Here is a 58083-nt window from a genome sequence, read left to right as displayed (position 1 = left end):
TTAACATGGTGGTGATGGCACAGTTCCATCCTCGCCACCAAGGCAAGGTGAAATCCTGGCCTGAGCCTAGCTTTGGTAGCAGAGACCCCTCACACAGACGGAGAGAGAAGCAAAGGCAGTTGCCAAGCGCCACCTGTCGGACAAACCCTGCTCTTTGCAGTGACTGGACATGCAAGGCTGGGAATTTGGGTTTGGTTCCTGGAAGGGCAGATGCTCAGCTGGTGTCAATTGTCACAACTCGGGGCTTGCTCCCTGGGCCAGCAGGGGAGGGGCGGGCTGTAGGGATAAGAGGACTAGCCATGGAGCCAGGTGGGCTGAGCACAGAGCCCCAGCTCGTGCTCCTGGCCAGAAGTGTATCTGCCATTTCTCAGGCACATCCATCCGTCCTCAGCCCCGTCCTCTCTTCCTGCCCACATCCTGCCCGCTCCAGCTAACCATTTAGCACATGAGGCTCAGTAAAGACGGGAACTCTCCGAATTCCCACAGGCCCGTGGGAGCCCCTCGGGGCAGGCAAACACTCAGGAGCAGCTGACGCTTTGCCCTGATACACCCGCTGAGCCTCTTGTCTTTCTCCCAGAAAGCTGGAAATTCCCCAGGGGCCACAGGCATGGGCCACCACCAGGGTAGTCAGGAGCCCCTTCCATCCGCCCACTGGGGCCTTTCCCAAACCTCCCACAATGGGGCACAGCCCTAGCTGGCCTAGGGGCATGGTAGGGACCCCTCGATGGGTAGTTTACTCAGGAGGCTCAGAGTTGGTAAGGAGAGGGGATGAGGCCTTCACGGCAGCAGCCTGAGACCCATCTTCAGTGGGGAGGGATCAGACCTGCCCTTCCCACCCATGGGCTGAGCACTTGGGAAAATTCACCCCTAAGCGACTCGCCCGAGGACCCATGACAGCCCCGTGAGCACTAGGCCCTTCCCTTCAGGAGAGTCTCCAGAGGAACATTGTCTGGTCACTGTGAGACCCAGGGCTTCCCCGCAACAGGATGGTTGTTACAGGCAGTTGTTGTTCCCTCCCTCCCCCGTGCTTTTCCAACATTGCCAGCCAGGAGTCCGGCGGTGGCAGCCATGCCCGGGGCCAGCCCTGGGTGTGGTGTCACGCAGGGAATGTGTCCCCCCCACACCTTCAAAATGGCGTTAGCAAAAAAAAAAACCCAAATCTCCGCAAGGACTTGGCACCCCTGAACATGGGCACCCGATTGCCTGCCCTGCAGGCCGGCCCTCCCTGGCCACACTGGACAAGGGTCCCACTGGCACTGACCAGGATGGGCAGGGAGGAGGGCGCTGCCCCCCCCGTGGCTCAGTTTCTGCACAGCTGGATTTTCAGCCCAGCCTCCTGCTGTCACCCAGCTGTTCAGAGAGGCCCTGTCTCTCCCCGTCCCCTCCCCTCTCCTGAACCCATCTCCCACCTTGTTTTGTTCTGGAGCAAAGCGGGTGGGGAGGGACAAGGAGGTGACCCCCAGCTGGATTGCCTGCTGCTGCCCCTCCCCCTCGTCCCCCTCCTGCACAGTGTGTGTTTCGGAAAAAAAACAGAGATCAAGGGAAATGGTGCAGCGGTTCCTGTTCTAACGCCCACGGCCCCCACGAGCACCTGTCCCCTTGCCTCGTGCCCTGTACAGAGACAGCCGCAGAGTCGGGGCAGGGGGCAGAGCTCGCAGCAGCGGGGGAAATAGCTCAGCCCCTGCTCAGCAGGGGGGTTTGTGCAGCTCGGGTGTTGCGGGTGCAGGCGGTAAGTCCCTCTGCTACCTGTAGCAACTGTGCGTCGGAGTGAGCGTGCACGGGGGGGGGGATGAGGGGGGTGCCCACAGCGCTCCGTGTGAGGCGGGTATGGGTGACGGCATACACACGGATGTTGCATGTTTTGAGGTGTGCACCAATAGATATTTGTGATGCACGTATGTGAGTGCGTGTAGCGTATTTTAAGTGCACGTGCTGTGTGTCTGTGTGCCTGTGTGCCTCTGTGTGTGATGCACACGTGTGCATGTGAGTGTGTTGCAGGAGAGGACTGTCCAGCCCGGATCAGCCCCTTGGGCCACCAAGTCCAGTAAGCTCACCCCCGCAGTGCTCAGTTCCCCATGCTCAAGAGGAAACCAGCGATCCCCTGGCCAGTGGCCCAGAAATGCGAGGGGCGGTGAGGACACCTTTTCTGACTCCACAGCGAGCCAGCCACTGATGCCCTGAAGCAGGAGAGCTCATCTCTCAGCACATCTCATCCAAACACCTGGCCCCTTTCCTAACTCCAGTCCCAGGGTGTGACTGGCTGGGGCCAGGAATCCCGCAGACCGAGTGCAGCTGTGGATTTAACTGCCATAGAGAGGTTGCCTGGACAAACCCTGCAGAGGGGATTTCAGAAAGGTTTGGGGCAGGCAGTGTCATTTTTCTTTCATCTCATCCCCTACCAAGGTTGGAGAAGAGGATGCCGCCCCGCCCGTCTGTGCCCAGCCCCGGTGGCTAGATTGCAAGGGGTACTGAGCATCAGAGCAGGAGGGTCAGGAGGAGAGGGGCCTGTTACCAGAGGTGCATATAAAAAGTGATACCTGCATGTGTGTGCATGCAGATCGAGTGCTTGCAACACTCACCGTCTAGTGGCGTGTTCCGGCAATAGCATCTGTTGCAGGATAGCCCCTGTTTGCATGGAGTCAGTTGCAGAAACAGGGCAGGGGATCTGGCCCTGGAAACTCGGGCACTTTGACCCTTTCTCCAGCCTGGATCTCCCCCATGCCTACTTCAGGCGAGCTCCCACCCTATGCTGCTGCGTCTTCTGGGGGCTGCATTGAGTTCCCACCTTGCCACAGTGAGGAAAACCCCACGACCCTTGTGCCCAGCCTGCTGCTCAGAGGGGAGCAGCGTGAAGGGGCAAAGAGCTGGTGTCCCATGCTGAGGATGCCAAAGTGAATGGCCAAGAGTAGCCAGGGCTGGCAGATGGGGCTCAGCTCAGGCACAGACCATAGCATGGGGGGGCTGAGCATGGACTGACCCTGCCCAGCCCCTGAAGCAGGAAACAGGCACCAAACCCTCCTTCCTGACCCCCACTGAGACTGGTGAGGAGGAGGATGGGCCACAGGCAGCTCTCCCCAGCTCAGGAGCCAAACTGGGAGTCCCCCTTCCCCATGGCCCCTTGGTTGCCATTACATCCCCTCCAAGTCTGGCTGCTGGGGAACGAATCGTACCAGGGGCTGGGGTCCTGCTGCCCTGGTGTGTGGATGGGCTGGCCACAGGTCGGGCACAGCCGGAGCCCACGCATCTCAGGCCTCTAATGAGGAGATCCAGCTTCATTATCTGGCAGCCAGCGGCCTGCAGGGCTGAGCCACGTCCGGCTGAGTTGCTGTAATCACCGCCTGCCATCGCTGCTCCGGGAACACACGCGCCTTGACCCGCTTTCCGACGCCCACGCTCTCCCCCAGCCCCTTTCCTCCCACTCCGCTTTGCTGTGAGGCCCTCTGCTGCCTGGCAGCCCCCACACGCCGCCCCCCTGCCTGCAGAACGTGCACGGCCTGCCTCAAAACCTCAGCTGCCGACCAAAGCAGGGCCTGCCAGCAGATCAGAGCAGAGTGGGGAGGTATTCGGGGGCAGTAGTTTTCGCTGCGGGGCTGCAACGACAGGAGTGTGGTTTAATAGTTAGAGCGGGGGGCTTGGGAGCCAGAACTCCTAGGTTCTGTTCTGAGCTCTGGAGTTGTGGGTTAGTGGGTAAAGCCGGAGGCTGGGAGGCAGGACTCCTGAGTTCTTTTCCCAGCCCTGGGGTGGGGGAGTGTCACATAGTGAGAGCAGGGGGCTGTGAGTTAGGACTCCTACGTTCTGTTCCCAAGCTCTGCCACCAACCTGCTGCTTGACCCTGGGCAAGTCACTTAAGTGCTCCATGTTTCTCCATCTGCAGAATGGGGATACGCTGGACCTACCTTGCAGGTGTCTTTAAAGCACTTGGCGGCAGCAAGGTGCTAAGTAATATTAATGGCTCTTAAACATTGCCGCTCTCATCCTGTCTTACCAGCGAGCTCTCCCTCGCCACACACACACACCTCAGTCTGCCACAGGTCTGTCAGCCCCCCTACACGCTCCCCCCTGCCTGTCTAAGCTCCACACTCCCCCGCTCCCGGCCAATCTGCAGCACCGGCTCTGAGGTTACTAAATCCCCGACGCTGGTGGCGGATGGGCAGCAGAGGGCAGACTTGTGTCACTCAAAAGCTTGGCTCGGTTTCTACACCGCAGAGCAGTCAGTCTGTGCGACCCCCCACCCCAGTGTGTGTGGTCCCCTGGGATGCTATTTAACAGAAGCTCCCTGTGTTTAAAAATCCCTGGTTAATTCTGTCCTACCCTGGGGGCCAGCTGCATGAGCAGCAATGCTCCCTTGTTCGAGCCTGTGATCCCGCGAGGGTGTCCTATATCGATGGAGCTCTACCAGGGGTCCGAGGCCCCCTGGGAGGCTGTGAGCAGGTTTCGGGGGGGCCGCTAAGCGGGGCCAGCATTAGACTCACTGGGGCCCAGGGCAGAATGCCGAAGCCGTCCCCGTGTGGGGTTCAAGCCCAGGCCCTGAGCCTCGTCATCCGAGGCTGAAGCCGAAGCCTGAGCAATGTAGCTTTGCGGGGGCCCCTGTGGCGTGGGGCCCGGGCAATGGCCCTGCTTGCTGCCCCCTACCGCCGGCCCTGGCTTTTATATGCAGACCGCCCCTTATTGCACTTATTGCACAGGGGGGCCGTGGAGAAAAAGGTTTAGAACCTCTGTCCTGTACCACAGGTGCTTTGACCCCCTTGGCCTCGTGATCCTGCCAGGGGGTCTCCGATCTGACCCGACAGGTGGAGCTGCTGAGAGGTGAGTTATTTATCTGGGCAGAGCCAGAGGGCGTGGGGCACGCTCTCATCTCTGCTGGCCCCATGCCCCTGGGGCTGCAGGGTCCTGGAACAGGCTGCAAGGAATGCCACCGAACCGGCTGCCTTGGGCAACCCAGGATGGAAGCATGGGGAGCGTTTAGTGGTGACCCCCGGGGCCCCACGCACGCGTCGCGATGCACTGTGGGCAAGCATGACTACACCTGGGGAAGGGGGCACATGGGATCTTCCCCACACTCACCCCCTTGCTAAGATGGGAGGCTCAGGGGCACTCTACAGCCAAATGGATCTGAGGGCTAGCAGCATTCGTCTTTCCTCTCTGGAGGCCTGTGCGCCTGGATGTATGTGCTTTGTGTGCGTGAGGGTGTGAAGTGGGGCATATCCGTGCAAACGCTTGTGTGCGCATGCCTGTGTGTGCACGCTCACACCTGCGTTCACATGCACGAGACTGAGTGTGTGCACGTTCGCACGTGTTCACGCGTATTCACACGAACAAGAGACCGAATGTGCGTGCATGCATGTGGCATGTTCACACATTCCCACGCACGAGCCTCGGGGTGTGCACGTGCACAGATGCGAGCAGGCTGCCACGCGCACGCGCTGGGTTACGGGGGCGAAGGGCCGCAGCTGCGGGCCAGGCGGGCGTGGGTGTGAGCACAGTGTGTAGATGTCAGTGCAGATTCAGGAACCCACGCGCCGTGTAAATCGTTCCAGACTCAGCTCTGCCTCCCCCTTTCATGGGGAGCCGCGTCCCAGCTGCCTGATGCCCGCCCAGCAGCTCCGACCTGCCCAGCCTGAGCCGAATCCTGGATCAGAGTCTTTCATACCCACGGGGGGGGCGGGGGGGGGCTCCAAACCAGAAGTGGTTCAGCCAGGGGTTGGGGCTGGAGCTGCTTCGCCCCCCGGCGTCTGAGCCCAATCCCCAGCCTAGAGCACTGCCTACCCAATCAGACCCACAGACCTGTCCCGGCCGTGAGAGGGTTAACTGGAACTGGTTCTTGAGGCAGCCTGCAGCAAGCAGGAGCCGGGCTGCTGGAAGGAGGGGGGCGGGTGGGAGCCCCCCACCTCCCTGAATCACTCATCATCCTTCACAGAAACAGGTCAGCGCCTGTGAAAGGTGGCTGGGCTCCAGGAAGCATGATTAGCTGGGAACCAACCCTCAGGGGCCCAGGGGACACCACCAGCCACAGGAGGCTCCTTATCAGGGTGGAGGGTGGGAGTTAAGTCCCAGCTCAGTGCTTAGAGGGAGCAGGAGGTTGTGATATTGCACTGAGCTGGGGCTCAGGACTCCTGGGTTCTGTTCTTACCTATAGGAGGGAGTGGAGTCCGGTGGTTAGAGCAGCAGGGCGCTGACCCACAGGACTCCTGGGTTCTGTTATCGGGGCAGGGGGAGTGCAGCCTAGTGGTTAGAAGAGCAAAGGAGAATAGAAGACAGGGCTGTTTCCAGTTCTGCCCTGAGTCACTTTTGCCCCTGCGCAAGTGGCCCCCCTCCGTGCCTCGGTTTCCCCATCTGCACAATGGGGCCGACGACACTGACCCACCTTCGTAAAGTGCTTTGAGGCCAAGAGCTTGAGAAGAGCCTGGCTAGGGGAGGGGGTTACTCGGCAGCTTTTATTTAAACCACAGCCAGGGCTGAGGTCTGTGGGGCCCAGATCCCCGGCTCCTCCCCCGCCCTGGAAGGACAGGGTTTGTGCTGCGCAACCCCTGCCACATTCCAGCGGCTTTGGCCCAGCCAGGGAGGCCCCCACCCCTGTGTTTGCCCTTTGCAGCAGGCCCGGGGCCTGGCCAGTGGCGGCGGGAGGGGCACTCTCTGACCCACCCAACCACAAACAGAGTGGGCGGGTTGTGGGGGTGAGGCAGAGCCCAGGCTCCCTGCTTGGGCCTCCGGCTGCTGAGCAATGCGGGAGGGAAGGAATCCCAGGGCGCTGAGGCCCACTTGCCCTGTCTGCCCCCAGGGCCTCGAGGCCAATCATGTTCTGAAGCTGTATATTAGAGTCAGGGCTCCTGGGTTCTATTCCCAGCTCCGCCAGAGGTCTCCTGTGTGACTGTGGGCAAGTTGCTCTCTGCCTCGGTTTCTCCATCTGTAGAACTAGGAGGCTCTGGGGGGTTAAACTTCCCTGGCTGGACCCTTAGCTCTTGCTACAGAGAGTTCATGTCATCTCAGATTGGCCTCTTCTCTCAGCTCCTGGCAGCCCTTTCTCTGCCGCCCGACCCCTAGGCCCCGAACGGAGCCACCCCCAGAGCAACAGGCCTCAATGAATGCAGAGGGGAGGGAGCTTGATGCTTGAGCCCCTACTCCAGGGGGACCCCCTGAGCCTATCCTTGCACCATTCAAAATGATCCTCAGCTTCTCTGCTCAGGAGAGGGCTAAAGCCGCAGCAGGGGTTGTGGGTCCGGATTGAGCGGCACTGGCAGAGCTGAGAGGGATACCCCAGTGCTCGGGTAGCAGGGGCCTATAGGAAGGGACTGAGATGCATTTGAAGTGCTGATGGGGGGTAGGACTGGAATAGCAGGGGTGCTGCCAGCTAGAGGGGTGCTCTGGCAGAGCAGGGCAGGACATGTCTGTGCTCTGGGGCCAGCACGCTTGGCTTCTCACATTCCTGCAGACCTGCAGCCAGATCCAGGGTTTGAAGACTGAGTCTCCCTCCCAGCCCCCACCCCGTGATCCCCTTCAATCCACCTCCCTCTGTGCCCCCCGGAACCTGCCAGCCGCCTTGGCTCCCACGCTAGCCTTGATGAGCAGCTGCGCTGGGGCGACGGTGCCCGTGGGCCCTGGGGCCCTGCTCTCTCTGAACCCCATCCGGGGTTACCCAATGCTCAGGGCCCATCCACTTGCTTGTAACCCCAGCTGACTGAGCCACCCGGCTGGCTAGGGCCCCCCCACCCTCAGGCTGGGCACACACTGACGCTTAGCAAGCCCCTCTCCCGTGTCAGCCCCTTGGTGGTCCAAGGGGAAGAGGCTTCCCCAGAGAGAGCCCCCTGGTTTGGCCAGGGCTTTGCCAGGGGGAGGCCGAGGCAGGGCAGACGTGACCTATGAAGCTCAGAGGTATGGGGCTCCCTGTGAAGGGTCAAGGCCTTGGCTTAAGGAGCTCCCCCTCCCCAGGGACACACACATACGTGGACACACACATGCATGGACTCACACACGCATGCACGCCCACATGGCGGGGCCCCTCTGCCCTCCCCGAGGCTGCCATCCAGCCTGAGTTGCTCCGTCCCCTCTCTGCCCAGGCTGGCTCGTTTGGCCTTTGGAGCCAGCACCAGCCGATGAACCGTTCTGCTCCAGAGAGAGCCTGACGTCAGCAGGGGAACTCGAGGGCGTCAGCCGCCTCAGAAACACACCCGCATCGGCTGCCACCCGCAGCAAACCGGCTGTGCTGGCCTTGGTTTGTCCTCTGCGCATAGCAACCGAAAGGGTGATGAAGGGTATGCACTCACCGCCCCCCCATACCTGTGCACCCTCACCTCACTCTGCATGCCATGTCACACCAGTGCATGCTCACGTACACACCTGTGTGCACAAGCTCACACCCCAGTGCACGCTCACACAGCTCTGCACAGTTGTACCTGTGCACACACATGCATATTCCTTGGCACGCACTGCTGTATGCACAAACTTGCACACCTGTGCATGCCCACATGCACCCATGTCCACAAATTCACACACCTGCACACTCACACATCTCTGCACAGAGTCACACCTGTGCACACACTTGGCATGCTCACACACACCTGTGCACAGTCACACACCTGCCCTCCGGTCTTGCCTCTTCCCTTTACTCTCCCCTTTGCCCAGTGCCTCTCAGTGGGGAGCTCTGCACTCATCCATTTTCCTAATTCCTCATTCTACTCTTCTGGCCAGGCCAGCAGGCTCCAAGCCAGGACCGCTTGTCTCGCCACCTGTTGTCACAGTGACAGTTTATTCCTCTTTTCTTTCCGCTCTGGTTGCCAAGGAAGGTGTGGTCGCCATGGAAACAGCTCAGATTTATCAATGGAAGTTACTGAAGGAAAAAGCTTCAAGGAGCAAGCGGAAGCGTTTGGGTGCATAGCCAGATCTGGAGCCAGGGAATCTCCTGCTTGGGTCTGCCCGGCTTCAGGAAGTCGAGCCAGGGCCTGACCCAGCGAGGGGATGATGGAGAGGAAGAACGATCCGACTGTAGCCGGGATGTGTGCATGGGGTGGATGTGTGCAGAGGGTGTGTGTGTACACAGGGTGTGTGTGTACACAGGGTGTATGTGTGCATGAGGTTCATGCGTGTGCACGTACATGGGTGATGGGTGTGTGGGTGGGTGTATGTACATGGGGGGGTGAGGGGTGTATGTGCAAGGGGGGGGGTGCCTGTGTCTGTCGGGTGACGAATCTATGCAGACCCAGCCTAGGCACTCTTTGCAAACAGGCCCCAAGGCAAAGGTGCCCATCGCACGGGCCCAGGACCACACACAACCCGAAAGGCTCCCCCCTCCTCCCGTAACCACAGGTTGAGCTCAGAGCTGATCGGCTGAAGAGAACCGAAAGCAGCGGGCACCTATTCATCCAGCAAAGAAGAGGGGGGCAGGGCTTTGTAGGCAGCAGCGGTGCCTAGATACTACAATGAGGGGCACATTAGAGACAGAGAAATAGATGGGTGGCTTTGAATGAGCGAAGAGCGGCATTAAGGCCTGGTGTGAGATTCCCCCCAGTGGGTTCCCTAAAGGGCTGCTCCTGTGGTGTTCGCCCTGCTCCCCCCCCCCACCCCATACAAACTGCGGAGCCAGAGGGAAAGAATGGGGCATACTGACTCTCATCCCCCGCCCCGCCAGATGGGAGCCTCTGTGGGGAGCAGCCCCAGGGGTCCGGCCTCCCCAGCAGCAGCAGGGCGGTGGTGGAGGAGCCGATTGTCTCTCTAGCCCAGGGCCTGGCTGGCTCCCAGCCCCGGTCAGCCAGGGGCTCTGCCACTGCTGACTCATCCCCTATCCGCCCGCTCCCACCCACACAGGCTGGGTGGGGGCGGGCGGGGGTGTTTACTATAGAGAGGAGGCTAGGCACAGTTAAAAGCCTCCCGCCTGCACTTTGCCAAAGGGAGACCCGCCCTGCCCAGGCTTCCTGGAAACCGGATTTCAGTGCCAGGGCAGCATGTAAACAAAGGGGCCAGAGGAGGACAATTAGTGGCCCAGCACCTCAGGAATGGGCCATCCAACCCCACCTGCCTTTCCTGGGCCCTGGGTGCCCCCAAGCCAGCTGCTTCTCAGGCCCCTAGATCCATCGCCACCTGGCCTGAGGCCCCAGCTGCCCAGAGATGTATACTTCAGCTTTCACCTGGTGAGGGTCAGGCCCCATATCCCCCCCGCCCCAAGCTGCCTTTGAGCACCACACCTCAGTCAGTCCCCAGCGCCACTTGGTTTGGAGCCGCAAAGCTGGTGCCAGGTTGACTGGGTCGGTCCCAATCCGTCCGAGAGGCCGGCCAGCCCCCGAACCGGTGCATCCCCTGTGCCCAGTGGCCTCCCCAAGTGCCAGCCGGGAGCTCAACCTAAGCGCCTCCCCACTGTGCGGGGTGGGGAGACAGACAGTCTGTACTCACTAGTGCAGCCTAGTACGTAGGGCACTGGCCTGACGTGGGAGACTTATGCTCTAGTCCCAGCTCTGCCCCTGCCCTGCTGGCTGCCTTGGGGCAAGTCTCTGTCCCATTCAGAGGTAGCACTGGCCATTCCAGTTGCCCCAGTGGGTGCCTTGGAAAATGCCAGCTCCAGGAAGCAACCTACCCTGCCCAGCTGGCACCAGCCGGGCAGCCGGAGCTGCAGGCTGTCCCTGATATGGGCCCTGTCTCTGCAGCCAGCATTGGGAGCTCCCACTAGCTCGGGATGGATCCAGGGGAAGCTGGGCTCGATACCGGGGTCGAAAGGTGTCTGTGCAGCAGCCCTGGACAGGAGCTGGCCCAGGAGAAAGGCCCTCTCTCCCCTGGCCCTGGCGCCAGACTCCCTGGGATTCTGCACCCACATCCAGCTCAGAATTCCTCCCTGCACCCACAGCTTTTTGGGCCAGGTCAAACCAAAGCCCAGATCCTCTCTGACCCTCCAGCTCTTCCTGTTGCTCTGTCTCCCAGCGACAGGGTGACCAGCCCTTTAAGGGGAGCTGGGTCTAGCCTCACGGTGATGGATTCCTAGGGGCAGAAAATGGTAACATCAGGCCTGCTGGGGTGCCCCTAAGAGGGAGGCCTGCAGCCAAGCAGAGAGAAGGAAGACCCCAGGTCAGAGGTCCTGGCGGCTGCTGCTTTGTAGAGAGCTGGTAGCGGCTCACATAGGGAGACTTTGAGGAAGGAGGGGCCGGCCCGAGAGGTGGAAGATTCTTTTGTGTTTGTTTCTGGTGGGGATCCCCTGGAAGGGGTGAGTGTTTCCTTGAATGGCTTAGCTGGAGGACCAAGTTCCTGCAGCATCCATGATGGATACTTGGGAGAGCCAACCTGAGTGATGGGAAACTGAGGCAGCGGCTAGCCTGAAGACAGATAGGGCAGGAGGCTCTGCTACACTCCCCCTGCTGGCCCATTCCCAGCATGTGGGTGTGTCTCCCCCTCTGTGCGCTGAATCCCATGGGAATTGCCCCGGGGGGGTGTTAGGGCCTTAAAGGGCCCAATCCCGCTCTCGCATGGGCATGAATCGCCAGTATGGAGGGAAATCCAGGGTATACCAGTGTGTCCAAGTCTCATGATTTCACAGTGCATCTTGTGCTGTGAGATGTTTTCCTTAAAGTGCCAGCTCCTGGAGTCCTGTGACTCCCTGAGAATCTCAGCTTTCATTTTAATAAGAGTGAGCTTCTAGGCCTCCTGGTTGCAGAGGAAAGCTTGAAAAGGTGACCCAAATGCAGCCTAGAGGCGCAAAAAACAGGGACCAAACGAAAAGAACCCGCTATATTTTTTGTAAGTCAATCTTGTTGTTGTTTGGGTGGTTGGAGCTGACAACAAGGTTAACCATGCTGTGTTGTGGATGGGGCGCTCGGGCAGTGGTGGCTGGGGCATGGTACAGCCTCTTGAAGGTTTGGAGAAGTATCTGCCAGGTTGGGGGCTGTCTCAGACCTCCAAACCGGGCAGGGCTGGGCTGTAATGCTTTCCCGAGGCCTGCATGAGCCAGGGGCAGCCTCAGGCACTCTCCTCCGTCTGCTGGAGTGTATCTCCAGGGGCCAGCCTGCACCAGGGCGTGGGTGAGTCAGCAAAGTCCTTACAGGCAGTGACCCCCGGAGCAGCGGGCTGCACAGCAGGTGTGAACAGGGAGTGGGTATTGCCCCACTCGCACCGCGGGCTTGCCCTGGGCTAGCGCCCACCTGTACCCAAAACAGACCTGAACAATGAACACCCCCGAGAGACATGCTGACACACACATACACACCCTACGATCCTCCTATGCGCCCCGGCATGCTTCCGCCCAAAAGGCATTCATATAGTGAGCCACCGACGCCCAGGTACACATGGACACACTCACAGCACGACACACTCGCTGACATAGCTACACACCTTGACACACCCTGACACTCGCCCCGACTCAGCCGGTGACACACAGACCCAGGCTGTCATACACTCACGCCTGTGCACACTGATTCACACACACGTGCATGCCCAGACGCACTCACACACTTGCCCACCTCTCCCTGGAGAGCTCATGCAAGCTCCAGCCCTGACGATGCGTGTGCAGACACATGCTATCAATTTCCCAGTCCTCTTTGGCCATATCTGTCTCCATTATCGCTGGCTGCCCGCACCCTCTCCCTCTGCTGATCAGTACTTCCTATCTGCGCCGAGCCCAGCATCCCCTGGGGGCTTGGGGCTGTGAGTCAGATCACAGCTTGGCCCTGCATTTGTGCAGCCAGAGGTGAGCCTCCCTCCAGGTCCCAGATCCCCACAGCCGGGCGCTACTCTGAGTGCAAGGGATAGAAGCGGTCCCCAAAGACTCTCCTTTGGCCATTCAGGTTCCTGTAAGCACCAAGACCCGAAAAGGTGCATGGGGCCAGCTGGGCCCAGAAAATCCCTTAGCCTCACTTCACACTAACTGCTGGTTCTGATTCTGCTCCAAGCAGCCCTTTTCGAGTTGCCCCAGCCCCAGCCCCAGCCTTGGGTGCTCCTGGGGCAGCACCTGCCATTGCCCATCACTATGGAGCGTGACCGGAGTGATCTGGATGGGCAGGCTGGGGCCACAGGGAGAGATGCAGCTGGCTGGGCTGAAATGCACACGGGGTTCCCATCTGCGCACGTCTCTGTCACAAGCGTTGGAGCGCTGCGTTGTGTGGGGCTCACTGCTGGAATGGTGATCAGCGTAAGAGCGGGCAAAGGGTGCCTGCATCCTCTGCGCCCCGGCGGTCACCCCCTTTCCGTCCCGCTGCAGAAGACGGTGCCCAGGGCTGGCCTTTTGGCTGCAATCCAGCGGGAGGCTGAGGCTGACTGGGTATTGTCTTGCTCCTGCTTTGCACTGGGGGAAATGACTCCCCAGGGTGCAGGGTGGTTGGGAACAGGGCCTGCTGAGTTAGGAAGGAGACAAAAGACAACGACTGCAGTTCAAGCAAGCAGAGGTGCGCAGTGGGCGGGCGTCGGAGGAGCTGTGGCCCCCTCTAAGCCCCTTGCCTCGCTGAAAGGGGGAAGCTCAGGGATTCTCGCTTCTTTAGCACTTGGCAGCCTCATGTTTAGCTGCTTCCCCATGGCACTTCTGTCAGCCCTTTGCACAGGCAAGGCCCAGCTGCAGCTCCTCTGGCTGCTCTGCAGCTGCTGGGTAGATTAACTTAACCAGGCTCTGCCTGTGGCTCCGGGCAAGGAACTTTCAGGGTCCTTCACTAGCTGGGTGTCCCATTACTTCCCCCTGCCAGGGGAGCCAGGGGACCGGACCAGGTGCTGGGCTGCCTTAGGATGAAGGGTGTTTGCCTGGCTCCAAAGAGTGGGGAGTCACCCGGGACACCAACGTAGCTAGGGAGGGGCTGCAGAGCTCGAGCGAAGGCGTGTGTCTGCTGCTGGGTCTATATGCACAGACAGCTGTGTACACCCGGGGCAAGGGGCTGCGTCCCTGCCCCTTTCACAACAGCTGCCCTTTGACTCTAGGTCCTGATGACGTAGTAGCCAAGGTGGCATGACTTATTCAGGGGGAAGGGCTGAATCCAAGCCTGGTGGTAAGCCAATGTCTCCCATGGGGGAGTTACCTCAGGCCCGGGCTTTGCCCCAGGAGCTCCATTTTAATCCCACAGCTCTAATGAGGTGTTCAGATACCCCAGTGAGGGCACAGGGTGAATACCTGAATTAGAGGGGACCAGAGCCTGTGTTTGTCCTGGTGTGAGGCAGAAGCAGCCTGTTTGGGTGGATAACAAAGACTCAGGAGGGCCGTGCACTGTCCACATGGCTCCACGGATGCCAGCTCATTCCCCCTCACTGGCTGATTAAACTGCAGGTGCAGTCTAGAGCACCAGGTGAAACAGTGCCTCTGAGTATCTTTAGGGTCTAAACTCCATGCGGGGAGAGGGACCGCTCAGGCTGGGTAGGAGTAATGAGTGCTCTAGGGCCCACTTGATGCCTAGTTGCCAGCAGCCAGGAAATGAGCCCTGCAAGAAACTGTTTCCTAACTCCCACCTGTTGGTATTTTGCAAACAAACACTTGCCTGGCTCCTCTTCACCTTGCTGGGCGCCTGCCATGCCCAGTGTTACAGTCTTCCACAGATCCATTCACTCTTGTCCCTAGTGATAGCCAGCTTGGGTCAATCATCAGGAATCCAGCTTCCCCTCCCACTGCATGATGGTGCTGGAGTTCCAGATCTGCCTGGCACTGTGAGACTGAGAGTCAGGGTGAACTGTGCCCGATGGAAACCTCTGAGCAGCCCCATATCCCATGGGGAAGTTGGAGTGGGGCTGGGGTATGAGATGCTTGTGAGGTCCCTACGGATCTTCCACCTTGGGCTGGCCAATCAGCCAATGAAAGTCTGTCCTGATGACACCACGCATCTGCCTCGCGTTTCATTGGTGGGCGCTGTCCCGTGGGGGGGGGCGGTGTGCACCCAGTGAGAGTTTGGCTCAGGAATGCAATGCTTTTTCCTGGCATTTCATGGGCGAGCACGTTGTTGCTTTGGGGGAAGTCACTCACTTGTGTAACAGAATGAACCTCTCTTGACCAAAGCCCCTGACCCCCCTCCGTTTCCTTCAGTGCCGTTCCTCCAGGTGCACTGGTGCCCTGGGGGGCGGGGGGGGGTGTACATCAGCCCACCAGAGCAAACCCAGCCCGGGCTGCCGCTGCTGAAGAAGCAGAGAGGGGCCCGGAGCTCCTGGGCTGAGCCTCATGGGAGAGGGGGTCCTGGGGCAATGCCGGGACAGAAGGAGTTGTCTACAAGTGGAATAGGCAGGGTGGGATTGAGCTGTGTGTGTGTGCAGGTTGCTTAGGCTTAGCTGTGGGGGGCTGTGGGTTGAATCTGGGGGGCATCAGCAGAGTTGTGGCGGGGAAGAGGGAGCCCTGGGCTCGGATAGCAGGGAGGGGCTGCAGGTCAGGAGTCAGGGACACCGCATGCAGGCAGGACCCGAGGGCACTCTGCTGACCAGCATACCTGGGCCCTGACGGTCCTCGCTCATTCACAACACTTTACGTGCAAATGAACCCTTGAGGGGGGCAAATCGCTCCCTGGCGTAACCCCAGTGTCGTTACCCCTGGGATGAGACCAGCCCTCTGGACAGATTGGCAGAGGTGCCAGGCGTCCACAATTCCAGCAAGTGCCCATGGGAGTGGCAGGCTCTCGGCCACCCTGCCAACCAGGCCCGCGGTGTCACCAGCGTTCCTGGCTGCTGCGCTCTGAGCTGGGATGTGACAGGCACCAGGCCTGCCTGGAAAGTACCAGCCATCACAGGATTGGGCCCGTAGGTGGCTCATTCCCGTGCCGCATAGGGCCCCTGCTGCTGGAACTGGGGAATTCCTCTACAGAGAGGAAGCCGTTTCCCCTTCCTCCTCCGTGGCTTGTGAGCGCATCGGCGAGGGAAGTGTGGTCTAATGGTTAATGCCCAGGTTTGGGCAGGGCGACGCCTGGGTTCTATCCCTGGTCCTGGAAGGGGAGTCCAGTCGAGTGGCTAATTCACAGGATTGGGTGTCAGGACTCCAGGGTTCTTTCTTGGGGAGGAAGTGTTGCCTAGCGGTCAGTGCACAGGCGGCTGAGTCAGGACTCCTAGGTTTCTATTCCTGGCTCTGGCATTGACTCACTGGGTGGCCTCAGATAAATCATTCCCCTTCTCAGGCCTGAGCTCTCCCAGCCACTGAACGCGGGGGCCACAGAGACGTTGTGTCCGATTACCGAGTGGGGGGCAGATGGCAGACCCCCTTCCCCAGGCTCTGGTAAGGGCAAAGCACCCTGGGACATCCTGGTGCCCTGCCTGCCCTTGGCACGGGCTGGCTGGGCTCAGGGCGCTGGGGGAACTGGCTTGCCCTGTGCAGGGTCCTGGCGGCGTGGAATGCTGCTGAGCCGCTGCCTTGCCTGGGGTAAGTAACACCGACACCACCAGGCACTGATCCCCGGGGGCCTCTGACCCTGCCGACTGCGCCGTGGGCACATTGCTGAGCTGGCAGGGCGGGGAGCTTTCCATAGGAGGGAGACAGACTGAACTCTGCCTCCTGCAGCAAGGAAAATCCTTCCTGTCATCCCTTCCCTGCACGCCCCCTCTTCCCCTCCCTTTCTGTATCCCTCTTTCACCCGCCCCTCTGCCTGGCTCACTTCCCTTCTCAGCTTGTGGCACTGCCCCAGGGTCCCACTAGGGGGCGCCACTCCTTCAGGAAAAAGAAGCACATGGGAAATTTATTTTGAGGGGCGTGGTGGGGGGGAAGAGTCTGAACCCAGAAGGCCCCAAATCCCTGATTTAAATCCCCAGAAAAGGGACCAGACAGATGCTGGTTCCTGCCAGGGCAGCCCGGCAGCCCCCAAGGATGGAGCCACCGCTCTCGGCAAAGTCCAGGCCTTGTTTCCTTTGTCTGGAATCTCTGCTTTTGTCCAGATACCAGCCCAAGCTGCGGTGTGATTCATTCAGCCCGTGTCCCCCTGTTCTGCTGCCTCGGTCAGGGAGATCAGGCCCCTTTCTCTTGTCGTAGCTGCAGGTTTCTCTGCTGGCCGGCTTTGTCGTTTTCTGCCCTACTTCAGTTCCAGGAACTGCTGGCTAATAATAATTATTATCACTAACAATTAACAATAGCCACAGATGTGCCTGACCCCATAATTAAGGTTAATAATATAAAGCACTGGGAACAACAGGCAGAGATGAGTTTGACCCGATAATTAATGGCTAATAATGTAGCTACCTACTAATATTAGCTAGAGATGAGTCTGATTCCCTCCCCTCAAGCTGAATTCCCCCAGAACTGGGACATTTTAGGATGTTTCTCAGCCTGGATGCAAAGAGCTGCAGTTTGGAATTTTGCACTAATCCTTAATAAATAACGTCCTTCTGTTTACACGGACCTGTCTCTCCAGCTGGGACCCCCAGATCCTGGATGGATTCTCACCTCCCGGGCACCAGTAGAAGGCACAAGTGACCCTGCTGACCTCGCTGGTGTTGCGAAGGATTTCTGACTCCTTCCTGTGCCACCCAGATGTCGCTTGGGGCACCAACAGGGTTTGTTTGTCTCTGTCCATCCTAGGGCCGCTCTTTGCATAGAATCATAGAATATCAGGGTCAGAAGGGACCTCAGGAGGTCATCTAGTCCAACACCCTGCTCAAAGCAGGACCAATCCCCAATTTTTGCCCCAGATCCCAAAATGGCCCCCTCAAGGATTGAAATCACAACCCTGGGTTTAGCAGGCCAATACTCAAACCACTGAGCTATCCCTTTCCCCATGGCATAGCATAGCCCCATGTTATGGCTCATAAACTCTCTCTAAATGTTGTTGGATGTGTGTGTGTGGGGGGGGGGATTCTCTCAGTCACCCCCGTTTGCGTGTTCCTTCAGCGTGTTCCTTCAGCCATTGCCTGCTCCAGATTTATGCTGGTGTAAATGGCATGGGATTCGGGCTCTCTCACATAGCTGGAGCAGGTGGGGTCAGAAGGGAATTCTCCGGGTGAAACTTTGGGGAGGCACTTAGGGAAGCAGGCCGTCCTGGCCTGAGTTGGGGTCTGCCCAGGGGAAAAGCACTTGGAGGAGTCAGTGCTGTATAATCTTTAGGGCTCAGGACTTTGGTTTTTAATACCCTGTCACTCCCCAGACCCGCCCTGCCGCGTGATGCCAGGCAGCCTGAAGTCACGAAGCAGCTGGATTTGAAAAGGTGCAAAGATTGTGGCCAGCTGATAAAGCCAAGGTCCCGGTGAGGCTGAGAAGGGCCATGTCTTCATAAGGTGGGGAAGGTGCCAGTCTGTGTCCTGGCATGCCCCACTGTGGAGCTAGGTATAGGGGTTCTCTGTGCTTGGGGTATTCCTAGGGTGGAGGGGATCATTATTACCCCTTTGTACCACCCCAGCTGGAGTAAAGGGGGTTTCAGGGCAACTATGAACCAGTCCCCTGGCAACTATGTTCTGCCAAGCTCAGTGACCCCCTCCCCCGAGGATGGTATTGCAATGAGCCGGCTAAGGGGTGAGGGAGCGTGCACACCTCTGCTGGTTGGAATGAGAATGGCAATGTTGTGTGTCATTAGCCCTATACTGCACACTGTTGATGGGGATTCTCCTTTAGCTCAGATGTCAAGGCAGGGGCTCTGGGAGCAGGAGGGTCTGATCCCTTTTCCTGCTGTTGCTGTGAAGTGATGTGTGGCCTCCATGGCAGCTGAGAAGGCCCCTGTGCCCCTCATCAATTCATTACAATCTTTGTGTCCTTTTTCACATGCTACCTGGAGCTATTGCCTTTTGTTCTTGTGAGGTTGTTAAACAGCTGCTGGGTTCCAGCCCAGAGGGGGCTGCATTGTGATGGGGATGGGAAATGGTTCACATGGCAGGAGCAGAAGCACCGTGGCTCGAGGATGGGAATTGCCCAAGAGGCCTTGCTGCAACATGCCAAGAGCTTGGGCTGTTGGGCTGGGCAACTTCCTGGGGGAGCCCTTCTAGCCCTGAGGCAATAACGGGAGCAGCCTGGCACAGCTGAATTCCTGCTCCCCCTCCCCCAGCACAGCTGGATTGCTGCTCCCCCTCCCCTGGCACAGCTGGAGTGCCCCTCCTGAAGACACACACAGCAGGGCCGTTTCCATGACTCAGCCCAAACAGTTTGCCCAATCTCTATAGCAACCAGAGCTTTAATTTAAAAGGCGTGAACTCTCCTTCCTTCCCCTTTGCCAGCCTGAGCCCCACATTAGCTGCACCCTGGAACGTGTGGCGATCTCTGACCCCCCAGATTTCCCCTACCACAGCAGGCTGAGTCTCCCGGCAGCCTCTGGCCAATGAGAACAGGGGCGTGCTGGGAAAGGCACCACATAGAGGATAACAGCCTACTACCACCACCGGTCAATGGAGCTACTCCTTTAGCTCAGCCAGTAGAGAGCTGGACTTGTGGGGTGCGGTGTACATGGGGAGAGGGACTCAGGACTCTCACTATTCTAACGTCAATTTCTCCCCACAGCAACACTTGCTATTTAAAGGCCCTGAAAGGAAACTGCCTGGAGAGATGGCAGCTGCTCAGATGAGTCAGAGCATCCCTGGCCAGCCCAGGTGTTTGAACGGTGAGTGAACCCTTCCAGGCAGAGCGTCTGCCTGTCTCTGGCCTGCTGCACAGCTCTGGGGTTATCTGCTCAGTGGCAGGGGAATCTGACCTGCCGAGATCCAAGCCCTGTCCCAGTCACTGCGCAGGTGTCAGTGGGAGCCGAATTGGAGGTCATCATACAGATAGGGCACTGCCCTGGGAGACCTGGGTTCTCTCTGGCTCTGCCACTACCTATTGTGTAACCCTGCCCCTCTCTGTGCCTCAGTTTCCCCTCCCACGCTTTGTCTATTCAGGCTGTGAGCTCTTTGGGCAAGGGCTGTCTCTCGTACTGTGTCTGTGCAGCACCTGGCACCATGGGGCCCTGAGCTCAGCTGTAGATGCTAATGTTACAAACATCCTCCATCATTTTATTAACATAAGTGCCTTCCTCACCCCCGGCCCCCAACTGCTGTGGCATCATCTCACTGGCCACATCCCCCCCCCAAACACCATCCCTTCCTTGCCCCTTCTCTGGAATCTCTTATCAGCCTATCTCAAAACTCCTCACCCATATTAACCAATGGAGCCTCCCGGCCCCCTGTGAGGTGGGTCAGTGTCCTTGTCTGACAAATGGGGAAACTGAGTCACAAAGAGACATGACTCACCAAATGTGACTCAGCCATTTGATGGCAGAGCTGCAGATAGAACCCAGGAGTCCTGACTCCCAGCTGTAATCACTAGACATCACTTCCTTCCTAGAGCTGGGCATAGAACCCAGGAGTCCTGGCTCCCAGGCCATTGCTCCAACCACTAGGCCACACTCCCTCTGCTCTAGAAATATATGACAGAATGCCATTTCTAACGCATGCCCCAGTACCTCTGACATTAACCCCTCACGTCCCATGCAGCCTGTTCCCTGTTGCTTAACAGAATCCAGGGCAAGACTTTGCCCCTCTCCCTGTGCTTATCTGCTTCCCTCCACTGACTCCTAATGGGGAGATGGGAGGGGTCCTTATCAGGTGTTAATGGGAAAACCTCAGCAGCAGTGTCCCTATTATCCAGGGTTTGTTCAAGGACTCTCCCAAGGTGGGGCAGGTGAGAACAGGCTGGCTTTGTGTTAAAACACACGTCTGGGCCCTCAGGCAATTGTGGAGGGGGGGGAGTTGTCTATTTCTGGCTCTCTCCTTAGGCAAGGCATTTCATCGTTTTGTGCCTTGGTTTCCCCATCTGTAAAATGCCTTGACTGGAAGCTCTTTGGGGCAGGGACTGTCTTGACACGCCAATTCCCCACTCACTAGAGCCTGCCGCCAGGACAGAGGTACGGTGAATGACAGTCAGGCCAGCCCATTGGAGGGATGGTCTGGAATGGTTGGCGTATGAGCTGCCGTGAAAGGTCAGGAGTGAATCCAGATCCACCCCACTGGGGAGGAGGAAGGACATTTGGGGAGTATGTGTTTTTCTTTAGCAGAAAGGGAGAGACAGACATGATTTCTTAGCCTGGCTGGCTTCCCTGCATCTTCTCCCATAGCTCCCCACTCTCCTCTCCCCATCCCAGGGAACCTCAGTATTAGGAAGGCACAAATGGGTTTGGGTCAGATCCCTCCCCCATCCCCGGAAGGATCAGGCAGGTTTTCCTCATTCTTTTCCTTTTTCCCTTGCTCTGTTGATCCCGCTGGGAAAGCTGCAGGAAAGGGGGGAATCCTTTGTTGGGCAGAAGCAACGTGGTCCTCTATGCTGGCTGGATAACGTGGTGATGGGCACCCCTGCGGAAGGCCTGGGCTGCAATGTGTGAGTTGCTGAGGAATTTTCCCAGCAGCCTCTCTGGTGCCTGACTCCCAGACGGGCTGTACCACGCTCCACTCCCAGTTAGCCACTTTTCCAGCGATCCCAAGCACGCCCAGCCGTACACTCAGACAGCACATGCTCCTTCGCACACACCCTGCTCAGTCACTCGGATCCGGTGACCCCTCAGAACTGCAGCCAAGCCACAAACCAAAACAAACTGAAAAAAAAAGAAAAGAAAAAAAGAACCGACCCTTCTTCCCAGCATCGCCACAAACTATTTCTGACATTTTGGCTTGGGCCAGGGGTGGGGACACCCACAGACGCTCACATGCTCAGTAACACACACAAATGTGTCCAGGCAGCACCCGAGTTCTCCTTCCCAAGGCCAGAAGGGACAACTGAGGTCATCAAGTCTGACCACCCTGTGTATAGCACAGGGCAGGGGGCTTCCCTCAGCTAATGCCTGGTCTTTTAGGAAAACCTCCAATCTTGATTTTAAAATGGCCAGTGATGATGAATCCACTGTGGCCCTAGGTAAGTCGTCCCAATGGTTAATTACCCTCAGTGTTAGAATTATGCCCCTTCTTTCTAGTCCAAATGTGTCTAGCTTGAACATCCAGCCATTGGTTCTCGCTAGACTTTTGTGTGCCAGACTGAAGAGCCCTCTATTAGCAAACTGCTGTTCCCCCACCCTCCTCGTCAGATGGACAAATCCCACCCCGGACAGGAGGGGGTTAAGGAAGGCCCAGGGACCCATTGCACCTGGCCCTGCTAGCTTCACCTGCTGGAGGGGAGCCCTCAGGGCTTAGCTTAGTTGGTGGCCAAGGAGGGAGGAGATCAGACCTAGCCCCTCCTGTCTTTCTGTGAGGGAAGCTTGGGGGGCAACTGGGACAGCAAAGACTGACTGGACATGGGAAGAGGGTTCCTGAAGGGAAGGGAAGGGAGGGTCCCACCGGAGGCTGGCTGGGGGATCTCCTTTTGTCTTGGCACTTCCTCCTCCCCTGGGAAGGGGTGGAACTGGAGAGCATCTTAGCTGCACAGCCTGGACCCTGTGCGAGGTGCACCTGAGTACCAGAGACCCTGTTGCAGGGTGAGTCGGGCCATGTTGGGCTATAAGTTGGCACCATGGGGAGAACTTTGCCACCTCACCTCTTCGTTCAGCTCCACAGACTCGGCTCCTGGAGTCTCTCGTTGTGCAGCAGGTTTCCTAACCCTGTCGTCGTGCTTGTGTCTCTTCTCTGAACCGGCTCCATCGGATCTACCTCCCTCTTGCATTGTGGGCACCAGAATTGGACCTGGTAGCCCAGTCTCGGCGCCAAATGCAGAGGTAATCCTTGTCCGGCCTGAGATCCCCGTGGGTCCATCCCAGGGTGACATGAGCTGTGTTTGCCACAGCGTCGCATTGGGAGCTCCTGTTCAGCGGATTCCCCCGCCATGATTTCAAGTCTCTTTCGGAGCCTCTGGGTCCCAGGATAGTCCCCCATCTTGTAAATGTGGCCCACATTCTTTGTTCCTAGATGTGTAACTTGACATGCGGCTGTAGTGAAATGCCCATTGTTTGCTTGGTCCCGGCTTACCAAACGGTCCAGATTGCTGTGTGTCATCTGCAAATGTTATCAGTGATGACTTTATATTTTCTTTTGGGTAATTGATCAAAATGCTAAACAGCGCAGAGCCAAGAACCAATCCCTGCAGGACCCCACTGGAAACACACCAGCCCGGCAATGATTCCCTGTTTACGAGTACGCTTTGAGACCTATCAGTTGGCCAGTTTTTAATCCAGTTAATGTGTGCCAGTTCTGAAGCCTTTTCAGGTGTACCTTGTTGATTGTGTAGTTTCTTAATCAAAATGTCTTGCTGTACTAACTCAAATGTCTTACAGAAGTCTAAGCTGATTACATGGACGCCATGACCTTTATCAGCCAGACTTGTAATCTTATTTAAAAAGCAATCAAGTTAGTTTGACAAGATCTGTTTTCCATAAACCCCTGTTGATTGGTATTTATTGTATTCACCTCCTTTTAAAATCTTTATTAATTGAATCCACTATCAGTCGTTGCCTGGGATCGAAGTCAGGATGACAAGTCTATAATTACCCAGTTGTCCCATTTACCCTTTTTAAACATTGACATAAGGTTAGCTTTCTCCCAGTCCTCTGGAATTTCCCCAGTGTTCCAAGACTTATGGTGTGGTGAGCTCCTCGGCCAGCTCTTGTAAAACTCTTAGATGCAAATGCTCTGGACCCGCTGATGTTAAACTTAAAATGTGTAACTTTAGCAGCTGGTGTTTAGCATCCTCCTGAGTCACTGTTGAAATGGAAAGTGTTTCATCTTCTTTGTGATAGAACTATATTTGTTTTCCCAAATACAGAACAGAAATATTTATTGAGAACTCCTGCCTCTTCTGTCTTATTATTGACAGTTCTACCACTGCCATCTAGTAATGGACCAAGGCCACAGGCAGGATTCCTTTTGTTCCTTGTCTAGGTTAAAAAGCTAGGGATGGACAGGATTCCATTCCCTTACCCCTGCAGGAAGGAACGACTGGGGAGGGGTGTGTGTCCCAAGGCTGAGCTGAAGGGGTGGAGTTTGCAGCTGTTCCTGTTGGAAGCAAAATCTTGGAGCAGAAAATCCAATCATTCTTCCGATGGTGGCAGTTCAGAGATGACAGCTAGCTGGGTATGTCTACATGGGAGCCCATGTTGTCTGTATGGTGGCAGGACCTAGGAACCCCTGTCACGCCGTGCCAGGTGCTGCATAAATGCAGCACACAGATGGTCCCTCCCTGCCCCTGGGATCTCCCTGTCAAAGATGCTGGGTTTCAGCCCCCTGCATGGTGGGAACATCCTGGGGCTGGAAGCCTTTCCTGCGGGGCCCAGCTGGCAGGAGTCTGTAATGAACAGGTCTGTCTGCCCAGCTCCTCCCCGAGGAGTGGCCATATCCCGTGGGACCCCCGGGAGCGGGATGGCTGCGGGCTGTACTCCCAGCCCTGTGCCCTCTGGCTGTGGGGCTGTGTCTGGGGGAAGCTTGCTGCCTGCTCCATTGCCTGTGGGGGGAAATCCAGGGGATCCCCTGCTCCAGGGGTGCTGGACACCCTGTACTCAGAGCCTGCTCATTGAGCCAGGGTCCCCCAGGCTGTGCAGCTCCCCCAGTCCTGTGCAGTGAGCTTGGCATTTCCATCAGATCTCCAGAGGGGCAGCTGGGATAGGGCCTTCCCCACCCCCTCCACCTCCTCCAGGCCTGGAGACCCTCTCTTTGCCTCCCGCACGCCCAGTGCCATACGCACACGCAGCTCGGTTCAGCCTCTCCGCAGCAGGGCCCGGGATGAGTCAAGCTTTCATCCCAGCAGTGTGCGAGTGGGTTCAGAATGACGCTCGGCGCCCGGGCTTGCGTGTCCCCTAGCATGGTGCGTGCGGGGGATCCAGGCTGCACAGAACAGAGGCGGGTGTCACGTGTGTTCACATCCATGCCTGCCAGGGCCGTGTTGCCGCACCCGTGGTGCATTTCCTCCCTGCGGGGCTGGCCAGTTGTGTGCATGGCAAACTGCCCAGGTGCGTGACGTGATGGCCCGGTACCTGCCCAGTGGGGCGAGGGTGCAGGGGCCCCGGGGATGTAGCAAGGAAATGTGTTTGCAAGTCCGCGCAGCTGCCACTGAACCCTCTGAAGTAGGGCTTCCCCCGGGGGGGGCAGTGTTTTCCGTTTGATCAGTGTCTAGGGAGGTGCAGGGCCTTGGGATGTGGGCTGCAGGGTCCAACCAGTGCAGACGGCCGGGCAGGAGCTAGCCAAGCGCGAGACGGGAATCACAGCAGGCACTTTGTGGCTCCATCTGTCACAGCGGGAAGGTGCGGAGGGGCAGCAAGGCAAAGCCAGCCAGAGAGTCAGATGCCAGCAGTGCCCAGCCAGGTTGGGGTCATGGCCAGTAAAGGTGCATCTGTGCTGGATGGGCTGGAGGGACCCACCCTCTTGCCTCTGCGAGGAGCAGCGGTCACACTGCGGGGGGGGGGAATGGGTGCTGGGTGGGGTGCTGCAACACCCTGGCGCTCTACTCGGTCGTGGGTGGCACGAAGACTGCTGGGGACACATCCCCCCAGCGGCCGCCACTGTAGGGGTGCTTCTGCAGTGCATTGTGGGAGAACATGTCTGTTCCTTTGGGGGACCCTGTCTGGCAATGATATGAAGCCAGCAGCTCAGTAGATTAGCACGCACTCGGGGGCTCTGCCGGCGGCCTAGGTGGGGCCCTGCCGGGTCTCTGGGATTGTGGGTGTCTGCGGCTAGGTGCGTGTTTCTGTGTACAGGTGGGTGACATGCATGCCTGAGTGCTTGTGTGTCTCACATGTGTGCCTCTGTTCATGTGTGTGCATGCACGGATGTTTGCACGTGTCTCCATGCACACCGGCACTGGGATGCACATGTCTCAATGTACGTGTACCGTTCCCAGCCAGTGACTCCAGCTGCTAGGAGCAGCTGCAGAAAGAGCCAAACCAGGGAGTGCTGCAGTCGGGAGGATGGGGGACAATGGGGTCCAGCTAGGCCACCCCTCGTCCCAGCAGTCCCACAGACACAGCAGACCTGTGTAAGGCAGAGCCTGTCACTCTGAAAACTAGGACCTCTGCCCCTTCTCCTCCAGAACTGGGGGGAACAGAAGCTGCCAAACCTGAGACCCCTGGCCATGCAAAGAACTCTCGGCAGTTTTGCCTGGAGTTCCTCTGCCCTGCATGGTGGTCTCTGTGCTCCAACCCTCTCCCTCCCCGTCCCTCAGTCACTTCACCTCGGCATCACTCCACCCTGGCTTTCTTCCTCCTGCCCCCCCTCCCCATCCCCTCCCAAATACTGTGGCACCAAGGTGCCATTTGCTGCCATTACATGGTTCTCTGGGCTGGAAATGCTTTGGGGTGGAGACTTTCTGCTATTTTGTGTTTGTCCAGCTCCTAGCGCGGCAGGGCCCTGTTCTGGGTTGGTTCTTAGCCCTGCTGTAATAAACATGATGATTGTTATATTATAGGACTAATGTATGTCTGTGTCCACCTCTGCGTGTGCATGCATGTCTCTGTACACGTGTTCATGCATGTGCGTCTCCATGTACACATGCATGGGAATACATCTCTTTATGCACAAAGTTGTGTTTCCAGGCTCACCCCTTTGTGCAGAGCATTCACTCCTCTCCGGCTAGCGCGTCAGTTCCCCTGAAAGGGGGGGCAGGAGATGGAGCTTCCGATGAGATCAAATGTTTGTTTATTTTACAGATGACTCATTCCTGGATCCCCCCACCACCCCCACCTGTCTGTGCAGTGACTCACCCTGCCTGTCACTGCAGGTCTCAAACCAGCCCCTGCTGCTCATGGCAGCTTGTCATTAACGCTCCCCTCTCCCCGCAGCCTGTTATCCCAGCCAGGGAACGGCTGCTCAGTGTCACCTTTGCAGGAGAATAGGGGCGGGGGGGGGAGGTTGGGACCAAGGGGCAGCATCACTCAGAGACGGGAGGCTCCCATGCATGGAATAGCGAGGGGCCTGCAGGTCAGATAAAGCTCTGGGTGTGCAGGGAGCCTAGCCCTGGGATAGCCAGGGAGGGGGGTCACCCCGCTGAGAGGTGTCCCAGGGTCCGTAACTCCAGGGGCTTCATCGTCTCCTCCAAAGGAAGGGGAGCAGCTTGCAAGTCCTTTCGTTATCACGGCAGTGCCCAGGGGTGCCAGCGAGGGATCAGGGAGGTGGGGCACGGTCAGTCCCTTGTTCCTTTGGGCTGAAACCATCCTCCCATCCCCTGCGCCCGCCGGCACGTGCTTCACCCCACTCCTAGGGGCAGCTCCAGGGGCTGGGACAGGCCTGGAGAGCACCAAATCTAACCTGCGTCTGTGCCAGCCGGGGAGTGGGCCTCAGGCTCGGGGCTGGAGCAGCTGGCAGAGCATGGCAGGGCCATGCGGCAGCAGCCGTCCATGGGAGTGGTGCCCATGTAACCTGCTGATCCCCTGCATTTCAGTAGCTCCCTGCAGGGCCCACGCTGGATCAGGGCCCGTTAGGCTGGGTGCTGCATGGACACGCAGAGCGTCCCAGAAAGAGAAGACAGACAAACAGGACAAGACTGGCCCGCGCTCACAGGGAGTCGGTGGCAGAGCTGGGAATAGTCATCAACCCGCTGGGCCATGCTGCCCTTGGCTACGGCAAACCGATCATGCGGGTTTTAATGTCCAGGGGATGGGAGCTGTCAGCCTGCAGGGTTGGAGACCTGGCGGGGGGAACTTGAAGCCCTCAGGGGAAGTCCACACTTCATAGTAAACCTGGGCTTACAGAGGCTGGACCCGGGTCTCAGAGCTGTGCTCATGCATCCACACTGCACTGCACAGCCCTTCTGACATGGGTCCACGGCTTGAGCTGCATCCGTGCTGCAAACCAACAGGACTTGGACCTGACTCTCTGTGGGACTCAGGCTCTGATCCATCCCTCCCGCTGCCCCAGCAGGCTTGCTGACCCGAGTCAGACGGATTTGTGTCTGGATGAGAGGGGGCTTGGCCTCACACCTGAGTCAGAGCCCGGGCGTAGTATGCAGTGTAGACTTAACCTCAGCCGTTATGGTGACAAGCAAGGCGCAGGAGCCTGGCTCACTCACACAGGAAAGATAGGCGGCATGGAAAAGGCACTGAGCTGGGACTCAGGAGAGCCCCAGCCCTGCCACAGCCTGATTGTGCAACCTTGGGCCGGTCACTGACGCTTTCCTTTCCTCGGCCCCCCTGCTGTCAACCGGAGATCACAACGCTTCTTTTGTCTTGTCCGTTTAGCCTGTGAGCTCCCAGGGGCAGATATTGCCTCCCACCATGTCTCGGCAGCCTTGGCACAAGGGGGCCCTGCTCTCAGCTTGGGGCAACTGGGAGGCAAATCAGACCGGACCGACCGCAGGCCGGTGTTTCCTTCCCCCGGTCCCAAGGTGAAGCTGGGGACTGCGCAGCCAGCACCATCAGGGAGCCATGCCAGGAGCCAGCGGGAGGGGATGGTGCCCGGACGAGCGCTGGGTCACACAAGCAGAAAGAGCAAGGACAGCAGAGAGCAGCGGCAGGAGGAGGGCTGCCGCGACTGCCCCAGTCATTGTGAAAGTGACTCTAGCAAGCAGGGCCTGGGAACGGTGGCCACCGTGCTCTGAGTCAGCATAGCCTCCAGTTCTTCAAAACATCAGCAACACCTCTGGGAGCTGCGTGGAGCAGCTGCTGGCCGGCTGCGGTGGCAGGGCTGAGTTCGGGGAAGTCGGAGCTGCTGGGCGAGAGCTGGCTGTTTGCTGAACCCCTGCTGCCCTTTGCGTGCGTCATTCAGGCGTGTGCACCTGGCTGATTCAAGACAAGCAGGTGCGGACCTGCTCCGCGTTGGGATGGGGAGAGACCACCTCTTGCTGCAGGGAGCGATGCTGGGGCCTTCAGCAGGTGTCCTCGCTCTGAGTCAGCATCCCAGCACAGGGCTCGGAGACACAGCGCTGGGGGAGGTGGCCCCTTCTAGGTAAGGTGTGACAGCGAACTCTTGTTCCAGTCTCCCATGACCCCTTGGTGCTTTCTTGGGGGGCCGTGCACTGAGCAGATTCCAACCCTGGTACCTGCCTTTGCCTAAAATCCCCCTTGCACTTGCTAACATTCCCCTTGTAGTTTCAACTGGGTGCAGTGTTTTTCTTGACTACTTTCCTAAAACCATTGCATGGCATTGCTGGGGCGGGGACGGGGGGGCGGGGGTTGTTAAACAGCTGCTGCCTCCCACCCCAGAGGTGGCTGCATTCCAGGGGCAGGTGGAGTGGTTTCTGTATAAACAGCTGCTGCATCCCAGCTCCGAGCTGGCTGCATTCCCGCAGCAGGGCGAATGATTCTTGTGTCTATCCCTTCCTGGGGAGGATGGAGGCATTTCTTCTTTGCAAAGTGCGCCGAGAGATGCAGGCTACAACATGCCTTCGGAGACACCCCCTCAGCACCTGGGATCCTCCTGCCTCAGGCGTTTAAGCAGACAAACCCCTGGAAAGCACTGTGGGAGCATAGTCATAGCCCTGGTCTACACTAGGAGTTGAGGTCGAATTTAGCAGCGTTAAATCGATTTAACCCTGCACCCATCCACACGACGAAGCCCTTTTTTTCGACTTAAAGGGCTCTTAAAATTGATTTCCTTACTCCACCCCCAAGAAGGGGATTAGCGCTGAAATCGGCCTTGCTGGGTCGAATCTGGGGTATTGTGGACGCAATTAGACGGTACTGGCCTCCGGGAGCTATCCCAGAGTGCTCCATTGTGACTGCTCTGGACAGCACTCTCAACTCTGACGCACTGGCCAGGTAGACAGGAAAAGGCCCGCGAACTTTTGAATTTCAATTTCCTGTTTGGCCAGCGTGGCAAGCTGTAGGTGAGTGCAGAGCTCAGCAGCAGAGGTGACCATGATGGAGTCCCAGAATTGCAAAAGAGCTCCAGCATGGACCGAACGGGAGGTACGGGATCTGATCGCTGTGTGGGGAGAGGAATCCGTGCTATCAGAACTCGGTTCCAGTTTTCAAAATGCCAAAACCTTTGTCAAAATCTCCCAGGGCATGAAGGACAGACGCCTTAACAGGGACCCAAAAAAGTGCCACGTGAAACTTAAGGAGACGAGGCAAGCCCACCAGAAAACCAGAGAGGCAAACAGCCGCTCCGGGTCAGAGCCCCAAACATGCTGCTTCTATGATGAGCTGCATGCCATTTTAGGGAGTTCAGCCACCACTACCCCAGCCGTGTTGTTTGACTCCTTCAATGGAGATGGAGGCAACAAGGAATCAGGTTTTGGGGACAAGGAAGATGATGATGATGAAGTTGTAGATAGCTCACAGCAAGCAAGCAAGCAGATAAACTGGTTTTCCCGACAGCCAGGAACTGTTTCTCACCCTGGACCTGGAGCCAGTACCCCCTGAACCCACCCAAGGCTGCCTCCGGGACCTGCCAGGTGGAGAAGGGACCTCTGGTGAGTGTACCTTTTAAAATACTATACATGGTTTAAAAGCAAGCATGTTTAATGATTAATTTGCTTGGCATTTGCGGCTCTCCTGGATGTACTCCCAAAGCCTTTGCAAAAGGTTTCTGAGGAGGGCAGCCTTATTCCGTCCACCATGGTAGGACACTTTACCACACCAGGCCAGTAGCACGTACTCGGGAATCATTGTAGAACAAAGCATTGCAGCGTATGTTTGCTGTCATTCAAACGACATCCATTCTTTATCTCTCTGTGTTATCCTCAGGAGAGTGATATCATTCATGGTCACCCGGTTGAAATAGGGTGCTTTTCTTAAGGGGACATTCAGAGGTGCCCGTTCCTGCTGGGCTGTTTGCCTGTGGCTGAACAGAAATGTTCCCTGCTGTTAGCCATGGAGAGGGGGAAGGGGGGAGGGGCTAGCCATGTGGTGGGGGAAGGCAAAATGTGACCTTGGAACGAAAGCACATGTGCTATGTATGTAATGTTAACAGCAAGGTTTACCGTGAAAGAGTGTAGCCACTGTTTTATAAAATGTGTCTTTTTAAATACCGCTGTCCCTTTTTTTTTCTCCACCAGCTGCATGTGTTTCAAGGATCACAGGATCTTCTCCTTCCCAGAGGCTAGTGAAGATTAGAAGGCAAAAAAAACGCACTTGTGATGAAATGTTCTCTGAACTCATGCTGTCCTCCCACACTGACATAGCACAGACGAATGCGTGGAGGCAGACAATGTTAGAGTGCAGGAAAGCACAAAATGACTGGGAGGAGAGGTGGCAGGCTGAGGAGAGTAAGTGGCGGCGGGCTGAAGAGAGGGCTGAAGCTGAAAGGTGGCAGCAGTGTGATGAGAGGAGGCAGGATTCAATGCTGAGGCTGCTGGAGGATCAAACTAATATGCTCCAGCATATGGTTGAGCTGCAGGAAAGGCAGCAGGAGCACAGACCGCCACTACAGCCCCTGTGTAACCAACCACCCTTCTCCCCAAGTTCCATAGCCTCCTCACCCAGATGCCCAAGAACATGGTTGGGGGGCCTCCGGCCACCCAGCCACTCCACCCCAGAGGACTGCCCAAGCAACAGAAGGCTGGCATTCAATAAGTTCTAAAGTTTTAAACTTTTAAAGTGCTGTGTGGCCTTGTCATTCCCTCCTCCACCACCCCTCCCAGTGCTTCTCTCCTCTACCACTCCTCCTGGGCTACCTTGGCAGTTATCCCCCTATTTGTGTGATGAATTAATAAAGAATGCATGAATGTGAAGCAACAATTACTTTATTCCTCTGCAAGCGGTGACTGAAGGGAGGAGGGGAGGGTGGTTAGCTTATAGGGAAGTAGAGTGAACCCAAGGGGCGGAGGGTTTCATCAAGGAGAAACAAACAGAACTTTCACACCGTAGCCTGGCAGTCATGAAACTGGTTTTCAAAGCTTCTCTGATGCGCACCACGCCCTCCTGTGCTCTTCTAACTGCCCTGGTGTCTGGCTGCATGTAACCAGCAGCCAGGCGATTTGCCTCAACCTCCCACCCCGCCATAAACGTCTCCCCCTTACTCTCACAGATATTGTGGAGCACAGAGCAAGCAGTAATAACAGTGGGAATATTGGTTTCGCTGAGGTCTAACCGAGTTAGTAAACTGCGCCAGCGCGCTTTTAAATGTCCAAATGCACATTCTACCACCATTCTGCACTTGCTCAGCCTGTAGTTGAACAGCTCCTGACTACTGTCCAGGCTGCCTGTGTACGGCTTCATGAGCCATGGCATTAAGGGGTAGGCTGGGTCCCCAAGGATAACTATGGGCATTTCAACATCCCCAACAGTTATTTTCTGGTCTGGGAATAAAGTCCCTTCCTGCAGCTTTTGAAACAGACCAGAGTTCCTGAAGATGCGAGCATCATGCACCTTTCCCGGCCATCCCACGTTGATGTTGGTGAAACGTCCCTTGTGATCCACCAGAGCTTGCAGCACTATTGAAAAGTACCCCTTGCGGTTTATGTACTCGCCGGCTTGGTGCTCCGGTGCCAAGATAGGGATATGGGTTCCGTCTGTGGCCCCACCACAGTTAGGGAATCCCATTGCAGCAAAGCCATCCACTATGACCTGCACATTTCCCAGGGTCACTACCCTTGATATCAGCAGATCTTTGATTGCGTTGGCTACTTGCATCCCAGCAGCCCCCACAGTAGATTTGCCCACTCCAAATTGATTCCCAACTGACCAGGAGCTATCTGGCATTGCAAGCTTCCACAGGGCTATTGTGAGTCGCTTCTCAACTGTGAGGGCTGCTCTTATCTTGGTATTCATGCGCTTCAGGGCAGGGGAAAGCAAGTCACAAATTTCCATGAAAGTGCCCTTACGCATGTGAAAGTTTTGCAGCCACTGGGAATCGTCCCAGACCTGCAACACTATGCGGTCCCACCAGTCTGTGCTTGTTTCCCGGGCCCAGAATCGGCATTCCACACCATGAACCTGCCCCATTAGCACCATGATGCCTGCATTGCCAGGGCCCATGCTTTGAGAGAAGTCTGTGTCTATGTTCTCATCACTCTCGTCACTGCGCTGACGTCGCCTACTCGCCCGGTTTCACTTTGCCAGGTTCTGGTGCTGCATATACTGCTGGATAATGTGTGTGATGTTTAATGTGCTCCTAATTGCCAAAGTGATCTGAGCGGGCTCCATGCTTGCCATGGTATGGCGTCTGCACAGAAAAAAGGCGCGGAACGATTTTTCTGCCGTTGCTCTGATGGAGGGAGGGGCGACTGATGACATGGCTTACGGGGTTGGCTTACAGGGAATTAAAATCAACAAAGGGGGTGACTTTACATCAAGGAGAAACAAAAACAACTGTCACACAGAATAGCCCCCTCAAGGATTGAACTCAAACCCCTGGGTTTAGCAGGCCAATGATCAACCCACTAAGCTATCCCTCCCTCTTGTATTTCAGGCAGGACTTCATGGAGGGAGGGGGGAAGCAAATGAATACAAAACAAATCTGGTCTATTTCTTGTTTTGATCCACTCCATCTATCTTTTACATCTTTGGCTGGCAGCAGACGGTGCAGAAGGACTGCAAGCCATCCACATCTCCTGGCTGCTCAGCAGAAGATGGTGCAATAGGACTGCTAGCCATCCACATCTCCTGCCATCCCGGCAGAAGATGGTACAATAGGACTGCCTGCAGGACTAAAGAGAATGACCTGGTCGAGTCACTTCTAGTCCCTGCACCCATATCAGCCCAGGCACTCCTGACCGACCTTACCGAGGCAGCCAGGAGCACCTGGGACATGATGAGGATGGTTTTCAGGCCTATTGTACTGTCTGCTGCCACAAGGCAATGGATTGCTGCTGCTGTGTAGCAATGCAGTCCCGCGTCTGCCAGCACCCAGGAGATGTACGGTGACGGTGAGCTGAGCGGGCTCCATGCTTGCCGTGGTATGGCGTCTGCACAGGTAACTCAGGAAAAAAGGCCCAAAACGATTGTCTGCCCTTGCTTTCACAGAGGGAGGGAGGGAACGGGGGTCTGACGATATGTACCCAGAACCACCCGCAACAATGTTTTAGCCCCATCAGGCACTGGGATTTCTACCCAGAATTCAAATGGGCAGCGGAGACTGTGGGAACTGTGGGATAGCTACCCACAGTGCAACGCTCCGGAAGTCGACGGTTGCCTCGGTACTGTGGACACACTCCGCCGACTATATTCACTTAGAGCATTTGTGTGGGGACACACAATCGACTGTATAAAAACACTTTCTACAAAACAGACTTCTATAAATTCAACCTAATTTTGTAGTGTATACATACCCATAGTCAACAGGCGGTGAAAGGATTAACCTGCCAAACGGATGCTCACCTTTTGGGGGCCCTGATGGTACTAATAGCCATTGCATGGGTAGGCCCCAAAGGGTTGTTTCATGCATTACCCTCCATCAGACAGATGGGGACACTGAGGTACGGGTGGGGGGGGCCGGGTAGGGGGGAGATTCATAGAATGTTTCAGAGCTGGGCCAGAGGACCCAGGTGTCCTGAGTGCTAATGAAATAAATTTTCCACCCATAACACTGCTTAGATTCTGCACCGTTTGGGGCTGGGACTGTGTGTGTGTGTGTGTGTGTGTGTGAACATGCATGCACAACCCCCAGCACAATGGGGCCTGAGCTGGGTTGGTGCTACCCTAATATAAATATTTAATCTGGTTCAAGAGTACTTGTGGCACCTTAGAGACTAACCAATTTATTTGAGCATGAGCTTTCGTGAGCTACAGCTCACTTCATCGGATGCATTCCGTGGAAATCCGATGAAGTGAGCTGTAGCTCACGAAAGCTCGTGCTCAAATAAATTGGTTAGTCTCTAAGGTGCCACAAGTCCTCCTTTTCTTTTTGCGAAGACAGACTAACACGGCTGTTACTCTGTAATCTGGTTCAGTGCAACGTGGCAGGGGCTGTCTCCTGATTCTGGAATTGCCCTTTGTCTGGATCTGGATCAGAATGTGAGAACCCTGCAGCGGGCAGCCAGGGTGCCTGGGGCTTGGGCAGAGGGCACAGTGCCCTGCCCCTCTGACAGCGGCAGAGTTCCCATGGCTTAGCGAGTTTCCAGGAAACAAACGCACTCTGGGTCCGCCCCAAACACACAACCTACAGCGAGAGAGCATGAACCCGGAGCCCTGGCTGTGGTGAGTCATTGTGTGAGCACTGTGCCACCAGAAGTACCCAGCGTGACGAGGGGCTCGGAGACTCACGTGCTCCTGACTCAGCAGCCAGGCGAAAGGCAGCGTGGCATGGGAGCGAGCTGACACTGATAACGACCCGCAGCTCCCGACCGTCCAGTCTGGTTTCTGACCCATCCCACCCCGTGCTGTGCCCCAACTCGGCTGGGCCGGCTCTGTAGGTGCGTGGCAGGCACAGGGGAGGGGGGATGGCACCCTCCCTATGCCTGCAGTTGCGAATGGGGACATACCCACGCACCCCCAGCGCTAAGCCCAGGCCCCGGGGCTCCTGCCCCAATACAGGAAGGGGTCCGGGCCTATCCTGGCAGTGTTCTCGCCTGGCAGATGCTGCAGCAGGTCGTGGCCGGATGTACTCAGCTGAGCTCAGGGCCAGCAGCCTCCATGTGGCTGAGTAATGCTTATGCTCGTAAGGGGCTGATGAGCAGAGAGGGGCTGGGTGGCAGGTAGGGGGACGCAGGAATCCGGGACTGAGTCACCACTTCCTCTGCTAGCCCGAGTCATGTCCCGGCGATGTAGAGATGCAGGAGCCAGCCATCCTGTGACACCCCCAGGGACACCTGACGCGCACGCTGGTGCATGTGAGGACAACCCCATGACATGCACACATGACAACACACACACGCTTGTGAGTGCGCACATGGACACATACACGGGTTTGCGCCCCCGGGAGCACACACGAGCATGTGCAGATGCATAGACACGGTTGGACGCCTGAGTACCTCAATAGCACGCACACATGTGAGTACACACATGCAAGTTATGGCATGCTCAGAAACATGAGCGTGCACCAAAGCCTGCTTTACTCAGGAAGGTTTTGTGGAGAAGGCATTGGTCTGTATTCCTGAGGTTAGCCACTGCTGCCCACGTCACATTGTAGGTTGCGTCCTGCCTCTCTCAAGTCCCTCTAGTAATTATAGAGAGATACACGATCCTACTTCCTGATGGCATAGCTTCGCTGTGCAGCTGTTAAACAACAGCTGCGTCCCACCCCAGAGGTAGCCGCATTTCAGGGGTGGATGCAGTGGTACCAAACAGTATGTGGGATCCATTGGGATGATTAGGCAGGGTCTATCAGTGATCAGCACCCTGTGTGAGCGTGCGCCCACACACACGCATGTGCAGACGTACCCTTGCACTAAACCAGGTTAGCTCCCTTGCACTTACCACGTACAGACACATACATCCATGCATGTTTAACACCTGGCCCCATCCTGCCGAGCGCCAGTTGCTGAGCAGGATGGGGTCAGGGTGCCCAGGAGAACCTGATCCACTGAGACGCTGCTGCCCAGCTGAGCAGCAGCTGCCCAGCTGAGCAGCAGCTGCCCAAGGGGCTCCTGGAGGCAAATGTCCCATCAACCCAAAGAGGCTGGCACTGGAGTCCAGGCCTCAGCTCCACCCACTCTCTGAGCCTCGCCCTGCGCTTTAGGGGGTGAGGGAGCAGCCATCTGGGGTCTGGAGCAGTAATGGGGTGCAGTATAGGGCTCTGCCCAGCCCCACATCCGACTCATGACCACTCCCAGCTTCCGCTCCCTCCCACACTGCAAACCACACGGACACTCGGGGGCTCAAGGCCTTCCCGACGCCTCCAGACATGGGTTAATGCACACGTACTGTGACACGCCCCCCCCCCCACCTTCAGAGAGCCCCATGTGCAGCTGGCAATGCTGTGGGGCCGCTGGGGTTAAAGGGAGTTGTGTGCAGGCTGGGGAAGGCAGAATTTGGCTCATGCGTGGACTACCCCATCTACACCCTGATATGCACCCACACATGTATGGATTCCTGCAGCGATCTGTGAACTGCCCTTCCTGCAGTCACACGCACATGCACAGACATACATGCACTCTACAAAGATAGCCGTGTCTTCCTGCAGAGGCACATGGCCTGCAGGAATACAGGATTTGGACTATCCATATATACACACGCCCCTGGAGCACACATGTATGCAGACACTCCCGTTTGATGCTTACAGCCTTACCTGTGCAAACCCACACCACACAGGTGTACACACATGTGCTCACAGCGGGCGCACTCTCATCCCAGACTTGCGCATGCTTCTTCATGCTCCTCTGAGCACACATGGGTCATAAACTCCTAGCCAACTGTGCTCTTGGCCCCCATCAAGGCCTGTGATTCCTTTACCCCGGCGTGGGACGGGACTGTTCGCTGGCCCTAGCCTTTGACCCGGCCCCATGGGTGGCATTCAGGCAGGCCAGTCTGCATGGCCTTGCCCTAGAGCTCCCCACATGGCTGGCCTCTGCTCTCTAGCAGCTACTCAGGCAGCCTGGATGCCTGGCTGTTGAACCCGAGTGGGAAGGAGTTAAAACTGCCCTGCCCAGCCTGGCCTATAATTGAAACCATCCGGCTGAACTTTGGCCTCACAGGCAACCGGGTTCAGAGCCTGCAGCTCTGGGCAAGGGGGGGCCGCGCTTGTCTGTTTGACACAGTCCCTGCGGGGGCTGAGGTGAATGATGGCCCTGGCCCCTCCACTGCCACCGGCTCCCCGGCTGTCCTCGCTGTCCCGGACAGGGCCACTTGGCGGGCCTCCCCTCGGCCTCGCCCTGACTCAGGGTGGGCTGAGCTCATTATCTGCTGAGTCCGCAGGCCGGATCCAAACAAGGAGCCCCTTGGTCCCACCTGGGCAGCTCCCAGCCTGGCCCCAGCCTGCCAAATCCCTGGGTAAACAAGAAAGGAACCCCACCCAGCGTGGCTGGGGCACAGGACAGGGCACGGCCTCCTGGAGCTCCCTGCCCCTCCCCACCATCCACACGCACCCTCCCATGGACGGGGCCGGCACATGCAGGCACATGCATGGACACACGCACACAGCAGGATCCATAACGAGCACCAAGGTACGCAGACATGCACACACGTGTGGAACACACAGAACACATGCGCCCCTATGTGTATGCACATAGGAGCCATGGCTGTGCATCAGTGGAAGGTGCATTCACACGCAAAGCACGGCTCTGGATATATGAAACAGGCATGCATACATTACGCATGCATGCACGCGCGCACACAAAAAGCATGTGTGTGCATTCAAACATGACACACATTCAAACATAGGTGCTGGAACTGGAGCTTCTGCTGCACCCCCTGGCTTGAAGTGGTTTCCCTCATATACAGAGTTTACAATTTGGTTTAATGGCTCTTCGCAATCCCACTATGCACATGGTCCCAGCGCCCCTGCATGCAAACACACACATGTTCTTGCACACAGGAACACACATGCAGCCACGCACATTAAGCAAACAAGGGAGACTGGCTGCCCATGGTCCTGTCAGCCCTGCCTGTCCGCCTATGTTGGGTAACATGTTTGCCACATGGGCGTAATGGCCGGCTTCGCAGTGGAGATGGGATCGTGCCCTGCTCTGGGCACCGGAAGGGCTGCAGCCCAACTCCGGTCTCTATCCCTGGAAAAGCATGGGGCTCTCATGGCTATATTCCACCCAAAGGCCCGCCCCCAGCATGCCCTGCCATGCATGATCCTTGGGGCAGGAATGTGGTGTCTTTCCTCAGCCCTGTGTGTGGTGCTCTGTCCTGGTGATCTGCCTGCCCCCAGACCCATTTACACACTGCAGCTGGCTACGGGGAGCAGGGGCTGGCAGGGAGGATGGGGGAGGGCAGATCTGACTGTGCCTATCGGTGCACTCCAAGCCCACACTCATGGACTCTGGAGACTACTGAGGTGCACAGGGCCCTCTGAGGAGGGGAGGGTGTGCATGTGTGTGGACAGACAGCCCCTCCCAGGGACAGAGACGGGGTCCTGCTGCCCTCGCCCTGTGACCCAGCAGCGGCCAGGAGGAGTGAGCGTGGCCAAGCGGGAAGGACAGGGCAGGGATGCACCAGGACCAGCCTTTTGTCACTGCCTCCTGGGCCCAGGGCTGCCAGCCGCACAGCGGGAGAGGGAGCGGTTACCATGGCAACCAGCCTCCTTCGCCCAGCAGTGAATGAATGAGCCAGGCCTCCCATGCATGCATGGATGGATGAATGAATTTTCTGTGTTGAGCTGGCACCAAGGGGGCGGGTGGCAGGCAAAGTCTGGGCAGCTCCAGCCGGATCGGAGGAGAAAGAGACCAAGTCACCTGGCTGGGCCTTTCCAGCTGCAGCCCAAGCTGAAATGCAGCCGCCTCTGGGAGGGAGCGGAGGATAACAGGGCAGGGAGGTGGAGGCAAAATTCCGGCTCCTAGGCCAGCACCCTGGGCTGCAGAGAGCCACACGTGAGAGGGGGAGGCTGGGCCTGCCTGTGCCTGCACAGATGTGGATCTGGGATGCCAGCGAATGTATCAGTCGATCAGTCTATCCCCATACACACCCTGGTATTTATCAATGCCATTTTCAGGGTGACTTTCTCCCAGTGAGGGCAGCTATACTGGGGGGGAGGGGTGTTGCAGTTGCTGGGGGGCAAATGCCTCCCTCCCGCACTGTGCCCCGAGGGTTACAGATAAAGAAAAGGGAGGACCGAGCAGACGGCAGATGCAGCCCCCAGGGCGGCCAGAGAAGCGCCCCACTTGTGCAGCTTCCTGCCGGGACTGTTCAGACTTGACTCCGTTCCACTGAACAGGGGATCCAGCCCGGGTTTTCCCGTTGACTCGTGCCGTCGGGCCGGGGATCCCGTACGTGCGCTGCCCTCCCTCACCCGGGCAAGGAGGAAAAGCAGGACTGGCTCTCGGAATGGAGGGTCCAGAAGCGCTGAGCCGTCCCCGGGACTGGCCCATTCCCCAAGCAAGGATAACGCTACTGCTCAGCCCCATAGAAACCAACTCTCGGCTCAGCTCCAGAGAGACCCCCCAGTGCTGCCTGAGTCCTATCAGGACTGCCTTATGGCTCATCCCCTAGCCCCATAGGGATTGTCCCATAGCTGTCTCAGCCCCATACGGCTGTCCCATGGCTCAAGCCCTGCCCCATTGGTACCACCCCATAACTCAGCCTCATAGGGACCATGCCTGGCTCAGTCTCTGCCCCATAGGGTTTGCCCCATATGGACCACCCCATAGCTCAGCCCCAGTGCCCATAGCCCCCGTGGGTTCTGATCCCTGCCACGTGACAAGGGGGGCACTCAGGGCACACTCAAGCACTCGGTGCATACTCAGGGAACTGAGCCGGCTGACTCCGCAGGTGTGCTTAGCGTCTGGGCAGTGAGCACCCCGCTGCGAGAGCTGTTCAGAGTACAGCTGCCCGTAACTGATTGGCTGAGGCCCTGAACGCAGCCGGCTGTGTCAGCAGTCCCGGGGTCACAGTGTGTTTGCCGCTCATGTCAGCACACGGCTCCTTTAAATGCCTGAAAGTCACCTGCCACTGCATCAGCCCTGGGGCTGCGGGGACAGGTGCCGGCAGGGCATGAGCTGCAGGGCTGCTGGCTCCCTGCCACGGAGGAGCCTAGCTCTCCTCCCCATCTTTTTTTAGTGGTATTTTTAGTGCTTAGGACAGTCAAGAACTCACAGCCCCAGCCAAAGGCCGGAGCCGGTGCTGGCAGGGCCCGTGCACCACACCTCCTGCTGCCCCTCAATCCCAACTTGCAGCCCCCTTTCTATTAGGGCCCTGCCTTTGCCCCCATCCCAGCTCTGCAGGAGCCCCACAATCTCTACCCACAGTGCTCAGGCTATCCCAGCCCTGGGTTCCCCTGCCCAGACAGCTCTGCTGATGCCCCTCGATCTCTGCACCCCCGTACCCCTGCTCTTTCTCTGCTGAGTCTCTCGAAGGGCTCGCCCACCCTTAAAATGCCACAGCTATGCCACTGCAGCACTTCGGTGAAGATGATGCCCACGCTGATGGGCGACCTGCTCCTGTGGGTGCAGTTACCCCACCTCCCCGAGGGGCCGTGGTTCTGTGGATGGCTGAATTTTCCCACTGATTTCGAAGGGTTAGGTAGGTTGAATCCACACCCCTGAGTGACGTGGTTCTGCCGAGTGAATTTCCTCATCTAGATCTGGCCAAAGTGCATGGAAGAGCTTTTTGGGGTGCAGATCAGTGTCCCTGGGGAATTGCTTGGGAGGGATCAAGGCACCTCCAGGATGCAAAGCATCCCAGCTCCTAACAGGGCTTTCCCCTCCCCTGCTCCTGAGGATGGGGATCTGTGAGCTAAGAGCTGGCTCACAGGCCTTGTGGTTTCCCCTGGCTGCTTTCCACCAGCCTGAGGATAAGCAGCAAGAAGCTGCGGCTCCTGCAGCTCCGCAGGGGGACCCGAGCCAGGCCTGCCCCCTGGAGCAGGTCTGGGGTGCATAGGCCAGGAGCGGGAGAAGAGGGTTGGAAAAGGAGCCACCGCAGCCCCCGCCTCTCTGGCTAACGCTCCTCTTGTCTGGTGTGTCATCCCCCAACCGGGCGGTGCACTGGCCTGCTGGGATGGCTTGTGGCTTTGGCTCAGGAGGAGGGGGGGCAGCTCGGAGCGCCAAATGGGTGGAAAATGCTGCCGAGGGCAGCACTTTGTGGGCTGCCCCCAGCCCCGTCACACCCGATGGCAGGAGCTTTGAGTTACGTGGCCCAACCGCAGCCGCTCAGAGCCTCACGCAGGGGCCCCGGAGCCAGCCGCGGGGGCGGCTGGGGTCATAACTTCTTCTGCCCCCAGTGCTGGTGCAAGTCCTGGTGTCTCAGGTCCCTCCAGCTGGACATTGGTCCCAAGAGCCGGGCTGGATCAAAGAAACAGCCTCGAGCCGCGGAGTGATAAGAGGGGTGGTTGGGGGCCTGTCTCTGCTCGTCTATTTCATCCTGGGTTCTAATTATCCATCCCACCCCAGACCCCTCCTAAATGATTCCTCTCTTCCCTCGGCCTTCACCCCTTCTTGGCAGCCACCCAGCCCCCGGGGCTCCCAGCCCCAGCTGGGCGCCTTCCCTGTCCCCGAGCCGCCGGGTCAGGGGGTGTCAGTGTGTTAAGTGCCCGGCCCTCCTCCCCCTCCCAGCTGTGGAATCACCAGCCCAGGGTTTTCCAAGGCCAGAGGGTTCGGATAAAGTAGCAGCATCTCTCTGACTGGACTGGGGATGAGAGAGCATCCCCCAGGCCTGTCCCAGTCACATGCAGAGCATGGCAGGGTGGGGCTCCCGCAGAGAAGCTGGCTCTTGAAACCAGGCCAGGCCACAAGCAAGGCCTGCCTCCCCCACAGCTGGGAACAGGGACCATCCATGCAGCACCCTCCATGCTTCATTGCCAAAGCACCTTGGGGATGCATGGATGAGCTGGAAGGGTGCCGGAGGGAATGGTGAGGAGTCAGGACTCTTGGGTTCTAACCCCTGCTGTGGGAGAGTGGGGGGCCCAGTGAATTCAGGGGGGTGGGGGGGAGGATGGGAGTCAGGACTCCTGGGTTCTATTCCCTGCTGTGGGAGAGTGGGGGTCCAGTGAGTTGTTGTGGGGGGAAGGGGCTGGAGTCTATCCCCAGCTCTGACTCACTGTGCAGCCTTGGGTGAGTCACCCCCCCAGCCATCCCTCAGTTTCCCCTTCAGTGAGATGGGGATAACGACCCTGCCCCCCCTTGCGCCACATCACCGCTGCCCTCATTCCATTCCCCGCACCTCCTCCCCCCGCACCGCTTTGCTGATTCCTTCCCTGCTGGAAAAGGGACCTCAGCCCAGCCTGTACTAGAGCCCACTTCTGATAAACAGCCGAGCCCATGTTCCAAGAAGCCGGGGGTGGGTGGGGGTCAGGGTGCCACTGACATTATCTTCCCCACAAGGTCTGGGTCCAGCCTCGCTCGTCATCCTCCCCAGAACGTCCCGTTCCCAGGACAGGGTGAACAAGGAAACCGCATTGCAACACACGTGCCTGTGGCTGGCTCCTCGGGTGCTCCGGAGCGAGGGAGGGGGGAGGCATTCCAGGGCTGCCTGGCAGCTGAGTCACCGCCCAGCACTGCACACACATAGCCACAGCCATAAGGACGCACAACACACGCAGAGGCAGAAACATGATGCAGCAGGCAGAGGGATGCATAGAAACACATTGATGCCTGCACGCCGACGCCGCACGGGGAGAGCTTGGAACATGGAGGCAGAGACACAATGGTCATGGATACAAACTCAGAGACCCACAAGCTGCAGACGCCTGCGTGCAAACACCGACAAATGCACACACAAAGACGCTCGCTCTGTTTGCAAAGGGGTCGGCAGCGAGATGACCCTGCTTGAAACCCAGGGTAGTTCACACAAGGCACAGTCAACCTGTGGAACTCCTTGCTAGGGGATGTTGTGAAGGCCAAGACCATAACAGGGTTCAAAAAAGAACTAGATAAGTTCATAGAGGATAGGCCCATCAATGGCTATTAGCCAGGATGGGGAGGGATGGTGTCCCCAGCCTCTGTTTGCCAGAAGCTGGAAATGAGCAACAGGGGATGGATCACTTGATGATTCCCTGTTCTGTTCATTCCGTTTGGGGCACCTGGCACTGGCCACTGTAGGAAGACTGACCTTTGGTCTGACCCAGTGTGGGGCTGTTCTTATGTTGTTCTTAGTTCCCCTTACCCGGAAGGGTGGTGGCCGCCAGGGGGCAGCAAGAGCTGCCTTTTCCCCTTGGATGGGGCTGTTTGCCCCACTTGTGGGTACCAGGCTGCCAGCCTGCTAAGGGAACCCAGAGCCTTTCACCTCCCATCTGCCTTAGGACAGGGAATGATCAGACCCCACCACCTCTCAGCAGCCGGCATGAGATGAGTCTGATGGGTCTCAGCCCAGGTCCTGGCTGGTGGGCAAGGAGACATTGGGACATGGAGCCTGAGTTCCTGTCTTGCTCCGGGGGCATGTGCGGGGGCGCTGTGACACATCCAGGCTAGAACCTGGGTCCTACAGCTTCACACCCTCCTGGCACGGGTTTTGGAGCCACCGGGGAGCTCCCCTAGCTGGTACCACTAGTAGATCCCTAATTATACCTGCTACAACTGATCTCTAGTGGGGGCTCCAACTCATGGCTTTTGACCCCTTGGGGGTCTGGCCATAGTGGGTTTCTCCCAGGCACCCGCAGGCCATGCTCCTTCTCAGCGCTGGCTCCCAGGATCCTCCGAGCTGGCACCTGTGCAAAGGACTCTGGGCAAGGGCTGACACCCCAGTGGTGTTCAATGCCCAGGGGTGAGGGGAAGCCGGTCTCCCCCGCTGTGTGTTGGTCTGTGGGCACACGCTGGTGTGGAGAAGCTGGGGACGGGCTGTGGGTACAGGCACCTGGGGGTCCCAGCCCTGGAAGTGCCCAGGAGGAAGGCAGCGGGGAAGGCTGCACTCTGGAGTAAGAAGGGTGCTCCCCTGCCCACCCAGGCGCCCTGCATGGGCTGGATTTATGCCCCTTGCCCGAGTGCAGCGTGAAGCTCAGGACACCCCAGTTAAACACCAATGCTGGGCCGGGGGGGGGGGCAGGGGTTCAAAATTAGCTGTGGGGAGATTATTTGTCCTGGCCTCTCAGGAGGGGCTGAGCTGCGAGACAGGCTCCCCGTGGGGGTGCGACATGGCAGGGAGCCAGGAAATGGGTCTCAGAACGCCTCCCCCTTTAGATGACAGACCACGGTCACCAGGGAGGCTGTGACACACCTATCCCCTGAGCCATCCTTACCTGTGGGGGCCCTGCTATTTATAGCTCCATCGGCTTGTCTACACAGGAGAAGATAAAGAGGATGGAGGGGGAGGTGGGTGGATGTAGAGGAAGGAAGGGGGGTGGATGGGGAAAGAACACGGGGAGGGGGATGGAGTAAGAAGGGGGCAGATGAGAGCGGGAGGAGGGTGGATGTAGAGGGAGGAGGGGCAGAGGAGGAGGAGGGACGGGGGGGGCGGACGACAATGGGACTATTTCCCCCTTCCCTCCCCCGCTAATTTCTAGGATCGGCGGCAGGGCTGTGAACCCAGCGGCGTCTCTAATAACAGGCTCCAGATGCAGCGAAAGGTTAGCCTCCCGGTGGCTGGGTGCCAGCCCCCTTAAATCGCCAAGGTTAACGAGCAGCCCCAGCAGGAGCTAAAAGTGGTGGTGGCGTGGGGCCAGCTGGCGAGGGCGGCCTGGCAGGGGCCTACGCGGACGTCACAGGCCTCTTCAACGTCCCTGTAAACACGGTGACGCACCAGTGCTGACCTCCGCTTCTCTCCCCCCTTCCGTGGATGGGACTGGGGAGGGGCGTGACAGGAGCTGTGCAGGTTTTTTCCCTCCTCCCCCCCCCCGGTGTGGGTGATCAGTGCACCGGGGATGCATGGGGGCCTGTCTGCCCGAAGGGGCCACGTGTCCCGCTGGGCACCCAGCCACACGCCCCTGCTCTGCTCAGCAGGGCCCCCACCACCCAATGGGGTCTGGGCACCGTCGTGCCCACCCAGGCTCTCTCCCATCTGGCCCACTGATTCAGGGCTGCACAGGGGTGTCCAGATGCCCGCTGCCTACATTTTTCTGCCTAAGGGCCTCCCTGCCCTGCACGGGCGCTCACACCTCCGTGGTTCTCATGGGTATCCTTGCCTCTTCCTCCTGCCCTGCTGTGCGCAGCGGCAATGCGCTCCCCCCCAGACCCAGCTGCCTTACAGTCCTGCCCTGAGCAGAGGGCTTGGAGACCCTCCCTGCAGCATTGTTCCTGCCACTGCAGAAGCATCCTGGCGACCAGGGCTGCAAAGGTCCATGAGCAAACTGTCCCACCCATCCCCCAGGAGCCATGTGGCCGAGGCCCTGATGACACAGCGGGGTTGGGAGGGAGTCCTGGGCAGATGCCAGTCAGGACAGCTGCGTTTGGCCTCTCTCAATAGCCCTTATTGTTTCAGTGGGACCAGCTCTCCATTCCCACTCCCTGCTCTGCAGTGTTAGGCACCGTTGTGGGGCACTGTTAAACACTGGCTGCGTTCCACCCCAGACAGCGCTGCATCGTGAAGGTGGGCAAAGCACTGCCGATGTTAATTAGTACTAATCATGCTTGGTAATTAGCATTCAAAGCCCTGTATGAACTAAAGACCTTACTGGCTTCCTCTGGGGTGGTCACGGGTCTTCTCGCCAACCCTGGGGGCCAGATGTCCAAAAAGCTCAGGAAGGTGGATGCTCACATGTGCCTTCTTTACTCCATCATATCAGGCCTTCCCTGCTCCAGCCTTCACCTAACAGCACCCTGCTTCTGCCTGGCTGGGTCCTGCCCTACCCAGCTCTGCCATGCTACTGCCCAGCAAGATGCCACTGCCTGGCTTTGCCACGCTACTGCCCCATGACCTGCTTATGCCGGGCTCCCTCAGGTCTCTGGCTCTAGCTCCCTCTGGCTTGGAGCGAAGGTGAAACAAAAGGCCAGTGAGCTGCAGGCAGGAGGGTGGTGCCTTCATCCTCTTGGCTTGGGGGGAGCCCTGGGCCTGTTGCTACTGGGGCTGCTGCTGGGTCAGTCCCTGCGCATGGGCTGCAAGACGACAGTGCCGAGAATATACAGTCCCCTCCATGCACAGCGCACGGAGCACAGCGTGAGCTGGTGACCATGACAATCCTGTGCTCCTGGGGCCTGCTCCAGGCGGTGAGATTCAGCACGTTGGTGGGAACGGAGTGTGACCTCTCCCAGAGGCAGACGGAAGGGAGGAGATTAAGGAGCGTGATCTGGTCCATACCATCCAAGAACGCCCTAACTGTGGGGGTCCGGGGTGTCATGCAGAGTCATCAACCCAGTCTATTCACCCCTATAGTGTCCCTTACCTGAAGTTCCAGGGAATGATCCGGTCCATATATCCTGTATTGACCCTTCCCTGGGGGATCAGGGCATTGGGGAGTGTGATCCAGTCCATATACCCTTGCAGTGACCCTCACATGGGGGCAGTAGACAGACTGGCACATTCATTCACCACAGCGTCCTGAGGCCTCACAAGCTGGTCACTATGGGGTTATGTAGACCAGACGGCTGTTTCCAAGAGTGCCCAAGTGACTTAGCAGCTCAAGTGCCATTTGCGAGCGAATGAAGCCCAAAGGAGCCTTTCGCTCATTGACGCTAGTGGAATTTAGGTTTTCAGTGCTGGCCACTTTTGAAAATGGGACCTAGGTACCTTTGAAAATTGGACCCAAAGAAGGCTCCACTGTGCTGGGGTCTGAGCAGACGCAATGGGAGCCGGGCTCCCTGCCCTACGCGGATGGGTCCGGGGCTACCGAAAAGCAGGCAGAGAACAAGCGCCAAAGGGGAGCAGAGCTGGTGCGTGAGGAGACCTTCCCCGCGATCTGGGGCAGGGAGGGAAGGGGTCAGGAAGGAGCCAGCAATGCAGTGGGGGCCATCAGCCTTCCGCAGGCAGCTGGGAGCTTGGTAGTGTCTATCTGTGCGTATCTGAGCACCTCACAGTCTCCTCCCAATGCCCCCCCGAGTAGGGCAGTTTGCAGATGGGGCACAAAGCACAGGCCCAGAAATGACCTGCCCAAGGTAACACCACGGCAAGTCTGCTGCGGAAGAGGGAATGAAACCCAGGTCTGCCGAGGCCCAGGGGAGCTGGCCCAGACCTGAGAATGGCCCTGGCCAGGGAAAAGGAACAGAGCACAGCTCAGTGACTCACAAAGGGGAAGGGTCGCACCTCTGGGACTGAGGTGGACACAGATGGCTCATGTTCATTTATGAGCTGTTGGTAAGGGAGGGAACTGAAGTAAGGTGGTCATGATAGGGTTAACTGGGTCACCAGAGCATTATGGGATAGGGCTCCACCCCCTCCCTCCAGGCTGTGATTAGTGGGGCTCTAGGTTGTGATGCACTTGGATAAAGTAGCAAGTTCCCAGCCTGCGGCCCTGTGAGTACACTTTATTTTTGTTGCACTGACTGGTTCCTTTACAAAAGGAACAGGCTCAGGACTCCTGGGTTCTTTTCCTGGCTGTGTCACCAACTCACTGTGTGTCCAAGAGGGGCATTCCCTGCTCTGTGCCTCAGTTTCCCCTCCCACAGGGGTCCTGAGAGGCTCAGCCGATGCTCACACTGGGATGCCCCAACGAAGGACCAGCTCACTCAGTTGACTGGCCAGTTTTGGCTGTGGCCCTGGTGGCAAATGGAGCAGCAAATCAAGTGCGTAATGAATGTGGGTGGGCTCTCACGCCTGGGGACCCAGGGGGCCCCCTCCCCCTCAGTGGAGCCCTCATCTTAACAGATGAGGACACTGAGCTCGATGAAAGCTGGAGCCAGCCAGGGGGCTGGGTGGGTTCCTAGTGATAGCCCTGCTCTGGGGCATGGCACCACTGTGGAGGAGGAGGGGGGCAACTGGCTACATTGAGGGGGTCATGCAATCCATTTCAGGGGCATTAAAGTCCACTCCAGGATTTCCCTGCGACTCCCTATCCCAGCTATCAGGTTTCAGAGTAACAGCCTGTAGTAATAGTCTGTATTCGCAAAAAGAAAAGGAGGACTTGTGGCACCTTAGAGACTAACCAATTTATTTGAGCATGAGCTTTCGTGAGCTACAGCTCACTTCATCGGATGCATGCCGTGGAAACTGCAGAAGACATTATATACACAGAGACCATGAAACAATATCTCCTCCCACCCCACTCTCCTGCTGATAATAGCTTATCTAAAGTGATCATCAAGTTCGGCCATTTCCAGCACAAATCCAGGTTTTCTCCCCCTCCCCCCCCCCACACAAACTCACTCTCCTGCTGGTAATAGCCCATCCAAAGTGACCACTCTCTTCACAATGTGTATGATAATCAAGGTGGGCCATTTCCTGCACAAATCCAGGTTCTCTCACTCCCTCACCCCCCTCCAAAAACCACACACACAAACTCACTCTCCTGCTGGTAATAGCTCATCCAAAGTGACCACTCTCCTTACAATGTGCATGATAATCAAGGTGGGCCATTTCCAGCACAAATCCAGGTTTTCTCACCCCCCCACCCCCATACACACACAAACTCACTCTCCTGCCGGTAATAGCTTATCTAAACTGATCATCAAGCTGGGCCATTTCCAGCACAAATCCAGGTTTTCTCACCCTCCGCCCCCCCAGCTAGTAATCTGCAACCCGGACTGGGAAGGGGACAGACTCCCTCTATCTGACCAGGGATTCCCCTGGGGGGCCCTGAAGCTGGGATGCGCTGGAACAGGGGGGCAGACGCCTGCCCATGGGGAAGAGCTGATGGGGAGCTGGGGGACGGAGTCTTGTGCCCACTTGGGCTGAGCTCTGTGTACAGACCCCCCCAGGGAAGCAACTGGAGGTGAACTCCTGGCTGGTGCCTGCTTGGCATGGATGGGCACAGGGGTAGAGCGCCAATAAACACAGCTGCACTGGGTTTCTGTGCCCCCCTGCCCCGCCAGGGCACTGCCTCTAGCTCCATGATCCTTCCCAGACTCTGTGCCCCCCTACCCCACATCCCTGGGTCTCTGAGCAGGGCTGGGTCCAGGGCTGCACACTGCCGGAGGAGGGCTGGGAGCCCGAAGCCCGGAGTGCTCACTGCCACCAGCTAAGACCAAGACATTAGCATCTCGGCAAGTGGGAGAGGTGGGGTGGCCACCAGGCTGGTCCCCATGACTGCAGGGAAGAGGTGCCTGGGGCCTGGGAAGGAGCAGCAGGGTTGCAGCAAAGTCTGCACCAACCACAAAAGAGCAGGGCCACAAAGCACACTGAGAAGAGGAGTGTGTTGAGTTGCTGGAGCTGGGCACCAGGGATCAGGACTCCTGGGTTCTATGCTCGGCTCTGAAACAGCGGTGTGATCTACTGGCTTGGCTGGGGAGTGGGGCGGGCTGGATGTCAGGTCTCCTGGGATCCATCTCAGGCTCTGCCACTGACTCACTGTGACACCTGGGGCTAGTCATGACCTCCTCTGTGCCTCAGTTTCCCCATCTTCAAACTTGGTTTAATAAAAGTCGCTCACCACCCTGAGGGCTTGTGAGAGGTAATGAAGGAGAAAGCGCTGAGAGCCTCGCACAGCCGGTGCCATAAAGGGCCGGTCATAATTATTATTAACCCACCCAGGCATTGAAATGCAGTCTGGAAATTGGGCATGAATATGGGGTAGATGCGAATAGGGATAGAGGGGAGTGTAGAAGGATGGATGGAAACACCCAGCTCTTATCTAGCACTTTTCACCAAAGCACTTTGCTAAGGAGGGCAGTGTCATTGGCCCCATTTTACAGGGGGGAAACTGAGGCAGAGAAGTGAGTGGTCTAGGCTTAGCCAGCAGCAGAGCTGGGAATAGAACCCAGGTCTCCTGTGCCCCAGTCCAGTGCTCACCGCACTAGGCCATACTGTCTCCCCCGTAGCTAGCTAAGAATGCAGGGGAGGGGGCCTGGCCAGCTAGCCCGTGTGGACCAGGGCAGAGCCCCCTCCCCCAGCGCAGCCGGCCGCAGCAAGCGGGAGCGCGTCTCGGCCCCGCTCCTTGGCGAAGCAGGTTGGAGCTGCGCTCAGCCTGGCTCCAGTCAGGCAGCGCCTCTCGCCCACACGCCGCCGGAGGGGTCACGGCAGTTCAGCAGCAGCCGCCGACGGTGCAGGCTGTGCCCCCCCCGCAGCTCTGGGTTCCATTTCCCCTCCGCTTCCCAGATGAGGGCATCAGCTGCAGCCCAGACACGGGCCTGGCCTCCAGATGGGAGAGCGGATGTGCTGGCTGGGGCGGGGGGTGGGAGATGGGAGCTTCCGTGGAGACATAAGCTGAGGTGGGGTCACCGGGGCGTTTGGGGGGGAGGGGTCATCCGTGTTTTCACGTTTACGTGGGCAGAGCTGAGGGGGAGCCCAGGGCTGGGAGAGCAGGGGGCCTATGGGTCAGGACCGAGGGGGCGGGGGGCACCATCAGCACTAGGACATGGAGTGGCAGGGCGCATGGCGCATGGGCCCGGGAGCTGGATCCCCAGGCGTTTCCCGATGCCCAGGTCTGGCCCTGGCTCTGCTGGGGCCTTGCGTGAAGTGAGACATACGCTCCTTCCCTGGCTGGGTCTGGGCACCCCGGCTCCCCATAGCCCCCCCTCTCTTTCCCTCGCCTGCCGTGGGTCTCCTTGGCTCTGTGGAAGGGCCATGAGAGGACAAAGGCAGCAGCAGGGGGACAGGCTGCCAGAGGCGGGAGCCCCGGGGTGTGTGTGTTGGGGGGTTTCCTAGACCTGCAGCAGCTGGTGGGTCAGGGGCGTGGATGCACAGGGCCCAGGCCAGCTCTGGGGGGCGCCTCTGCCTAGACTGGGTGAATTCTCACCTCCCCAGCCCTGAGGAGCAGGGCCCCAGTAATCCCCTGGCGGCAGCTGGTTTGACAGCCCCCAACGCCCTCCTGTCCCAAACAAGTAACGGCCCCTGTTCCTTGTGGGCCTGCCGGCCCACCCCCAGCCTGACCGGTGCCCACAGCTGCTATCACTGCCCCTAACCACCTCAATTTTCCCTTCACAGAGCTTGCTTGAAATCCCAAGAGGTAGTGGGAACCGTAGATCTCCATCTGCCCGGACGCTCTGGTGATGGGCGCTTTAGCGACAGCAAGACCTCTGTTAGCAAGCACGGGAGTCCCCTGGAGACAGGCTCCTTTGCTGCTAGGTCCCTGCTCTTTCCCCAGGCTGGAGCCCAGCACCATTGGGTGCATGCGGGGTGGGGGTGGGGGGTTATACGTTGGCCCCCATTTGTCACGTGGGGCTTTGCTTCCTGTTTGCTTCACTCAGCTGGCACTTCGCCATCCTCCCCCCACGGGGCGACTCTCCCCTGAGCCCGCAGCCAAGTCCTTGCCCAAACCCCTCCGGCTCCAAGTCCCCATCCTGTGCTTGGCCAGAGAAGGATGCTCTGTTTGGTGGCTGTGCCAAACCCCCATGGGCCTCGCTGGTTCCTGGAAAGGAGGGACCCGGGGAATCCGGGCCAAGGCTCTGGCTTTCCTGGTGCCAGAGCACAGCCCAGCCTCCCCCAGCGAAACTGGCTAATGAGTGGGTGTGTATGGGTGGGGGGCTCAAAGACCAGCCCCACCCTGCCAAACTCTGCCTCCTGCTGGCTGGTGGCCAGAGGTTCGGCTGGCCCAGCCTCCAGGCCTCTGCTCGGCTCTCCTGTTGCCGCACTGGGCCCCCTCGTGCTGGCTGCCCCCTGGCCCGGCTGGGACGTGAGGTGGTGGGGTGTTGGTTGTATTCAGCCCCCTTGCTGCAGCATCAGCCCCTGTCCCCCTGCTGGAACGGGGTGGGGGGGTTCCACAGGAGAGAGAAATGCGAGCTGTCTCCAGAGACTGGCCCGGGGCCATTCCGCAGACTTTCCACACAGCTGTGCAGAGTTAGCAGCAATTGCTTAGGAGGGGCCCAGGGGCTGTGAGAGGGCGGGGGCTGTGGGTTGGGATTGAGGGGCACGGACTGGGCTGTGGGTGGGAGGGCTGGAGTCGCCGTGGGGCTACAGGACGGGATCGAGAGGCACGGGCTGGGCTGTGGGTGGGAGGGCTGGAATCCGCCGTGGGGCTGCAGGACGGGATCGAGAGGCACGGGCTGGGCTGTGGGTGGGAGGGCTGGAATCCGCCGTGGGGCTGCAGGACGGGATCGAGAGGCACGGGCTGGGCTGTGGGTGGGAGGGCTGGAATCCGCCGTGGGGCTACAGGACGGGATCGAGAGGCACCGGCTGGGTTGTGGGTGGGAGGGCTGGAATCGCTGTGGGGTGTGGGTTGGGATTGAGGGGCACTGGCTGGGCTGTGGGTGGGAGGGCTGGAATCGCCATGGGGCTGCAGGACGGGATCAAGAGGCACTGGCTGGGCTGTGGGTGGGAGGGCTGGAATCGCCATGGGGCTGCAGGACGGGATCAAGAGGCACTGGCTGGGTTGTGGGTGGGAGGGCTGGAATCGGCTGTGGGGCTGCAGGACGGGATCAAGAGGCACTGGCTGGGCTGTGGGTGGGAGGGCTGGAATCCGCCATGGGGCTGCAGGACGGGATCGAGAGGCACCGGCTGGGTTGTGGGTGGGAGGGCTGGAATCGCCGTGGGGCTGCAGGACGGGATCAAGAGGCACTGGCTGGGCTGTGGGTGGGAGGGCTGGAATCCGCCGTGGGGCTGCAGGACGGGATCGAGAGGCACCGGCTGGGTTGTGGGTGGGAGGGCTGGAATCGCCGTGGGGCTGCAGGACGGGATCGAGAGGCACTGGCTGGGCTGTGGGTGGGAGGGCTGGAATCCGCCGTGGGGCTGCAGGACGGGATCGAGAGGCACTGGCTGGGCTGTGGGTGGGAGGGCTGGAATCCGCCGTGGGGCTGCAGGACGGGATCAGGAGGCACTGGCTGGGCTGTGGGTGGGAGGGCTGGAATCGCCGTGGGGCTGCAGGACGGGATCTAGAGGCACTGGCTGGGCTGTGGGTGGGAGGGATGGAATCGCCGTGGGGCTGCAGGACGGGATCAAGAGGCACTGGCTGGGTTGTGGGTGGGAGGGCTGGAATCCGCCGTGGGGCTGCAGGACGGGATCGAGAGGCACTGGCTGGGCTGTGGGTGGGAGGGCTGGAATCGGCTGTGGGGTGTGGGTTGGGATTGAGGGGCACTGGCTGGGCTGTGGGTGGGAGGGCTGGAATCCGCCGTGGGGCTGCAGGACGGGATCGAGAGGCACCGGCTGGGCTGTGGGTGGGAGGGCTGGAATCGGCTGTGGGGCTGCAGGACGGGATCAGGAGGCACTGGCTGGGCTGTGGGTGGGAGAGCTGGAATCGCCGTGGGGCTGCAGGACGGGATCAGGAGGCACTGGCTGGGCTGTGGGTGGGAGGGCTGGAATCGCCGTGGGGCTGCAGGACGGGATCGGGAGGCACTGGCTGGGCTGTGGGTGGGAGGGCTGGAATCGCCGTGGGGCTGCAGGACGGGATCGAGAGGCACTGGCTGGGCTGTGGGTGGGAGGGCTGGAATCGGCTGTGGGGTGTGGGTTGGGATTGAGGGGCACTGGCTGGGCTGTGGGTGGGAGGGCTGGAATCGCCGTGGGGCTGCAGGACGGGATCAGGAGGCACTGGCTGGGCTGTGGGTGGGAGGGCTGGAATCGGCTGTGGGGCTGCAGGACGGGATCAGGAGGCACTGGCTGGGCTGTGGGTGGGAGGGCTGGAATCCGCCGTGGGGCTGCAGGACGGGATCAGGAGGCACTGGCTGGGCTGTGGGTGGGAGGGCTGGAATCCGCCGTGGGGCTGCAGGACGGGATCGAGAGGCACTGGCTGGGCTGTGGGTGGGAGGGCTGGAATCGGCTGTGGGGTGTGGGTTGGGATTGAGGGGCACTGGCTGGGCTGTGGGTGGGAGGGCTGGAATCGCCGTGGGGCTGCGGGTCGGGATTGTGGGGCACCGGCAGCAGGTGATGGCACGTTGCTGGCTGCGCTAAAATATGCCGACTGCTTCATAAGAAGGAAAAGCCCCGGCAGGGAGGTGATGTGGCCGGGGCAGTGGAGCCGGAAGGAGCCGGAGCTGGCTGGGGCAGGGTGGGGCGGGACACGGTGCTGGAGCAGGGATGCCCATGAGGCCAGGGCTGCTCGGGGTTTATGGCTTCCCTCATTGAAACCACAAACATTCCCCGGCAAGTGGCGTCTAGGAGGCAGGTTTGGCCCACGCGGCTTGGCGTTGATGCGCTCCGGGAGGCATGTGAAGCGGAGTCCAAAGGGTGGGGGGGCTCTGACAATCTGGGGAAGGGGAGCAGAGGAGCATGTGTTGGGAGACCTATAAACCCCAGCTCCTCGTGCCCCATGTAGGCTGGGGGCTCTGAGGGGAGAGTGTGTACTAGGGTCTGGACTCCTGGGTTCAGTCCCTGGTTCTGGGCGGGGGATGGGGTCTAGTGAATTAGAGAAGGGGGGCTGGGACCCCGGACTGCTGGGTTCCAGAATGCAGAACAAGGCCCCTTCTCCTTTTCCCCTCCCCGCACCATTGTCAGAGCACGGCTGGGACCGTCCCAGCAAGCCTGGGCACCGTTCCATGCCCCCTGCCCCGGTTGGGAAGCCAGGGGAAGGTCGGGCGCACGGCTGGGTGCCAGGGGTGGTGAGGGTACAGGGACATTGCAGCGTTAGAGGGAGAGTTCTCGGAAGCCCGGGCCCTGGGGCACATGGCTGGGCAAGGCGGGAGGGTGGCATGCCACTGAGCCATGGGAGACGGTGGCACTCCAGTTCCACAGCAAGTGGAGCGAGTTCAGGGCCCCAGCTCGCCACGGCTCAACGGGCACCATGGCATGGATGCCTCCCAGTGCGGGAGGCCGCAGCATACACAGGGCCTGAGGGGACAGTCACTGGCCGGGCAGGGTGACCGGCCTTGCCTGGGGCTTTTAGAGCTGGGGGGACTGGCGATGGGGAGTCCCCAGAGAGCCTCATTCCCCCCACAGGGGCTAGGGCTGGCTCATCTGCACTCGTGCCCCAGTGATCCAAGCCGGCCCTGGCTGGGGCACTGACTCCCCTCCCAAGGCGGGCAGGGTGACAGGCTGGGGGCCGCTGGGCTCCAGGCACAAAGAGCATCCTGTTCCCAGCGCTGGCGGTGAGCTCATCGCTCCCCGGGGCAGCCCAGGCTTGGTCCAGGGCCGGCCGCCCGGGCTGAGGTTTCGTGGCAGTTCCCGGGGAGCGGGGCTGGCCTGGCTGCCCCTGGCTTCGCATTCCCCCATGATATCATTGCCCAGGCATCCCTGGCTAGCTTCCCCTCCCCGCTGACTGGCAGCTGGCCGGAGGCCACTGCAGGGAGCCAGGCTGCGGGGCGGGGAGCAGGGGAGGAGGAGAGGGAGCAAATGGGAGAAGCAGCTGGACCTGGGGGCGGGGCGGGGGGGAGCACTGGTGTCTAATTCAGGCCCCGGGGGATTGTGCTGGTATCTAGTGTGCCTGGGGGCTTTGTGCTCTGCTGTCTCCCTGCACCGCCTCCCAGCTCCCCAATTCGCCTGCCACTCCCCTTCACCCTGTGTGTGTCGGTGGCCCACACCCTCCTGGATGCAGGCTCAGTACATCCAGGCAACACACCTGCTCCTTGCACACATGTGCACTTTGTGGATGCGAAACAGCACCCCCCCCACCACACACATGTGCGTCCGTGCCACATAGACACGTGTGCAGATGCCCCCTCCCCTGCACCCAAACATGGGTGCACATGGGATGGCTTGGGAGGATGGCAGAGCCGAGAGGTCCTTTGACACAGGCCGGGGCAGCTGACCCAAACTGACCTCATCTGCCTTTGAACTCATGCCCGGTGCCAGGAGCAGATTGGCCTGCGCCAACCTGCGTGGGTTGGGGAGGGGCCCCGTGAATAGGTCAGGCTGGAGCCTGTCCCAGCTACAAAGGGAATCCAGAGGGAGAGAGAGCAGAGAGGGGGAGGACGGAAAGGGGGAGATATCAGGGGTGTGTGTGTTGAAAGCAGGGGGAAGGATGTGAGTTGAGTTGGGTGAGGAGGGCATCATGGGGAGGGGAAGGGGTGCAGGCCAAGTGGGGAGGGCCGGGGGTGCTGCGGGGGAGGCGAGGGGAGAGGCGGGCAGCTGGGGGAAGGGAGAGGGTCTGAGCCGGCATGTTTGTTATTTTATCAAAGTCAGTTCCTGGAATGTTTTTAATTCCATGATCCCGTCCCTGCCCTGTGCCAGCCCTATCTCTCCCGGCCATCTCCCCATGCCCGACGAGGGCTGCCGGCTCCCAGCCAGAGCGCTCTGCAGCTCCCTTGGCACAAGCAGCTTGGTCCTCGCACAACCCCGTCACCTTGGCTGCTGCTCCCGGGGGGTCCTGGGAGGCCGCGGGTGCTGGGGGGACGGGGAGGCCCAGACGGAGGGGACACTGGGGCAGCATGGGCAGCTGCCCTGACGAAGGCCCAGGCAGGCCAGAAGAGGCCAAGGGCCGGAGCCTCCAGGCAGGGCTGGTTCGCTGAGCCGTGGCGCCCCGACACCTTGTCGGCAGCCTCGGCAGAGGCCACGGACGCAGGGTTCATGGCAAGGGAGGTGTGAGGGGCGCTGGATCTAGAGGTAACCAGAGGCCTCAGTCTCCGGGGGTGGACAACTCAGCCCATTTCCCCAGCTCCTCCCTCCTGGTCTGGGCGCTCTGGCCTCTGGGATGGGGAGCACGAGAGAGGGGTGACCCCACCACACAGGCCCTGCGTCCCCATCACCGCCCTGCCCAGCTGGATAGATGGGCTCTTCCCCTCCCCCCACCCCGGCTGGGAACGCCCCCCATCTCCACGGGCCCACCCCCACTCCCTGCTGAGGGCTCTTCCCACTCCCCTGATGAGAAGGACACAGGGCTGCGCACCCCCCACCCCATCAGCCAGCCTCCTTCCCTTCCCCCTCTTCTGTCTTGCTTTCCCTGCTCCCCTGCCCCCACCTCTGCTGGATCCGCCTCCCACCTCCTCCCTGCTGTCTACCACTCCCCCCACCCCTCATCTGTCTCTGCCACCCCCCCTCCAGTCTGGGCCTGTCCCCCACTCCAGCAGAGCCCGGCTCCTCAATGACTTGAAGGGAGAGAAGGAAGAAAGAAACCAGCTCTCCCTCCCCCCAGCTCCTTTGTGCAGCAGGAGCATCTGTGACTCCGCCTCCCCTGCCCCCATTCCCCCCCCGCACCTGTCGGGGTGGGGGTGGGGGGGTGGGGGAGCAGGGCTGTAGCATACAGGGTGGAGCCATGAGCCCAGTGGAGTCACCCCCTGGGCCTTGCCTGGCTTCCTGGGTATTGCAGCTTGTGAAGAGAGTGGAGGGTGGATGGGAAGGGGCAGGAACTGAGCCACCCCGTTCCCCCCCAGATCCGAAGACTTCGCAGAACCTCTGCGCTCCTCCAGCGGGCGCTCCATCTCCCAGCTGCTGTCCGATACACAGCACACACATAGGAAGCTCACGAGAGACACTGTAGTTTATTCCGCCCCCCTGCCCCCCCCGTGGGGAAACTGAGGCACAAAGCGGGGCAGTGACTTGCCTCATGCCACGCAAGGGAAGAGTTGGGATTAAAATCCAGGAGTCCTGGCTTTTAGCTCCCTGCTCTCGCCACTCAGCAACACCTCCCTTCTAGAGCCAAGAATAGAACCCAGGAGTCCTGACCTTCCTCCCCCTCCTACTCTAACCACTGGGCCACGTTCTCTTTAAAGAAGACAGGCATGTTGTGGCTAATGCAGTCTCTGATTAGCTGGGCTCTCTAGGGTATTCCCTGAGCCAATCATGCCACAAAGGGGTTGGTACCCGGAACAGTTGCCCTCTGGATCAACCCATCCACCTTGTCCCAGCCACTCACTGGGCGGCATGGAAAAAAAGTCACAGCTGGAGGACGTTGTCTCCCGCTCGGCCCAATAAGCTTCTCAGCTGTCTAGGGGCCAGGGATGCCCACCTTGGCAAGCAGCAGCTGGATCAGTCAGGCACGCTGCTCCCAGCGCTGTCTAGGGGCCAGGGATGCCCACCTTGGCAAGCAGCAGCTGGATCAGTCAGGCACGCTGCTCCCAGCGCTGTCTAGGGGCCGGGGATGCCCACCTTGGCAAGCAGCAGCTGGATCAGTCAGGCACGCTGCTCCCAGCGCTGTCTCCCTGGCTGG

The 58083-nt window shown here is 58.9% G+C and overlaps 1 long non-coding RNA gene across 1 annotated transcript; it reads left to right on the top strand.

The window, feature by feature from the left end:
• The first annotated feature begins 28280 nt into the window (after positions 1-28280).
• On the top strand, positions 28281-31358 carry LOC140903172 (uncharacterized). Its single transcript, XR_012156175.1, has 3 exons — positions 28281-28647; positions 30021-30115; positions 30701-31358. It is a non-coding gene; the product is annotated as an uncharacterized LOC140903172 (long non-coding RNA).
• Positions 31359-58083: the final 26725 nt, after the last annotated feature.

The sequence above is a fragment of the Lepidochelys kempii genome, chromosome 25 (genome assembly GCF_965140285.1).
Source record: "Lepidochelys kempii isolate rLepKem1 chromosome 25, rLepKem1.hap1, whole genome shotgun sequence".
NCBI classification, from domain to species: domain Eukaryota; kingdom Metazoa; phylum Chordata; order Testudines; family Cheloniidae; genus Lepidochelys; species Lepidochelys kempii.
This window is presented reverse-complemented; position numbering and strand designations above follow the sequence as displayed.